At 36.4% G+C, this 72,089-nt stretch overlaps 5 protein-coding genes, 1 long non-coding RNA gene and 1 pseudogene across 6 annotated transcripts; 4 read left to right on the forward strand and 3 right to left on the reverse strand.

The window, feature by feature from the left end:
- Nucleotides 1–3,592: 3,592 nt before the first annotated feature.
- On the reverse strand, nt 3,593–6,071 carry LOC132165696 (protein IQ-domain 26). Its single transcript, XM_059576355.2, is given in 4 exon segments — nt 3,593–3,828; nt 3,830–4,471; nt 4,592–4,795; nt 5,124–6,071. Coding segments are annotated over 4 exon segments (1,290 nt in total). The 5' UTR covers nt 5,526–6,071; the 3' UTR covers nt 3,593–3,786.
- Nucleotides 6,072–25,536: 19,465 nt separating this feature from the next.
- Nucleotides 25,537–27,502, reverse strand: LOC132166198 (protein DETOXIFICATION 52-like). The gene has a single exon (XM_059576977.2). The coding sequence runs from the start codon at nt 27,236–27,238 to the stop codon at nt 25,628–25,630; it is 1,611 nt and encodes a 536-aa protein (XP_059432960.2). The 5' UTR covers nt 27,239–27,502; the 3' UTR covers nt 25,537–25,627.
- Nucleotides 27,503–41,556: 14,054 nt separating this feature from the next.
- LOC132166528 (uncharacterized) lies at nt 41,557–43,700 on the forward strand. Its single transcript, XR_009438574.2, has 4 exons — nt 41,557–41,620; nt 41,695–41,779; nt 43,252–43,312; nt 43,407–43,700. It is a non-coding gene; the product is annotated as an uncharacterized LOC132166528 (long non-coding RNA).
- A 2,131-nt stretch (nt 43,701–45,831) lies between these two features.
- Nucleotides 45,832–52,995, forward strand: LOC132165572 (hexokinase-1). Its single transcript, XM_059576196.2, has 9 exons — nt 45,832–46,462; nt 47,988–48,138; nt 48,228–48,410; nt 49,448–49,522; nt 49,706–49,861; nt 50,193–50,291; nt 50,390–50,520; nt 51,867–51,948; nt 52,234–52,995. Exons 1-9 carry the CDS (start codon nt 46,191–46,193, stop codon nt 52,579–52,581), a joined length of 1,497 nt encoding a protein of 498 aa, XP_059432179.2. The 5' UTR covers nt 45,832–46,190; the 3' UTR covers nt 52,582–52,995.
- Nucleotides 52,996–54,859: 1,864 nt separating this feature from the next.
- Nucleotides 54,860–57,219, forward strand: LOC148582978 (uncharacterized; annotated as a pseudogene).
- A 212-nt stretch (nt 57,220–57,431) lies between these two features.
- LOC148582979 (MDIS1-interacting receptor like kinase 1-like) lies at nt 57,432–58,522 on the forward strand. Its single transcript, XM_088511754.1, has 2 exons — nt 57,432–57,786; nt 57,897–58,522. The coding sequence occupies exons 1-2, from the start codon at nt 57,609–57,611 to the stop codon at nt 58,520–58,522; spliced, it is 804 nt and encodes a 267-aa protein (XP_088367880.1). The 5' UTR covers nt 57,432–57,608.
- Nucleotides 58,523–58,688: 166 nt separating this feature from the next.
- Nucleotides 58,689–64,552, reverse strand: LOC132181647 (uncharacterized). The gene is made up of 2 exons (XM_088511756.1): nt 62,973–64,552; nt 58,689–62,874 (listed from the first exon to the last, which is right to left on the reverse strand). Exons 1-2 carry the CDS (start codon nt 64,550–64,552, stop codon nt 58,689–58,691), a joined length of 5,766 nt encoding a protein of 1,921 aa, XP_088367882.1.
- Nucleotides 64,553–72,089: the final 7,537 nt, after the last annotated feature.

Raw genomic sequence — 72,089 nt, forward strand, 5'->3', positions numbered from 1 at the left:
GTAATATTCTGTAGCATTTTTTTTGTCCAAGTCCTTCTTGCATCTTTTAGGACATCAAAGCCTGGGCTTGCACTGTGCAATGTTATGTAATAGTCTCAAATAATTATTGGATCCATTTAAAAAAAAAAAATAAAAATTAAATTGTTAGTTGATGCTCCGTGAACATTATAAAATAATTATAAGATAAAAATATAATATATAACACTACTCTAATTTATTTGATAGGTTAAGAGCTTGCTTGTGATTGCGTTTGAAGGACCTAAAAATGTGTTTAACACTTAAAAGTTCGTTTCAAGAAAAAAGTACTCATTTGATAAAAAAAAATTAAAAGCACTTTTAAAGGTTAAAGAGTCTAAAAATGGCAAAAACGCACTTTTGGCAAAAGCTTAAAAAATGAATCTTTTGCCCAAAAGCATTTTTTGACTTAAAAGCTCTATTTCTCAAACGCAATTCCAAACAGACTCTAAGAGCATGTTTGAGATTGTGTTTGAAAAATAGAGCTTTATGTCAAAAAGTGCTTTTTGGCAAAAGCTTCATTTTTAAGCTTTTGCAAAAAATGCGTTTTGACATTTTTTGAGCTTTTTGAACCATTAAAAGCGCTTTTAGTGTTTTTTTACTAAACGAGTACTTTTTTCTTAAAACGAACTTTTTAAGTATTAAATATATTTTTAGACCCTTCAAACATATACCCAAACAGATCTTAACTCGGAAAGAAATGATCAAAATGGGAAGAACATAATAGGCTTGGCCCTTGGCGTGCTTAGCCCTGCCGCCCATTAGGTCTGTCTAGTTGAACGGACCATAGCCTTTTACTCCGAGATTGGCACCAGAACGGACGGGGTTGTGTATTCTCTGTGCCTCTTTAATACTAAAATAGTAATTGCTTGGGCTTTGGTCCTTGGAAAGTTCTGTTGGTTTAACCGCACCGACACTCATGAGCCATGGTGGGCCTAGAGTGAGCCTTGTACCCAGAACTTTACAAAAAGCCCAACCCGGACTTCATTTCGTTGTTGCAAATTTAAATCGTACGTATTTTTGGTCGGCATGCCAAGTGGGCCTATCCTTGCCACTGAATAATTTTAGCCCATAATCTCAAGATATTATCAGTTTAGATCATAAAATTTATTTTATCATCGGTACAAGCATCTATTTCAAAAGCTAAAGTTACGCTCTCTTTTAATTAATGACGTTCAACACGTGAAATATTTAATTGAAATTGATATAAACGGGAAGAGAAAGTTTGAAGTCAAACCTTTACTTTAATACCGTGTTAAATCACACTTATTCAAGAAATTTAAACTAATAAAAAAAATTAAATTGATATTATAACATCATTTTCATTTCCCTCCTCACCCAACGGCTTAAAAGGTTGAAAGATTATAAACATTTATAAAACTTAAATTATTATTTATTATCCATCATTTAATAGTATTCAAAATTATCTAATAAACAATAGACAGTAGAATTTAATAAATAAATAATTTAAAACGATTAATATAATAATGAAAGCACAAAAATCGAAAAAATATAGAGAGGTGTGCTTCATCTTTAAAAACCCTAAAAATGGGGGATGGCGCAACCGATGATGGCAGATGATGCAATTCTTGGCTCTTCAAAGGAAGGTATCTTTTCTCATTTGATTAGGCATCCTTCACCATTTGTCGTATCGGAATCAGAATGTAATCATCAGAAGCTGATTATCTCGGAAACTGAGTTTAAGGGATGACATAAATACTCCCCCCAACTTACATTCAACACCAAATTTATTTGTGGATTATTAGGCTGCAAACATATTTATACACTTAAATATTGTAAAATTTAATTTTAATCAGGCTCTTTATTTCATTTGAAATCAATCTTGTTCCGATTTTTTGATAGTGTATTTGGCCATTTAGTTGGAGATCGACTAGTTAATTTTTTTGTTTTTTTTTGTTTAACATAACAAAAAGTTTGCTGTGATATTCATTGTTATTGTTGAGGCAGTTTTTGCTACGTACGGCTTGATCGGCGATGGATTGCTTGCAAAATAACAAGAGCGTTAAACAGTTTTGACCTTGGTCGGAGTCTCTCTGATGCTTAAGTTAGCACTCTTATATGAAATCAAAATATAAAATGAACTAAAGTCTTTTGAGAAGGATTTGATCAATCATTTTACATCCTGCGTTTTAGAGTTTTATGTTACTGTTTTTTGTCGTTACACGTTCCACGTTCATCTCATGGTTAATAGATCATGAGTTGTCCACATTCAAATAATAGTTGAGAGAAAATAGAAAGTGGTTGAGAAATAATCTCCTCCTGAGTTGTTAGAAAATTTTATTGTGGATGTAACTTATCTCTACGTGGCTGCATGAGTAGGACTCATAGTAAATTTTATCTCCAAAGTTATGAACAATATATAACGAATAATGAGTAAATATAAACCAAAACGCAATATGTGACAAAAATATATTCTTCTAGCTTAGTTGTAGCATTGTTTATCATTGATTCATAATTTTTTTTTTTTTTGTTGGTTCAACCATATGATAATTATAATTATGAGAAAGTATTTATATAATATAAGTGCTCAACTTCATTTTTACCACAAATACAAAAAATAAAAAAACATAATTTTTTTTAAAAAAATATATATATATATATATTTTTAATACAAACGAGCTGAAATCAGGGATGAGTTGTGACAGTACACACACAAATTAACACGGATTTCTCCTTTTTGTTGTTTTATCTTATTTTTTAAAAACAAACGAACATAAAATAGTCCCGACATAGAAAAGGTAAAAGAACACTTGGAAAATGGAAAACACATAGTGCTTCGATCTGTCCAATCATTTCAATTAGAAATTCAACTATATTTGTGGGCTTACATTTTGTTCTCAAATTGCCCTCGTGTCTGCCTCTACATGTCAATATATCGTTGTTTTTTCAAAAAAGACATTGTTATGATGTTCTGACGTGACGTAACTATGAAAATGAAGAATATTATAATTCTTCATAGTATTTTTATTTATTTATTTATATTTCTTTAATTTTATGTGAATATTATTTTTTAAAAGAACAGGAAAAAAACATTCTACTGATATCCATTTACGATCAGAAAAACATTAAAAAAATTCGAGAATTAAAACAAAACCAAATATCAAGTCAAACACAAAATAAAATAAGGGCATGTTTGGATGTGTGTTTAAAAAACTTAAAAGTGCATTTAATATTAAAAAAATTCGTCTGAATGAAAAAAGTATCAATTTGATAAAAAAATTGAAAACGCTTTTAAGGATTTAAAACGCATTTTTGACAAAAACTTAAAAATAAAGCTTTTGCCAAAAAGTGTTTTTTGACTTAAAAGCTTAATTTCTTAAACACAAGCTCAAACTTGCTCTTAATAAAAAAATTGAAATCGTTTTTAAGTGTTCAAAAAATGGTCAAAAAGCGGTCTTTGAAGCTTTTGCCAAAAAAATATTTTTTTGAGTTAAAAATTATATTTCTCTTACCCAATCTCTCAAACATGTTGTAAGTAGTAAGAATACGAATTGCAATTCATTTGATTAATATGAAAAGGATGATGATGATGATTCCATGACAAAGTACCAACATATGAATCCAACACAATGGACATCTAATTAGGATCATATTTATAAATTCTACACACTTTTTCTTCTCTTCTATCAAACTATTTTATCTCAATTACCATCTAAAAAGTCCAAGAGCTATAGACAGTGAAGAAAACATCAGAATTGCAATGATAGCAGCAGCCCTCTGTCTATCTCGTTCTCTAGCTCTTACTTACATTCACCACCTCCTCTGCAAATAATATCTCTCTGGCTCTCTGACGGAACTCTGAGGATCTCTCTAGCTTCCCCATTACAGCATTCTTGAAGCTAATGGCTTCCTGGACCTGTGAACACGACCGTTGCATCCGAACGCCGCTCAGGCTACTCCTCGACTCCATCATTTCATGAAGGGAAAGCCTTTTCTTCGGCGCCGGCTCAGGCCTTTGCTTAGGAGCGCTATAGGATCTCAACTTCGCTCTAAAAGACTGAGTATTAGCCATATAGTTGGGAAAATTCCCGTATCCCCGGAAGGAGTTATCGGCGCAAACACTCTTTGCAGGTGTGACAGGTGAATTAATGGAGTTCACGAAGCGCGGGGTGCTTTGTGCGGTGGAGATCAACCTACATTCCTCGCCGGTTAAGCCCCAATCATGGTCTTGGAAGTTCCGGCAATCCGGAATCGATAAGCGGCCGGGAAAGCGACATGTATGGAGTGGAGAAGAGAGTGTTTGATAAGGTGGGTCATCGCCGAAATCTGAAATTGAAGTGTTTGTTCGGCGAGATCTTGATTTAGGCCTGCCGGTATCGACCTCCACGATTTTTGGGCTCTCGTCAATGGAGTTAATGGTGGTGTCCAATGAAGCCGATAGCCTTCTGCTGTGGATTGGAGCTGCGTGCTCGCTTCTAGTGTCATCAAATCTTTCCTGCAATGTTAAAAGAGTAATGAAGAACTATGAGATATAAATGCTATGCAAAGAAACTGTACTATTTGGCTTTTTCTTTTTAACATTATTGAAACTTTGTGGTTTTTAAATTTTAATTACCATGGATTTTCGTGCTCGGATTTCAAATCTATTAGTTTCTTTGTTGATGCGCCCGCGAGCTTTCTGGGACCGAACCGTGGCTTGAGCTCTAATAAGTGCCTGCATACTGTGAAGAGTTGCAGTGGCCTGCTTGCGCACTAAATAGCCTCTAACAAGTGCCTGTAACTTCACCAGTCCTTTAAGTGCTCTCAGGGCTTTTCTGGCCTGCTCAGAATCCAAAATCCAAGAAAACAAATTTCAATTTACAGATATCCAAACAGATTGCAAAAGCAGAAAACTGAGCGTTCTCAGGACCTTCCATTTCTAAAACAAAGCTACTGTAAATGAATAGTAAAGCAAAGCCATGTTTTTTAGCAACAAACTAAGATCTAAGTAAAACCCATTTGGTTTTTCCTTTATTTTTCTGTGAATTTTGTTCAACTGAGTCAAAAATTCATAAAGATGAACAACCCAGTCTACACAAATTCCCAAGAAAAGTTGCTAAAACTAAAACTACTAATTCAAAGCACACGATTAGCGAAGACCCACTTACCAAATATCCCCTGAAGACGGCCTGAATCTTCGCAGCAGCCCACCTCTCATGTCCACCACCAAACATAGTATCTCTTCCATGGCTTGTAAGCCTGACAACAGCCACCGCCGCCTGCGCAGCAGCCACTGCAGCGTCAGCCGCCGCCGCCGTGGCTGCCGCTACAGCAATTGCGTGCTTGTTCTGCTCCTTCTCTGATTCTGTGTAGTATGACTTTAACCAAGCAGCCTCTGCAAGCGATATGTTAGGTGGTATGGTCGTCGGATTATGACACAAGCCCGTAGAGTCTCTGCCGGAGTCGCCCAAACTACACCGTTTCTTGTCTTTCCGGTCACTGGAATTGGAATTCTCTTTGTCTTTCTTTATCCCGAACAAGCTCTTAAGCCATCTTGTCGCCCTGCCCATTTTCTCTGAATGGAAGAGCGAGAGAACCCAAGAAACGTTAGAGTCTTACAGAGAGAAAGAATGGCTCAAGAGTGAAATCGATTAAAAAAGAAAAAAAGACCAAGTTAAAAAGTTTTTAAGAGAAAAAAGCTGATGCAGGCTTACAGCTCACAATCCTAGGCTCTTTCCATGTTGCGAAAAGTGGCGAAAGAGAGTGGTTAAAGAAGAAAATGTTTAAAGAAACCGTCGATGAATGTAAAAATAGAAAATTGTTGCTACTAAAAGTCTAAAACAAATAAAAAGCTCAGTGGGATTTTGATTTTCTTTTCATTTTTGAAATATACTCTGTACAGCCCTCGTGAAAATCTGCATTACATGACAAAATCCTGTCGCTGGAACGTGCAGGGGATTTAGAAATAAAATATAAAGAAAATATATTAGAGGAACTTAAGGGGAAGTTACAATAAAGTGAACTTATAGTAAAATAATCACACACAGAGTGAGTAACCCAGTAGATAGAATCAGATTCTTAAATGCAAAGCACCTTAAAAAAATATTAAAAAAAAAAAAGGAAGAAAGAAAGAAAGCAAAAGAAACGCTCGGATGAAACTCCCCAATCAGAAACTGAGAAAAAGCTTGCAATTTTCAAAGATAAAAAAAGATCAGCAAAGGCAAATAGTGAAAACTCTCTCTCTTTCTGTCTGTCTCCCTCTCTTATTACTTTCTGGAGCGACGTGTCCTCAAAAGGAAAGATACCTCAGTGTCCTCAGCCTCTGACAATCTCGTGAAGCCTTACATATTTTTATATGCACCATAATATGGATGCTTCTCTTTGCAAACCAACTTTTTATCTATTTTCCTTTTTCCTTTTTTCTTTTTTTTTTTTTTTCTATTTTCTTAGCAACTTTTTATCTTTTCTCTTTAACAGTTTCGCTCCCTCCACTTCTCTTTAAACCCTAGCAAATAAATGGAACCCTATCATTTCATTTTCCATTGCAGCAATATTACTCTCTGTAGGCTGTACTGTAGCGCTTAAAGAAACCGGATGTGGATGGGGTTTATGGCATGTAAAGAGAAACAAATCATATGCCTCTGCATGTGCACATATCTCTGTTCCACCATTAAAGCAGAGCCAATGAGAGATAGCTTTTTCCTGAATCCATTGTTATCCTCTGTGCCCAGTTGATAAATGGCTGAGGCGCCTGTAACTCTAAGCCCCCACTTTCTCTCTCTCTATCTCTCTCTCTTGGGGTTTGGAAAGATCTTTCGTTTGTGGCAGCATCTAACAGTGATTTTCAGAATTCCTTTTTACTGTTCTGCTTCAATGCTTCTTTGAATTATTTGGGCACTAATTCAGCTCTCTTGTCAATTTTCTCTCTAGCCTTTTCTCTGCGACTCTGAAATGCAGCTTAAAGACGATAATAAAGGTTCTTATGCTATGGACGTACTTTTACCAGTGCTCAGTCTTTCTTTATCTTATCGTACTCTGTTATTGTTTTCTTGGTTGCTGATTATCAACAAAAATTAATTAATTAATTAATCAAAGTACAAATCACAGTTCATTTTGTTAAACGACCAAGAGTCAGAGTATGATTGTTAACGTGTTATATGAGTTATGTTATGTTACGATGTGATTTGTATTAGGTGAAAATATGTTTTTATAATGTTTTGTACTAAGATTGCTTGCTCTTCAAATGTACAGTTCTATAAATGACAAAGAAGCACACCATTTTGGTTATCTTAGCCAAAACCAATTCATCCGATGTGTTTTAGATGTGTTTTTTGTTTTTAATTTAAAAAAATTGTTCTGATCTAACATAAAAGTACTAACTTTTGTGTTTAGGATTATTTGCTAATGTCTTTGACTTGAGAATAAAAAACAAAATCGGTGACAAACATGACCATACCTCAAATGATAAGGTTGTTAAGCCCCAAGTTGGCACCTTGAAGGATAGAAAGTTCAACTTTGGAGGAAAAAGGCTACATGGTCCTTTGTCATGATGGCTCAAGTAATTGGTTTTTTTTTTTTTTTTTTTTTTTTGTTAATCAAAAAGGTGGGAAGGGGCGACCAGTGTAGTTTTCTCCCTTGGGCGTTACCATCGGGGTTCCCACCCGCTGTGGAATGTCCGATTTGAGCCATAGCTACTGCCTGGGAAGGCGAGCCCGTCACCACAACCCCACAAAGGTGTGAGCCAGTAGAGTATTTAGATTAATATAAAAACTTATTTTTTTAGATTAATGAACTAATTCTCTCAAAAAGAGTGTTTCATCATCTTTTTCTTTATCCCTACAATTCAAAGTTTGCTTCCATATCCACCCGGTAATGGTAGAAGGACGTCTCACGTCCTCTTTGTGTTCTCTCAAACTTAAAGTAAATTTTAAAATTACAATTAAATTTGTGATATATGATTATTGAATTTTGATCAAATAAATTTTGAGTTTACTATAGATTTATGTCAAAGGCGATGCGAAGCTTGTGGTGGAAGCGGTGAATTCCATGGATTGAAACTGGAGTAAAGTGGGGCACCTGGTGGAGGACATGCGATCTACTCTCCAAGCTTTTCCTCAGTAGAAGGTTGGTTATGTGGGCCGTGAGGGCAATTTGGCCGCTCATAGGCTAGCTAAGCTGGCCATTAGGTAGGTCATGGATAACACGTGGCTAGAGGAACCACTTGAATGTATCAGTGATATTCTTCTCATAGAGCAATCTGCTTTATCCCTCTAATTTTAAAAATGAGAATGAATATACCTTTTTTCAAAAAAAAAAAAAAAAAAATCGGCATCAATATTGGGAGAACACAAGAAAAATACAGGCCTTCCTTCTAACATAACTCTATCTACGCATACTTTGACATAGATAACATGTTGGTCACTATTTCGTCCTATACAAAATTTTCGGCTCGACCTCTCTCCCACCTCATTAACTTAATAAGAAAATTGATGCCCAATGCCAAAACCTAGCAAATTCAATAAGAAAATGAACTTGGAACAATCAAAGACAAATATTATTCAACAAGAGAAATCGGATGATAAAGAGGTAAAAAAAAAACAAAAAACAGGAGAAAATAGCTGAGGATTATTGTAGTACTTTGAGCTTAGGAGGGGAAGAGAAAGGAGGGTAAGGTTAGCTTTTGCAAAAGATAATAATTTTTTGTATTTAATTATAATATAAATTAATCAAAGTTAGAGTGTTGTTAATGGTACGACAATTTTTATTACGTGTGTAACTTATCATGTCAACCAATAGGTAGCTCAATCGGCTGTGAACCTCGTCTTATGAAGCGGAGGTCACTAGTTCGAATTTCTCCTTTCCCCTTCCCTTGTGTGGACATGTCAAAAAAAAAAAAAAAAACCAATAAATAATTAAATATCAAATTTAGTTACTTAATTTTTTTTTACCATTAACATATCTCCCTCCTCTATGAACTATATCAACACATAATCCCCACATACATTTCATCCCATCTCCTATTTATTGACCTTTCACATCAATTCTAATTAGAAGGAACAAGTCACCTTACCCACTTATTGCCTCATTGTTGATTAAATTTTTAAGGTTCGAATTTGGCTTAGGTGGTGTAATTTTTTTTTTTTTACGGCATTTATGCTGTAACTTTTTTAATGGTCGAGATTCAATTTTCATTTCTCTATCTTTCTCATAGAATATTGAAAATTGAAGCTCAACCCTTCAAAGAATTACAATAAAAAAAATTACAACACCTAAGCCTGATCGTTAAGCTTTAACCTAGGGATACAACTCTTATTATAATTTAAAAAAAATAAAAATAAAATTGAGAGTGTATTATCATAAGTCAATTAAATTAATTGTTCAATTTATTTTTATTTAAAAATTGATATATTAAAGTATACTTTTTTTTTTAAAAAAAGAAGAAGATATATTAAAGTAAAGTAAAAGAAAACTCTTGCTTGCTTCAGTACTTTGGTGAGGCTTGGCGGACAGAAAGAAAACAATCTGTCCTTATTCAAGTCACTGTTTGCGATCATATGCATGAGTGTGAAAGCACAAGGAGGGGGGTAAATCTGTACTTTGGATTTGATTCCCGATCTAGTTTCCTTAGCTGGCTCTCTGGCTGCTCTGCCACAAACTTCGCGCATCTTGCGCCCTTCAGAGGCCATATCCGAATTCAGGTCACAAATTTGGAGTATTTACAGAAATGCTACTCCAATATAGCTTTGACGAATTGGTATGGCACTCGGGCAGGCTTGCATCATTGTGTACGGACCCGCGGACCTATTAGCTTAAGGTCGTCAAAAATGGCAGGCGGAGAGATTGCCCTTGCTTCACTTCATTATTACGGAAATGGCTATATATGAGTCTATGACGTGTTCAACTTTTTACTACGGTGCTTTTCTTTGTTTCTTTTTGTTTTGTTTTTTTATTTCCCCTATTGCCTTAGGTAAATAAATATTTGTTCCGTTTTGTTGTCTTCTTCTGTGATTTCTTGAAAAGAACAAGTGATTTTTTTTTTTTTTTTTTTTTTTTTAAGGTTTGAAAAAGTATTTTGATGCGACATAAATGTGAAAAAAATATGTTTGTATTTTTAGGTGCGTTTTGTATTTAGGTTGTTTGTTAATATTTTTAATTTTAAAAATAAAAATAAAAGACAAAAAAGCAAAAATTTTAACAAATGAAGCCATAATGTTTTTAGTGATGGGTCATAAATAAAAGAGTAAATAATATTGAATCATCTTTAAGCCTCTACTTAAACATAATGGCTTAAAAAAATGTATAATGAGCATGTGGTTCGGGCCCTTTCAGGGACGGAGTCAAGCTGTTGTAGTTATGGGTAGGTTATTGACGATGCTAAGGTAGTCTTAAAAGAGTTCAGAAGATGGGAGGTGCGCCATGTCAAGAGAGATTCAAATATGGCGGCGTATAAACTAGCAAAGGAGGCAGCCAACAAGTTTTCTGATAGGGTTTGGTTTGAGGAGATCCCCAATTGTATTTTTGACTTAATCAATTTAGAGTGTTTAGCTCTTGTTATGTAGAGCTACGACTTTGTTTTTATGAATGAGATCGCCATTTTCTTATAAAAAAAAGAAAAAAAGAAAAAAAAGAAGCATTTACGTATGCTCAATAAATTTTAAGTCATTACTTATGTTAATGTTAGTAATAAATTAGAGATTAGAACTATAAAAAGCAAATTTTCAGACGATTGGACTGGCTGACGGACCACTTACAAGGCAAGAAAACAACCACTAGAGTAGAGACGGGCGGGAAACCTCCAATGATTAAGTGACTAGTGTATTTGTAGAGAGAAAGTATAATAGATAGAGTTTATAGAGAAAATGAACTCTTATCTTATTATGATTAAATCTACTCCCTCATAGACTTGGTGTGAAACTGATTTAAATCACTTGTAATACCTATACCACGGGGTGAACTACTTCAAATTTGCTGTTCATTTAACGTGAATGAATGATCTAGAAATCACCTTGTCATCCATAATTTTTGTTTTTCTTTCAATCTCATTGGTTGTCTCAGCTCTCCACACAGTCACCTATACCCCTCAAAGTCATAGGCCCCTTGCCCACCACTGCTAAGCTCTTATCTTACCACCTCCCCATTGTCGTCCCATCATGCAGTGATTTCGACCATCCTAAATTGACATTTGAGGGCGGCTAAATTATTCATAATGGCCAAAAGGGTTGTTTGGCACCCCTCAGTGGAACCATTCCCAATAATAGAAGGGCCTTCAGGGATGGACTAGCCCTAGTTACTAGGGATCCGGATCCCCTCAAATTGAAGAGAAATTGAAGATTTTCCAATCGTTAATCGTGACATTTTATTTTAAATTCAATGGTCTATAAAATCATTTAAACATCGAAAAAACAAAAGCCAACATTTAATGCCTCGATGATACAAAAGCAGCTGGCATTTTATATACCATTGGATATAAAATGAAGGACCATGATTAACAATTGGAGAATCTCCAATTTATCCCAAATTGAAGGGGATCTCAATTCAGTTGCTAAAGGGGTGGTTATAGGCATTTCCGGCCAATTGGTTAAAGAAGGTGGTTGGTTGTACACTTATATTGCCCTTACTAGGCAAATGGGTGATTCGGGCACCTCCAATTAGGCTTTGAGTCAGCCTTTATGGCAAATAGGATGGCTATTGGAGGTGATTCGCCCACTCTTCGCAAAGAGGTTGGGAGATAGTAAAGGAGTTGAAAGAGAGGCAACGATGAGCGAAGATGTAAGTAAGACAACATGTAAAAATGATACGCAATTCTTTTTTTTTTTGGATGACGTGACCGTTTTAAGTTATTTATTTTTAAATGAACGACTCAAATTAAAACCGTTGCGCGCATCTCTCACAATACCTAACCATCCAAACTATATCTTCTTTTTTCATAAAATCATAAAATTGAATTAAAATGTAATGTAACATTATAAAAAATTGGAATTTTCTATTTTGTTAATCAGAGCCACTAAATTAGTTTCAATCATATATTCAAATAAATACATTAAAGATATTAAAGGATAGTTTTGTCAGAGAGGTGTCTCTCAAAGAGGTGTCGTTTACTCCTTTTTAAGGCATGGGAAAGGGATATGAGAAGAGATGAGAAGGTGACGGGTTGCCAACCAAACTCTATAGGGGATGGCCGTACACTTAGTTACAGAGCCCATCCATCCATTGACTTCTTTACCGTTGGTGACATATTCCAATCCCCACCACATACATCCAGTTTTGATTTTTGAAAGAGTTTTCATTGCAAACTGGACCGCATCAGAGCCATTTCCATGTTTGCTTACACCATATGGTGCTAGCTAGCCCTCGTAGCTAGGCTCGTACCCTTCTCAGCTCTCTCTCTCTCTCTCTCTCTCTCTCTCTCTGTGTCTGTCTTTCTCTTTGACTTTTTAAGGGTTCTAGAGGTACTTCTGCAACCATGCTGGAATCTTTTACACAAGACAAGAATAATTATAAAACTGAAGAAAACATGGAGAATAGATTTCGTACCTGGCTTCAAAATCATGGCTCTTCCTCTTCAAAGCCTGAGAAAGATCATAGGTTATTTATATCAGAATGCATCTGGGTATGGTATGGATCAAGGATGGTTAGGTTTAAGGGAAAGCGAGGTCCTTGAATTTTTTTTTTTTTCTTCTTAATTAATCGACACAAAACCAACGTCTCTAATTGGGTTTGAATCTGTCAAGGGTGTAACTATTGATCCCAAACTCTCAAAGCTGTTGGATACTTATTTAATTAAATCCTTTATTTTTAGGATAGTAACATATTACAACATACTTGCCTAAGTTGCCTTGGGTGGTTATACACAACATATGGTAGAAAAGGGTGGCAGAATCACTCTCTAGCCATTTGAGAGTGATTCGCTGATATGAATTTTGGGTAGAATTCGCCATTAAAAATTAGCTTGCAAAGAAAAAGTACCCAAAAACTTCATGTGGGATACTAAAATCGTAACATTCGGCAACCAAAGGAACTAAGATCGTAACATTCGGCAACCTCAGCTATCCCCAGATATGACCAAAGGGGTTGGCCGAACTATTCTTAGGCCGACCAAAAGGAGTTGCTCAACTACATAATCTAGCCTCCCTTTTTTTTAGAGGTATTTTTTTCTTACTGATTTTTTTTTTTTGGCTGGGCTTTAGAAGAGACATCAACAAATTTAAATGATCTGGGAGAACATTGACGCAATCTTTAATTTGAAGGAGATATAGACGATAGCTGAGAAGGAAAACAGAATAAAAGAAGATGATGAAAGAAAGGCCCAGCTTTACAAAGCAATAGACACAAACAGTCCCATTGAAGGTTGGTTAAGGTTAGTCATGGGCGTCTTTGAACCCATGGATCTCTTTGACAACCTTAGGCCTTGAGCCCGCCTGATCCACTGAATGCGCTGATTCGGCGTAGAAGTGGGTATCTGGTGAGATCTTCAGTTTGGTCCACGTTAAACTATAAGGCCGCTATGTTGTATAGAGGCCCAATTATTTATTTGGCAATTTACTCTCCTTTTTTTTTAATTTTATTTTTAATTTTTAATTTTTAATTTTAATTTTTAATTCCTATTTGCACCTGAATAAAGTTTTTATTCAAATTGTATTCAGATTATTAAATTGATGTCTTGAAAATCACATGCATTTTGAACACATGTCAATTTAGAGAAAACTTTGTCACTTACTTTTACATTATATATATATATATGAGCTGATTGTGTATAATAATGTTAGTAAATCTGTATGGCATATGAGTGGCATTATGGCCAAATCCTGAAGCCATATGCATGCCAACCTAGCGTGCAGAGGTTGTGAAGGGTAAGAAGATATCTATTGGGCCAAAAACAGAGTGTTGTAGTCTGGTCCAAATCCTAGATGACCCCGGATATATAATTGGTGGCGTGGAACACCTATATATAAATATTGAATTTTAGCTCATCTCACTCCTATCTGATCATAAAGCTCAAATTCATATATATATATATATATATATAGAGAGAGAGAGAGAGAGAGAGAGAGAGAGAAAGATTGGTATCATGAAATTTTTAACTGCGATATTAGGAAATATACATTTACGAGCATGAGAATGGAAATGTGTAACATTTTTTTTAAAATTTTTTTGAATAGATAATTAGTAATGTTAAAAACTTCGAAAAAATATTAATTAAGAAACTGGGATTAATAAGTTAAATTAGTGCATTTCGTAATTTACAAGTTGTGTGTGTGTGTAATTAATATTATTTTGTGAGCTTTCAAAGAATATCACAAATTAAAAGTGAGTTTCTCTTTGACACATCGGCTATATATATGAATCAAGCCATCTTTTATCTTGATAATTTCTAGTGTTTGACGAATATATGTATATATATATATTCCAATGACGCAAAGTCGGACCTTAAAAGATGCAGCTAGATAGAAAGACTTCCAAAGAGGCGAGAAGAGGAAGGGGATGGGAAGAAGCTAGGGAGTAGAAGGGAGGAAGCTTGGCTCCCTCCTCTCATGGCTTCTCAAATCTCACTAGAGAGAGCAAACCCTAGAGATTTTGACAAATGTATTTGAATAGGTTTTATTTGGTTAGAGATGAAAAAAAAAAAAAAAAAAAATCAAACAGTGTATACAATATGCTTGGTATAGTAGTATATATGATTGACCTTTAGTAAATATTCATTATTATACTTATTGTTACCTACATATAAAAGTTATGAATATTATTTTACTCCACAAAAAACTAAAATGAATATATATTTTTTTGGCCAGAGACAAAATAAAGAAAATAAATCAAACAGTGTATACAGTATACTTGGTTTAGTAGTATGATTGACCTTGAATAAATACGCATTATTAAATACTTACTATTACCTAAAAATATGTATATAAAAGTTGAGAAATTCAAGGTGACCTACTTGAGTCATACTAAGAATGATGTGGCTATTAAAATCACTATTGGACTTTTGATTGATCATTATTGAATTTTGATCAAATGGTGATTTTAATAGCAACATCATTCTTAGTAGGATACAAGTAGGCAACCTAGAATTACTCATAAAAGTAAAAAAATATTTTATTTTAAAAAACTTAAAATGAATAGGTTTTATTTAGTCAGAAATGAAATAAAGAAAATAACTCAAACAATATGGTTGATATAAATATGCATTATTAAATTCTTACTATTACCTAAAAATATGCATATATATAAAAGTCATAAATCAATTTTTTATTTTATTTTTTATATTAAGAGTAACATATATTATCATTTTATTGGTACTGACGTGAACATTTAATAGAATTCGGCCCACCAAGTGTTTTGATAGAATTTGAATATAGAGACTAAATTGTCTGCATTTAAGAAAAAGGTGTATATATATGATTGCATGAAGTTTGGACTTTACCTGTGGTACGTAGGAATTGAAAAAACCAAAACACATTAATGGTACACGTTAAACCCAAACAAGCGTAGCCCCAACTCATGTATATATTGCTTGGATGGAATCCGATTGGTTTTCAACTCACTAGACTTAAAAAATCTGTTTCTGGTCCCAAAGGGCCGGCTCTCTGAGAAATTAACCTTGTAGCCTCATTCCCATATCGGTCCCCCCACATAAAATATCAGCCTTAAAAAACCCTACAAGATCGATCGAGGTATAGCGGATACCCTACAGAATCAAGATGCATGCCCAGAAGCATAATTGCAAAGTAAATTTAAGTAGGCTTATCCACACAACACAACACAACACAAGGCATGTCGATCTGCATGTTTTAATCTTTAATTTCTTTCACGTACCATATATATATATATATATTATGAATTAATTAATCACCCACATCTAGAATGGACCCATTGTCGGCCTAGGAAGGGGTAGGGAATGATGGGTAAGCAAGTGAGAGCTAAACCTAACATGCTAGAAATATAGCTAGAGGATCGATGGCACACAAAAGCCATGTGCAGATGGATGCATGTGAAGCCAAAAATGAGAGAGAGTGAAAAAGTAGAGGGGAGTTGAGGGAGAAATCATGGAACAAAGCCCTATGCACGCAGAGTTTCAGGGAGGAATATGTGAAAAGTGTGAGAAATATGCGTGTTGTTGCTCAGAAGGTAGACAAGGCCACCCCTGTGCTCAAACTTAGGCTACACTAGTGTGTATTTCATGACAAAAGGAAAATAGGCATGATGGACTGGTTTTGGGTGGTGGTCGTGCTGTTGGGTGTTATGAAAGAATGACAAGAAGTGAAAAGAAAGGGGGTTTATTAGATAAGGGGACAAAAGGGTAGAAAGTCAAAGATGGAAAGAATGGGGGTGCTTGCTGGAAAGGGTAGCCATGTGAGAAGCATCATGCTCACAAATCATGTTGTCTCCAATGTCTATGTTTTCTTTCTGTTTCTTTCCTCAATCCTGCCCTACTATTTTTGTACCAAATTAACCATATATATAGATATATATATATCTTGATGATCACCTCTTTAGTGTTTAGAGAGCTAGCTGGATCTATATATATATAACGATTGAATTAATCACTGTTTTCTATGACTCTTCCACAGAAAAAAGTTTGTTTTTGAGCCAACACCAATTGGATATTTTTGAGCTGTCCTAAAAGCAAGCAAGAGGTGACCAGTTGGTCATGAGTCTCATGATCTGAAAGCCGCAGGAGACATCCATCGAATATGTTAGTGCTCCAAGAGGACCACGGTTGTTCTGTTCATCATATTGCTCAAAATGTGTACATCGTATTGATTCGACAGCACGACCATGGTGCTATAGGAATTAGGATCACGGACTTCCCTAAGAGGTGGCAATTCAACAAGTTTGATTGGGCCACTCGCTTGTTTCTCATTGCGGGGGGTCCCAACTCTTATAAGTTTGGATAATGACCCATTATATATATATATATATATATATTTTTTCTTTATAATTAAACTAACTTTATTAGCAGTTAATGCACAATTGAATTTGATTGTTGAGTGTTAACACGTGAATTTACAAACTAATGAGGCATTATCTTAATTATTTAGTAGTTGTGGTGGACTAACACGTTAGTTTATAAGAGACTTTTATATATATATATATATATATATATATATATATATATATATATATATATATATATTTGAAGTGATAATTGAGTTAAAGATATATATTTAATTAAATTGCTTGCTTGCTAACCGTAGAGAATTTGAATTCTCCTAGACTTTGTCAATTGAATTGCATGAGCTAGACATTCTATCGTTATCAGTATCTATAGCTAACATACACACCCTCTCAATGGGGATGAATCGGATGATCGAGCATACGTTGAGCTTGGAACTAAAGGAATGAAAACAACCAATGACAATTGGTTTTGTAAAAATGTCGGTAAGCTCGTCTTTGATGAAATGGAAATCAATCTCTATGTGCTTTAATTGGTTCTAGCATGAAAGTCTAGATTGGCTGTTCAGTACGTAGCTCCAATATTATATTGTCTCACCAAAAAGTTGGGATACTGTGGAAGAACTATACCGAGATCACATAGTAAGGATTGTACCCAAAGAGTTTTAGCAATAGTGTTAGCAAGGGATTTGTACTCTTCCTCGGTACTTGAATAAGCCATAGTAGCTAGGTTGTTTACTAGCTAGAACTCCATGAAATTAGATTAATGCCAAGTTAGACACAGTATCCACTGGTTGATCGATGATTATCGGGGCACTTTAATTTGCCCAATCTGCATTGAAAAAAGTCTCAAATTGAGTAGATGTGGACCAATTGATAGACTATGCTAGAAGATTTTTGTTTAAAAAGAAAAAAAAGAAAAAAAAATTTATCAACCTAATGATAAAGATCAAATTCGAAGAGCATATTTGCCAAAAGGACAATATTGTCAAAAAGTTAATCATAATTTTTCCTAACGAGAATTTGAAATATATGGCATCATTTTAATCCACCCTAATTCTAAGAATTTGCCAACTGCTTGGAATAAATCATTTCAAAAGCTTATACTATTATATCTTCAAACTAAACAGTACTGAAGATCAAGCTGCAGGTGAAGACTCGTTTGTTACTGAATGATTAATTAGAAGTTGAAAAAAGAGAGAGAAGTTATAGTCATGTGGGGACTCCACAATAGTGCATATAATCAAGTTTGAAAAAAAATATGAAGCTTAGTTAAACAAAAAAACAAAGCATCATAACTTTTTTTTGACAAACAATCAGATCAACATGAAGGGAAATATAAAACTCGTTTGAATGTATCAATATTGTATTCACTTTTTATAACATGGATAAATATTTTGTCTGTGATGAATAAAAAAATTCTAGTGATTAAGGAAGTTTTCTTGAATTATTGTAGTTTCTTGCAAAACACACTGAAAAAATTGATAAAATAGTCTTAGAAAATTCTTCTACAAGTCATTGAATGACTGCTACAAGATTGAGAAAACGTGGCCACCGCAACCAAAATTCTGATTTTGTTATTACATCCTTACATGTTGCGAGATTAATACATTTGGGGAGTGATTAAGCTCATAGCTAGGTTTGGGCCCAACAATGCTATATTAACTACTCACATTTCTTATATATTCTCCATGTGTGATTCTATTAATTTTTAACTCAGACATATACTCAACAATCTCCCTTTTATGTGTGAGTCCATCATCACAATATTGGACCAATTCCCCCTCGCTTATGAGTCTTTTTATATTTTCAAGAGTTTTACACGTACAAGAGTTGCAGGAGCTGGCAGAACTCCAAACCATACGCGTTCTAGATACCCATCCAGGAAACTAAACTTGGCTTTGATACCAATTGTTGGGAGATTAATACCTTTGGAGAGTCTTTTTGTAAGCTCATAATATACTATGTTGAGATACCACACAACCTAAAAGCTTAAGCTCATGGGTTTAGGCCTAACAATGCTATATTAGCCACTCACATTTCTTATATATTTACAATGTAGAATTCTATTAATTTTTCACTCACATATGTACTCAACAGTACACACACCAGTTACGACCAGACGATAAAATGTTTGTCCAGGGACCTCGGAACAGTACACATGCCAGTTAATTACCAGACAATGTTGGGAAAGTGCACGGATAATCAGAATGCCGCAACAATATATCCTGTGTTTTAGATCAACCCAGAGGACCAAATCAAGTCACTTTCTTCACTCATCATGGCTCATGACATGCCTCCCCCATGCACATCTTGCTAGAAATTCTGATTAATTATAAGAAATTACAATCAATGATAATCAAATCCCATAATATATTTGAACACATCCATGGATATGAAGTGTCACCACATTTTATCTTTTAGCTATTCATCATCGTCATCATATGATAATTTTAACTCTTTCAAAGTGTGACCAAGCCGCAATCAACTTCTAATACGCGACAGATTCATAAAAGAAATAAACAACAAGAAATATGTGGCGCACGCACATATATATATAACATGAATCGAGTGTATGACTGATGTAGGAGTTATATGTATTTGTGTATATATATATATATATACCACACCTCCACTTCGAGTTGACCATGCCTGTCGGTGTCCGAGTGAAATAAAAATAGCAGCATGGCTTGCTTGTCATGGTCGTGCCATGGGTGTTTACAACGCAAAGTCAATGCCTCATATATATATATAGTTACGTACGTCTGAAGGTTTTTTTGGGAGATCTTGCCGTACATTGACAAGCACAAAATAAAGAAGAAATGTAAAGTCAGAGGCTTGTATATATAAAGTCTCCTCTAGTTCTGAGAAACTGATCCTATCGTTTTAGAACAGATATGGATCGGAGTTGCTTAATGATGACATAAGTAAACACACCAGCTTCAAATCCCACCCTTACATAGTAAGCAACTATTTTATATATTGTGTGTCTGAAACGTCAAAGGCAAATTTATTTAATTTATTTTCAACCCTTTTACTTTTTGCAAGTTTCAATCTAAGTGATGCTCTACATCACAATGCTGTCAACGCACGTTTGGAGGAATCTTAGTCTTCTTGTTCTTGTTCTTTTGGGTTGAACACAAACAATTGATTAACTGGAAGTCTGGAACAGTAGTGTGTTTTTTTAAAATGAAGAAATGGATAAATGATAAAGTCTGGAAGCAATGGAGGGGGCCACCCAGTTTAGCTTGGCACAATAAAAACAAAGGCAATTGAAAATGTAGGTGGCAGGGAGATGAAGAAATTGCAGTGGAGAGTGTGACAGAAAGAAAATGTAGAAGAAAACAAGCAAGTCCCACTGAAAGACATGAAATGGGTGATACCCCCCTCGTGCGTTTCTGCATAAAGAACTCATGCTTCTGAATAAACAGACAAAACTCTCTTTTGTTTTCCTTTCAGACCGGCAGTGGGGGGTCTCTTCTAAGGAGGGCCTTTTTTCATTATAACCCTTGTTTGTTTGTTGGTTGGGTTTCTTCCTTTATCCAAATCATGGGGACGCAAATCAACCACATGAATTTACATCAGGGAAAAATATGTTCCAAGGGCCGGCTATATATTTATATATTAATTTCCACACATTGCAAATGTAATATTGTTACTCGGTCCCATATGAATAGGAATGATAGTACTCTCTCTTGCAGATCTTTTTTCACTTGTCCCTTGAGTTAATTCACTAGTAAGTTGGTCATTATATATTGACCACAAGGGTGCCGGTACGACCTCCTGTTGAGAATTTTCATGTCTTATTAGTGTAAATCACTTTGGGTCTTATTGCTGTTTTTACCTTCTAGGTTCTTCCTGCATGTGCTACCATATATTGTTGTCACTGGCTCTCTCTTTTCGGAAATTGGATCGCTTTAAAGGTCTCTAAATGTGCAAATTTTCAGGCACACTTGGTTGGTAAATGAGCTACTTTCCACTAAGTGTTTGGAAGCATCCTCTTCACTTAGAATTAAGAGTGGCAAACCCTTCATAGTATCTGTAATTTTTTTCTTTTGTGACACTGCTGTTTTTATATTGTTCTCTTTTCCCCGTTTTTTCTCCTTGAATTTGATTAGGAAAAAAGAAAAAGTAGAATTGCCACTCTGGTCGCCATTTCCTACCTTTTTCATATAAATTAAAAAAAAAAAAAAAAAAAAAAGAAAAAACTTGTCCAAATGAGACATTGGCATAGCAACGTACGGTCAAGCAACTTTAGATAAATATCCTCGATTCATAAAAGGTTATTATATTGAATGTGGATTTCTTCAAATGCCAACTTTAATCAATGGTAATAACTTATAACAAATAAATGGTAAACAAAAGTTTGACTATTATTTATTTATTTATTGAAATGGACTACTGTTAAAAACTATATATCATATTCTCAAACAGAAATTGATTTTTTTTTTTTTTTTTCTCTATGCAATTGAAATGTATTACATGTACAAACCAAAAAAAAGTCAACAACATATAATTGCAAGACAAACCATTTAATATTGAAGAATATAACTAGCTAGAGAAGTCTAAAACATTAAATTAACATACCTAGGAATATCTTTCAATTTTCAATCTGTTTTACGTATGTTTCTAAAATAATTTTTGCTCAAGTCTTCCTCCTCGAATCCCAATCTTCTCCAATTGTAGTGAAATGGAGTGGAATTATTTTATGATTATGATTTTATTTTATTTTATTACATTTAACAATGTACATAATATATTATGTCATTTAAAAAATTTAAATGATGAATAAATATGTTATCTACTTGGCATTATATACACAATTAAATGTAATATATATATATATATATATATATATATATATATATATATATATATATATATATGTGTGTGTGTGTGTGTGTCTCTGGAGTGGTAAGAGGCACCTATACATCTTACATAATGATAGCTAAGACATACTATTCTCAAATTGAAGTGACACCTAGGACATATTATAATCTTATATATCATAGGATATATTCAAACTATAATGATAAACTTGTCATCGGCCATGTTTTTTTTTTTTTTTTTGGAGGAAATTCTTTCATCTCCATTCCATAATAAGAGATATAGAGCATAAAGCTCTTACAGAAAAACATAGCTAAAAGCTATGAAAGTACAACATCGTAGATACACTGAAAATCTAACAATAAAAAACGTATATACCTCCTTCGATCTAACCCATGTACACACTTCAGATAAGGGGCAGATTTGCTCTAAACAGACTAGATCTAAATACATAGGTAGGTCTTATCCCTAAAAAAACAAGCTTTATTGACCCAGCCATGAAACAAATTCCTCACACCAAAACTATCCCTCCTCAGTTCAAAAGTCAGGAAAACACAACAAAACAAGAACAAAACAAAGAAAACCAGCAACAGTGGCAAGATCCAGCAAGAAAATGGTAGAGGACAACCGGCGCGTGAGGCTCACCCGCAAAGTGCGTGAGATCCACACAATCCACACTCCAGTGCGTGTCAAAAAGAAACGAGAAAAAGTTTGATGTCTACAGGGCACAATGGCACCAAGGAGAAGCATGTAGTGGCGCATACGGGATTGGGCGAGGGGCAAAAGAGTAGATCGGCAACACAAGGAGCCGATCTAAGTTTCCCAGCAAAATATTGATGAAATTCAAGTGCAAGGAGAAGCCAAAAGACAAGGTGGAAGGGACGGTTGTTGCTGTTGCTGGATCTGGTCGCTGCTGCTGGGTTCCAAAATCAAACCACATCAAAGAAAGGAAAGAAAGAACAAAAAATGGGGGAGGAGGGAGGGATGGAAAATCCATCCCTCCCCCCTTCAGCGTCTCACCAGAGAGGGACTAGAGAGACATAATAAAATGATATATATCATCGACCATGTTAAATCACTAATTATTTTAAAAGTTTAAGTTGATAAAAAAAAAAAAAAAAAGATTAATATTCTAATACTCCTCCTCACAGGTGAATTTAAACTCCTCTTAAATAAACGAGGCCTAACACGTAGAATACTTATAGGATACTTTGCAAAGTAGTGAAGGCTTCGCAAAATGAAGGAGGGAATTGATGTCATTATAGGCAGCTACTTGAAGATACATAGTTTTTTTTTTTTTTTCTAAGCCAAAAAGGTTAGAAGGGGAGACCAATTGTGCCTATTCGGGCGTGGCCATAGTAGCGCCAACTTGTAGGACTGCTCAGGAGGGACCTAGACGGCGAAAACTGTAGGCGCACCCTCAAGACTGGCTGAGCCATATCTTAACCGTCCTCCCCATCAGGGTATCAATAGGAATCAAGGTGGTTTATACTAATCAGGCATGAGGATTTTCCATTGCAAAGATTTGAATCCACATCCTAATACTTACCTAATTACTTGGGAATTTCCTTATGCCATTGAACCACTACCCTTGCATCTGGAAGAGGAACAAGTCTGGATAGAAGAAACTAACAATTGTATTCAAGACATTGCATTTGAAGAACAATATGCTATTAATTCTCTAAAGAATGAAAGTCTCCTTTATTTATTTATTTTTTGAAAAAAAGATTAAAAATAAAATAAAATTCTATAACAATATATACCACCAAACAGTAATAATAACCCATCCTAAAAAATACCTAGCTTCTATATATAAATTTTGAGTAATGAAAATTATTATGCACTTGACTAAACTTCATTTACCTTAATTATTACTTTACATTTCAAATGAAGAGATAATTCGTTATATATATATATATATATATAATCTTGTTCTGGTTAATTAATTGCAAAGAAAGAATGTTAAAAGTTTGAAGTTTGAATAGTAATTTAAACATCAAATCTTATTGAAGATATCTTCAATATCTAGTAAAAGAATTATATATATATATATTAAAAAAAAAAAAAAAAAAACCTAGTCTGTATACACAACTCTGGTACATACAGGAGTCTCATGTCTCTCCAGTCTGATGTTTCCTCTTTTGTTATATATGCTTAGACTGGGAGAACTAGAAGACCTGGTGCATGATGCACGGCCTAAATAACACGAAAGTGATTAATTTAACATATTAAAAAAATTAACACAATATCCACAATTTTAAAGGAAGAATTAGTGTTGATGTATATATTTATATATACCACTAGCGTCCGAATATAATATTTTAAATTCCTTGAGAAATTTTTTATAGTAGAGTTTCAAATAAACAAATATAAGTAATGTCAAAAAAACTCTTGGTCTTAATCGCAACGTAAATTGACAAGAATGTTATTCTCGTCAACCCTTGGATATCAAATCATTGTTTAAAAGAAGAAAAAAAAATGTTAGAAACTATAATTATATCCAACATTCATTTAATAAGTCTGACGTGACGTGACACTCTCAACTAATTATTTGATTAATTTTTGTTAAATAATAAATAAATTAAAAAATTCAATTTGCCATATTAACATTGTGATTTTAAAAGGCACGCAGACAATGAGAAAATGAAAGTATATGTAACATTGCTCTTATGGGATAATTATAAGATAAAAATGTAATATATAACATTACTCTTAAAAAAATATTTTAATGTGACATAAAGGTATTTAAAAGTGTTGTGTTTTGAAGGGTATTTTATATTTTGAATTGTTCGTTAAAGAGGAAAAAAAAAAAAAAACACAAATTAACAACATAGCTTTGAGGATTTATTACCAATTATAACATGTATTTACGTTCAAAACTTATGGAAACTCAAGTAATTAGTAAAATATGAAAAAAACAGAACATGTTGAGCCCACCCCAATGCATTAACGTTTGTAATAGGCAGCCATGAGCAAAGCAATCAACGTAGCGAAACTTGATCGACGACCGTCGACGCGCAGCATAGTTCCGACTTTAAGCTGAACCATGGTCGGGACCAACCAAGAGAGGAGAGAGTCCGAAAAAAAAAACAGAAGGTAAAACGTATAAAGCTTTTGTAACTGCACGCACTGTCGAAGTCAGCCAAAATATTACGGACTTTTTTACGTGGACGGACTAGATCCATGGTTTGATGAGATAGGGCCTCGAAGCTGCCATGTGTCGGTTGGTGATTCAAACCACTCGGATACTTCTAAAAGGCTTTGTCCAGACCAAATAAAAACGATGAAAACATGTCTGAATTTTTGAGACATTACCCCATTTGCCTTAAACTGTCAATTCCTTCTTTAGTTTTTCTTCTTAAATCATTCTTTCCACGCCTTTCTCTCTGTACTATTAGTATTTATCCCAACCCCATCGCAATAAAATCTTTCCTTATCCAAAACTGTCGCACTCCAAGACACCTCCATAAATCAATATGTCAAATTATGTTAGGATTAGTAGAAACAATATTATCACTGAAAATCTTATTTTACAAAAATAAAAATTGCTTTAAGGGAAAAAAATAACTAGAATTCTGTTTCAATCTTACACTCTCTAGGAATTTCTTTTTTTTTTTTTTACTGAAGTCAAGCCAATCTCTAAATAAAACAAATTACATACTGCTAGTTTGCGCAATACACACCATATTAGCTAGAAAGGAGATATATATAGTATACATGCCCACCACACCCAATAAATTAAAAAAAAAAAAAAAACAGTAAAAAAGAATCAAGTTTTCTCCTTTATCCTTTTCACTTAGGACCCATCTGATCTCCCAACTCGACCAAAAAGAAAAAAAAAAGAGGGTACAAATTTATCGATCTTAATAATTCACAAGGAAGCTAGAATTGTGTCCATGCCACATAGGCGGCATTGGGCACAATCAAAAAAACGAAAAAATTAAAAAAAAAATTAGTCTATGGGTTGGCAAGAGGGAGTGACGACGACAATGGAAACCAGTGGCTCTTGCTCCTCCCCATCACCCTTGCAAACGCTGGTTAGCTCCGTGTTTCCACCGCCGGCGCACGTTAGCATCTGGGCCCTCCAAGCTTGTAGGTCCCAGTCAGTGGTACCGACCACGTACAACATGAGTCCAGCGCAGCACACCTGGGCCGCCAAGAGCCCGACCCAAAGCCCACAAAATCCAACGCCTAGGCGGAAAGATAGCCCAACAGCCACGGGCATGCCCACCAGATAAAATGCGCCCAGGTTGACGTTAGCCGCCGTGGTAGGGCGCGCACTACCTCTGAGGACCCCACACCCCACGGTCTGCGGGCAGTTGCCCAGCTCGCACAGCCCTAGGATCGGCAGGGCGGCCGCTGTCAACCGAAGGATCTCGGAGTCGTTCGTGAACATCCGGGCCCACTTATCCCTCATCCCCGATGCGAAGATCATCGCTGATAGGCCCATTATGGCCGCCAGGAACACCGCCACCACAGCGGATAATTTCGCCCTGTACGGAGAGTTGGCGCCGAGCTCGTTCCCGACACGTGTCGACACGGCGAAACTGAGGGAGGACGGGAACACGTAAATCAGGGCCGTGGTTTGGATCAAGACGCCCATTGACGCCACCGTGGCCTTGGGGTTCACCAGGAGGCCACACAAGACGATCATGATCTCGTACCACCACCATTCCAGGCAGACAGAGACGCAGCTTGGAGCGGCTAGCCGGAGGAGCGGCTTCCAGTTGGTTAAGCACTCTCGGCTCGGCGCAGTCCAGGTCGGCTCGTGCAGCCCGGTGGCCCACACGTATAAGACAATGGATAAGAGCGCGAAGATGTTGGAAACGGCTGAGGCAGCGGCTACGCCGGCCACGCCGAGCCGGAAGTGGATGACAAGCAAAAAGTTCATTGGCAAGAGGAAAACCGTGCCAGCGAGGGATGCTAGCGTGACCGGGTGGGTGATGCCCTGAGCGCGAAGGTAAATGCGGATTGGATAAAGGAAAGAGTTGGAGAAAAGGTCGGGGAGAGAGAACATTAGGTACGTGTGAGCCATGTGGGTGATACTGTGGTCTTGGTGTAAATAAAGCAGGATTTTGGACATGTTGAACCAGAGAAGCGAAATGGGTATCGAAGAGAGGAGGAGGAAAATCACTGTGCGGTGAAGGGTTACAGAGAGAAGCTTGGGACGATTTGCTCCGAAGGCTTGGGAGCAGAGAGGCTCCATGCCTAGAGCAAGGCCGGAGAGGACGGAGTAGCCGGTAATATTGGCAAAAGCGATGGCGAGGGAGCCAGCGGCGAGTTGGAGGTCGCCGAGGTGGCCGAGGAAAAGCATGGAGAGGATAGAGCGAGAGTAGAGAATGAGGGCAGTTAGGACCATGGGGAAGGCGAGGTTGATGAGTGATTTACTTTCGGAGACAATATCGGAGATGGTTGGTAGAACCAACTGTATTTGCTTTTCCGGGTCATGTTTAGTGGGGTTGGGCAGCGATGATAAGCAAAGGAAAAAGAGGTGGGTTAGAGGAGGAGGAGGAGGAGGGTGTTGTTGCTCTTGCTCTGCGGCCTTCTCATTAGTTGCAGACATGGTGGTACAGGTACAGGTACAGGTGTGTGAGTTGTAAATGATGACGATGATGGACCGATGGGTGATGGTGATGGTGATGGTTGTGATGATGATCCAACAAATCTTGTGTCACTTTGCTAATAACCTTTGCTCGCTACTCGCTACTCGCTACGGCTCGCTATCTAGCACTTGTGCTCAGAGATACTCTCATGGAGAGCACTCTTCCCTTATCTCTCTCTGTCTCTCTCTCCCTATCAATTAATGGATGCTATAAGGTGGTTCTACTAAGAGATAGATAAGAGTGCAGAGCAGCAGCACAAGTATTAATAAGCAGCTGTGGTCTGTGGTGTGGTTTAAATAAATAAATCAATTTTTTTTTTTATAATATATATTTATTTGGCAAACGACTTGAAAAAGGGAATGAATTGAAACTGTATCAGAAGAATTGATTGACGTGAAAAAAAAATAAAAAATATTTTATATAAAAAAGTAAAAAGAAAATTATTTTATTGTGATTTTTTTATTTAAATAATTAAAAAAAGTAATTAATATTATGTAAAAAATAAAAATATTAAAATTAATTTTAAAATAATTTTTTGGGTTTTGAATTCGGTCGAGTCCGGTCGTTTGGCAAACATGCCCTATAGGTATAAGATGTAATTATTTTGTTACTTTAATGTAATTTAAAAGGGAATATGACAGAATTTGCCAGATATTCTGTGAGGTTCAATTTCCAATATTAAAAAAAAAAAAAAGAAAAAAAAAAAAGGGATTTTAATTTACGAGATTGATGTTGGTGGTGGTGGGTTTCTTTTGCACAGGCCCCAGGCACTGTTGCTCTGTGCTTTCTCAGTCTATCACCCTCGGATGCGTTGATATATATTTTTATACAATCCAACATCACGGTGACAGTGATTTGGGCACCTCTCCGTTGGTGAAATTTGGGTTGCACGGCAAAAGACTGTGCTATCCCTGCAGTAAGTATTAAGTAAGTCGCTTACCTTGCAATTTGCGTTGCGCTTTACCCCCGTGAGTGCTGCTTTGACTCTCGGGGTCGCCCTCTCAAATTAATGGATTATAAATTATCGTATCTCCCTTTATTAGCCAATTCTTTTCGATAATTCTAGTAATCCTTTTTGTATTTATTTTAATTCTCTTTAAGAATGATGTGTCTATTAAAATTACCATTTGATCAAAATTTAATAATGATCAATCACAAATCTAATAGTAATTTTAATAGTCACATCATTCTTGAAGAGATTCAAGAAGAACATAAGAGATACTTGTAACATTACTCATTTTGACCCAATGTCGTGGCCAACAAGTTAAAACTTAAAAGCTTAATGTTCTTTTTTTTTTTCTTTTTTTTTTTTTTTTTAAATAAAAATATTAACAAGAAACTAAAAAATATAAAACATTTCTCAAAACACGCAAAAATTCAAATACAAAAATAGTTTTCACGTTTATGTCAAATAAAAATATTTTTAATTTTTAATTTTTTTATACATTGTCATCTCACTCGACTAATGTGATAGCATTCATTGATCCTAGTTACAAGAAAAACACGTACATTAACAACAATCAACAAGATCCCTAAGAGGTAGTTCAATCGGCTAGGACCACGCCTAATGAAGCGATGGCCACTAGTTCGAATCCCCCTTCCCCTTCTTGTGTGGATGTGTCAATATATATATATATACTCCAACAAGGGCATGCAAACATTAATTCAAGTTTAGGGTTTGCCTTTCTTTTATTTATTTATTTATTTTTTTGCTTTTCTTTCATTTTCCTTTTTGTTAAATCCCAGCATCATGTTACACAAAACAATGGGCTAACCATTCGGTATCAAGGATTTTTTTAATTATTTTTTAAAAGTAATTTTGAGAAGTAAAAACAGAATGATCGATGAGAATCTTTAGCGATTAATTCCCAATTGATCTAAAATTATCACTCATCCTCCTTACTTAAACACTTGAGATTAATCAGCATCAATCGAAAACATTTTCTTTATAGAGTAAATTGAGTAATGTTGAAGACAAGATAGAGGAGAAGAATATATATATGAGATTCATGAACCAAATCTCATGTATTCCAAAAGAGAAAAGCTCTAATCTCAAGAAGGTATAACTTAAACAATTACAAATCATCATCCTTCATTCTCTTGTTCGATCTCATAACGTGAAAACTTTTACTCAATTGGGGTTATCCTAAGCTTTTATTTTTTGTCTACAACGATACACGAAATGGTATGACAGACGAGTTGGGGTGGGTTCACACGTGCAACAGTAACTGGAGGCCCTATTCTGCTGTAATTCATTAGGTTAAGAGACCACGGGAGGAGGGGAACCATAAGGATAAGGGATCCAAATTTTTAGTATTTTGCTATTCGAGTTATTAACAATTTGAGCAATAAATGTAAAAGAGTTTCTAAACGGTCAAGCAGGGGCCGTGTTACCCCAAACATGCTCGGATTAATAGGTCTTATAGGGACTCACTCGCATTTACTATCCAAATGGCTAGAAATTCAAGCAACAAAATTGTTGAGAATCTCTATTTAAAAAAGTTAAAGGTGGTTGTGGACTTAATGAATCTTGTGTATGCATATGTGAGTGAACAATAATTAATTTTACAGTCATTAAGAGGTAGCTCAATCAGCTGGGACCACGCCTAATAAAACGGATGTCACTAGTTCGAATCCCCCCTCTCCCTCTTGTGCAGACATGTAAAAAAAAAAAAAAAAAAATTACATTAAAAACATATTATAAGAATAAAGGGTTTTTATTTATTTATTTATAAGAATAAGGGGTTAATATAACACAACTAGACTAAAGTCTATTAGTTTAACTGTTTAAGCACGTTTAAGTTGAGTGATGTCTTAGTATGAGCATAATCTTATTGTTGTGTGTGAGCAAAACCAATTAAATTCCACATTACCACTTTGGATATATATAATAGAAACATATGCCATAATTAGGTCAAACCTACTATTTTAACTTTTAACCAAGGAAAAAATTAGTACATGTAGGGGTAGGTGCTTTCACCGCCTCCGGTGGCTCACAAGAGGTGGCCGAACCATCTTATGACCATGGAGGCTAGTTTAGCCACCTAAGAAATTTTGGGTAACTTTTGAAATCTCAAAAAGCTATTTATATATAACTTAATAAAACCACAAAAACTGATTAGAAGAAGTGGTAAATCTCCCGTGAGGTCCGGTCATGGAGCGGCCTTTCTCGGTGATCTGATTGGGTGACTTGAATTTCTGAGTACAAACCCCACCAACAGGTCGGATGTGTCCGCGTCAGCAAAACCGACCTTAAACTAAAGTGGGATTTTATGGCCAAAAGAGCTGTCGCTGGGTTTTGCCTCCAAAAGCCTTTCTCACGTCATTACTCGTCACCCAAAAGAAAAATCAAATGAACTTTTTTTTTTTTTTAATATAGTTTTTGGTGTGTTAATTAATCCGTAGATCTTCCACAGTAAAAATGCATGTGAATAGGCAAATGGGGATTTGATTTTTCTTTTCACATGGCCATGGTGGGCTAAATTCTAAAATGCGTGCGTGATCAACGGATAAACTGGCAAGAGGGCACGAGTCAGGATGTCTAGCATTTCCACAAACAGATGGAAGGAGGGAAACATACCCTTCAGAGCAATTACTCTCTCTTTCTCTGTCTTGTTGAGTTGGGTGTAATTGACTGTTGTTGTCGTTTATCAGTTTTGTATCAGAGAGAAACAGTAGTGGTGCGTGCTGCGTGGTTCATAGCGCAGAGACAGCCACCTTGTAGTGAATAAGACCCACACATTTCCAACCCCCTCATCTGACACTCACTCACTCTCGGCGCACCACTTCTTGTTTTCTTTACGGGAAAATGCCTTCCTCTCTCTCTCTCTCTCTCTCTCTCTCTCTCTCTCTTTCTCTCTGTGTGTTCACCCTTCACCCCCTCTGTCGCTTGTGACCCGGCCAGCCCCCCTACGCTTCCCAACTCTGCGGGCCCCTCTCAGATTTTTCAGTATGCCGAAATTATTAACACTATTTTTTTTTCTTTTTTGACTTACTGATTAGGATATCCAACTCCTTTTCTTCCAACCATTTTCTCTGATTCAGAAGATAGTGGGAGGCCGCTTTCTTACCAATAATATATCACTCCCATCCCGTTTCACGTTTAAACTAAATTAATTGATTACTGCGCCGAATAAAACACACCAAGGGAAATGAAAAACTAACCTTTTTTTTTCTTTTTTCCCATGTGAGATGGAAGCAAGAGGATGAAGATTACTGTCAAAAGTCTTCTTCTCTGTAGCCTATGTGATATTAGACTCTACATGATGGAGCGGAGTCTCTGTTCTCTGTCTTTCTACCTCACGTGTAATGGAAGAGAAAAGACAAACTTTTTGTCTTGGACACTTCAGTGGCCAGCCACCTCTTATTGGAGTTCAAACAGGGAGAGGAAGGAGACAAAAGGAAAATATATAAGCAAAAAAAAATTACAATTTACCTCTAAAATCCACCGTTTTCACTTTTTTTTTTTTTTTTCCCCAAAGTTTAAATGGGTTATTTTTGAATTTCACAAGCTATTAAATTGTGAAAATTTTGAATTTCACAAACTTTGCACGTGAAATTTTAGCCCCGGAAGCAAAGTGTATTTTTTTAAAAACTTTGTAGGGTGCTAATGCAACTTAATTTTTACACCTAGTAAACAAATGTTAAAAATAAATAAAAATTAGGGGTTGTTGAGCATGCCAAGTCTAGCCAAAGGAGGTAGCTCAACTTGGGGTGGTTTGTCCATGGCAATTAGGACTAATTTGGCCACCCCTAAATGGCCAAATGGGATGGCTAGCCAAGGGGTGGCCGAAACCATGCACCCCTATTTGTCCATTTCGGGGTACTCGAACCACCCCTAATGACTATATATGGGGTGGTTTGGCTGGTCATGCCTTGTTTGGTAAAAGGGTTGGAGTTGGCCTAAACACTATTTGTCACAATTTCCTAAAAAAATTAACATCAAAACATTCTAACTTTTTCACTTTTTATATCAAATCATTCACTTTTTATTATTATTCAAATAAAAAAATCACTACAAAATAAAATTTTTTCACTTTTTCATTTTTTTTATACCAAACATTTTTATTTTTTTCCACATCAATCTACATCAACTACAGTGTCTAGGCCAACCCATTTACCAAACACCACCAAAGAGTTTTTAGTTTTTTTTTAGTGGGGAAGTAAAATGTATTTTTCCTAAAATATAAAATCTAACTCCAATTAGCTTCAATTTTTTGGTTAGTTTATAAAGTTATAATAACATTATAAAGTTTCATTTTTTACTTGTGTTTGCAATATCCCTCGATCCATGAGATATTCATAGAATATAAGGTACTTTAATTTTATTGTCAACCTTATTCAATCTACATCTTTAATCCTTGAGTTTAAGATTTAATCACATGATTATCCACAATATTCTTTGTCTAAAGAATTTTATTCTTTATTTTATTTTATTTTTTTGAAGGGGAATTGTATTCTTTAGAGTATAGATTTTAGTTGCCATTTACTAAAATTACTAGACCTAGAGTTAAATCATTAATTCAATTAGAATAATAGTAAGGGGATATATCTATATCTCATAATGAGACTATAGATGCCGTCTTGAGAATAATTAGTATTGTTCCCATGGTACTCAATGCAATCACGTACACAAAGTTTCGAGGTATATACTAAACATGATCATCTGATCACTTGTTGGTAAATTAACACGATAACATATCATATTTGAGTCCACCATTCCCATAAGATTAAGAGCCATTTTAATTAGTAGTTATGAGAAAAGTATTTGCGTGACAATAATTTGTAACACCTTATCATGCTGCTCCAATTGAATGTATTATGATTTATGAATGCATTAACATACTAACTCTAAGTTTATACTTCTATGATCAAGACAAATCATCATAGTTAATATGTTATAGTGTTTATTTGCAGATAAAATGTTTAATTTCACACCAACTATGAACTCAAAATTACAAGTTATAAAAAAACTTTTTATTTAATTAGACCTTTTGTGCACTAATTATGCTCAATGCACCTAAATCACATACAATATAACTTGAGGATTTAATTCATTTCATGAATAAAAAATGCCCAAATACCATACTTTCAAAATAAAATAACTTTTATTCAAATAAAATAAAGTTCAAATTATTATTTAGGGCAGTAACCCTAACATTAATCCTAACATTGACAGCATAAGTTGTAGACCAATAACGTTAATAAACAATCGTCTAGATCTGTATTATTTAATTAGGATGTCACATAATGGGTATACCCTTTTTTCCTAATTGATCCTAATTCAGCGCTAAAAAAATAAATGATTTTTTACCCCAGCACATTTGTTCTGCAGTACTCCCCATATACTTTTTGTCCAAATGACTATTATTATAGCTTGGCTACACTTTTTAGTGGCAATGATCAGTAAGTGATCTGCGTAGTCACTTGTTCAAATATATGCCACTCTAGGTTATGATGGTTTCCCATACTTAATTTTATCACTCTTGTTTAACACTCCAGTCTTATATTTGGAAGATGCATAATTCATATAATAGATCACATTGATTATTTATTATATATATGAGACTAGGCTTTATAAGTGATTCTAATTAACTCTAAGTTGAATACTTTTTTTTGGACTAATAGCTCTTTTATTGGGCTATTACAAATGATACAAGTGCAACCTAACAATGTTATGTGGTATAGAAACATTGCATGACGTGGCTCTAATAAGGATGTCAGAGATTTAAAGAGAGAGATTGTAATATTTCAGTCTCTTATCGGGATGATTAATTAATATATAACGTACTCACATAGACCACACTAGTCCCTTATTAGATTGCACTTAACTTTATTAATTAGTAATTAGAGCTTCAAATTGACTAATTGTTTTGAAATAGTTTGTTTTTTTTGGCCATTACAACAATTGGGTCTACGTTGCCATAATGCTTTTATAAATATGCGAAGCACACAGATAATATCCTTCGGCCAGTTGAGGAGATAAAGATTTGTACTTAATTGGAAATTGATGATATTGGTCTTCCTCTAAAAGGTGGTGATTATGTTTTACTGGAGCTTAAATGAGGTGCATCTTCATCAAAGGAATAATGTAATGATCACTTCGATCGACAACTATTAGTGGCGTATCCTATTTACATTTAACCTGAGTAGTCACGACTTAAGGTTTTTGTGTTCCTTTGTAACATCAAGCATATATGCATGTGTCGTATGATGCTTTAAAGAGGCATTTAGATTTTTAAATGAAGTGCGCGCTTTTTAAGAGGCCAGAATAAGTTACCTTCACTGAGGGCTCTAAGAGGAAATTAAGGTGGTAAACTTATATATATAGATATAGAGGTAGGTGTTAGGCAGGAAGACATGCAGAGGATGTGCCTCGGAGAATATATCTTCGTTCTTATTGGGTTATTGGTGGGTGGGTCCAGCTTTAGACAGAATAATGGTGGGTATCTTTTTTGGGTGATGGGCAGCTAGTGTGTTAGTAGCCATCGATCGGATCATGGAAGCACATGATGATCAGCTCATAAACTTCTGTTTGCATCAGTTGGTGACACCCTTTGTATATATTAGACTGCTGCCTAGGCCTCTAGGAGTACTGTTTATTTATTCCCACGTCCTTGCTCTTATAGCACACCTGCTTTTTCTTTTACCTAATTAAGCATTAATGTCTGGTTTTGAGTACTTAAGGTGTAATATTATAGTACAATACTACAACTCAAGCTTTTGTGCGTATCTATAACTTATATGGACTGTCTCTTAGAGATCAAGTGATCAGACAGTAAATATATATGAGAGATTAAGTTTAAAGTTATTTGTCTATTTGCTTGGACAAGTGGGTTCTTTGAGAATTTTTTTTTCATACTTATTATTTAAATTAAATTGTTAGAAATTTGAATCCATCCCGCATACTTATTTTCAAGTAAGGGAGGTTTGTTAATATTAATATGTTTTGGAAAGTGCTTCTTTCTTTTTTTTTCTTTTTTGATTAAAACAATATTTTATAACATAAAAGTGAAAATAATTTTAAGTGGTATGTGTTTTAGGTTGTTTGTTAATGTTTTGTCTTAATATAATAAAAAATAAAAATAAAAAGTATAAAGTGGGAACTTTAACAAACATATCCGAAGCACTTTAATTAAAATTTTCATGAGTTTATAGGTCGAACCTGCTCATAAAATGAGCTAACATATAAGAAACCCTTTTAATATTTGTTAAGCTTTTGGGATATACAATAATTTAACATGATATCAGAATAAAAATATTTATAATTGAACATTGCTTACATCATTCACATTACATCACATCACTTTTTAATTAAATATTTCATGATTAGACTTGCTTATTAATTGAGAATTTGAAGTTACACCTGAAAGACAATATTTAAATATAAATAAAATTATTAAAATCTACCTAAATGATCTTTTGAGAATAGTTGAATCCCAATATCAGTCATAAACAATGCCAAGATATTGATAAATAATAATAAAACTAATGAATTAACATTGGTAGTACTCTAGATTTAACTTAATTGGTTTCGATTTATTGTACTTTCTCTCTTATTTATTTGTTTTGCTTTTGGTGTTGGCCAGTTTGGCCTCCCAGTTTGACTCGGAAATCAACTAAGTGCAGCATTAGAAACCAATGCTCAGTGTTGATCCACTTCACCTGTTCTCTTTTTCTCCTCTAACAAATAATTCAAATCGTTTTATTATATATTGATGAATAATAAATATAAAAAGTCGCCGTAAAAAATTGTTCTTCTCCAACAGTCGTGCATGGGGTCCAACATGCATTATTTGCGACAGATAATATTAAAAACTCTTGAAAATGTTTAACTATTGACTTTTCTTACAAGGCATGGTTTCATTACATAGTGCATGCCCAAGTCGAATTGACATTTTCCGGTACTTGTTAGGTTTTGGATTTCTACAATCTCCTAACAAATAACTATCACATTGCCATCCAATGAATTTTCTTTTATTTTTTTCTTTTTGCATAGTACGCTGAAAGAATTTGAGAGACGCGTGGCAGCACCCCAGATGAAGAAAGGAGGAATCAGAATTACGAAAAGCTTTTCACAGCATTCCTTTTTACATATATTTGTAATCAGATTGCATGCACCACCTTGCCTTTTTCGCAAAAAGCTTTGCACAATCACACACAAAGTTGCAGCAAAAAGGTACAAGAACTGCAGGCACACCACACACACACACACAAAGCGATATTCTTGTTTTCTTTTGTTGTATTTGTTAATGAGAAAGCATCTGCTGCTTCCTATACAAAGGCGGCAGCTTGCTTGACTATTCAATCTTAATTAAGCTTGGGGGAAAATGCAGACAATTATCTCTTTTGGAAAAGGGAAACATCAAACAGTGCTAATATGACTATGAAAAAGAAATGAGGAAAGAAGGAAAAGGAAGAAAAATAGGCACGTGATACTATGGGAGGGTGTTGCAGAAAGGTCTTTGCAAAGCCAGCTACTTGCCTCGTACGCACAGCTCATCTCCACCTCCAAGTTTCCAACTCAATAAAGCAAAAAGAAAGAACAGAAAAAAGCTAATTAAAAAGATCAATAAAAAAGAAGAAGAAACAATTAAGTCCATTTTCTTCTGCAGAAAGGATCTAGACAGAGGCCTCATATAATCCAAGAGAGGCGCTTCTTTTGTAAAAGGATTTTGCATATTCTAAAATTTCCCCATTATTTGGCTCTTTCTTGTGTGTGGTAAAGAGTTTTACTTTCTTTCCTACAGTTTCCTTGCTTGGAAGGTTTATGAGCTTGCCAGTGTTGTGTACTTTCCTAAACTGTCAAAAATAGAACCAGAGACCCACACGCATGCCATATCCCACGTGGGGCGCATTTCATGCACATGGTTGTGAGACATTCTTGTCTAAATCCACGCCACTGCTGACCCTTTTTATTCGAGAAAAAGTGCAGCCCATCTGAGCCGTCCATGGTGATCAAGCTTAGAGCTTGGCTTAATCCATCTTTGACCTCGATTAACCTAGCTTGCCAAATCTCTACTAATAATGGGATCTAAAAGGCAGTAGGAGTGTAGGACCCTCGATCGTGGCAAATCATGTCTTGCAGCCACTTGTTGCAATGATTAAAGAAAAGAGTATACTGCTTGCGTCCCGTGTCTTGAGCTAATTGAACACAAGTTGGAATGTCACGTCAGTAATTGTTCGCAAACGGAACAAATGTGAGAGGATGCTTTGTCCAAATCCAATTAATTCTATAGATTGCTCTCGACCCTACATGCCCACTTGGTGATCATCAGTTTGCTTGTGGCAAAACCTATTGTTATAATGTCCATACAAAATTAACAATATTAATAAACCAGTTGTACGTTCTTCAACCTGGTCAAACATAAAGAAAGAAGTCAACAACATCCATGATCACCGTCGAAGAAAAAAAAATACACCAGTATCTAATGTTGACAATTTGGAAACTAATTAAAATTAAGAAATTGATCATTCGACTTTCAAAGCATGTACCATTTTGATCATACAACAAACTACGGAATGATGAGACTTAGATTTGGCTGGATTCGGGGGGTAAATTATTACACCAACGATTGGAAATGAATTAGTGCACAAAGGATGCGATCTTAATTAGCGGATTCAAAGAGAGTTAATGTAGGGATATTATAGAAAGAAATCAAAAAGACAGCCTTACAACATGATCATTTTTGTTGAATTTTATGGATCCCATAATAAGATCACTACCACCTCCAACAAAACGATCGAAAGGAATCAAGTCAAAGGCTTGCTGTCACAGATTCTCTTTCAATTAACCCTAGAGTCATATATAGAATATGTTAATTAATCATGTAAAAGAAAATTTCCTCCACAGCTAGGTATTACATTGCGGCTGCTGGCTGGCCTGTTAATTTTTTCCACAAAGTGGACAACTTCAATTAGTTAATTAGCTCGTAATGGTAAATTTACAAAAATAGATGAACAAAAGATGTGTTAGAAAATGACACCAAATCCCATATTTAGCACATTAAAGATTGGTATTAGAGACGGAACTAGGGAAGGCTCCTAGGGCCGGCGGCCATGACTTTTTAGAATGATAATATTCTACTTATAGGCTACAATATAACATGAAATCTCGAGAGCAAATAAGGAAAAAGTTTCGAAACCAAGCCGACCCCGCCGGTTTCATCATTGGTTGGGATTATTAAAAGGGATTTTTAGAGATTTTCTGAGGTTGATAGACAATGAAAGAATAATGCATTTGCCAATCTTCCACTGTTAAGCTATGTTGAAGGGTATCCTACTATGCTTTTGAAACATATGGCCACTTTAGCCGCAACCACAAAATGTGATTCATTACTTGTCTATAGAAAGATACGTGCAAGTTTTTGAAGGAAAATGACTTGCAAAATAAGAGGGGCTTAGTCATAACGATGTTGGAGTTCAAAAAGATTAAAAGAACTTGGTTAGATGGAGAGTCACTTGCAGTGACTCAACTTATGGTCCTTGTTCACACAAACTTTCACGTCTCCTCAAACCTATAATGTTCTCCCATTTCTGTCTCTGTCCCCCCAACTGAATTAGGCAAGGAATTAATATAAATTTTAATTCAAAATTTTTTTTACACTTTTGATCTTTCACTACTCATAAATTGTCACATCAATTTGTAAAATGAGTTGAAGTTAAAGTTTTAGTATCCCAAGCATTTTCGTAAGATTTGAGGGAAATAAATCACATAAAATATGGACTGCTGCGTAAAAATCTGTGAGTTTCTTTCGATGGCTCGCATTTAATTTAAGAAAGTAGGAGATGGTGAATTACGAGATTGTCCTGAATGACCCTTTTGTCGGTTGTCCCCAAAATAAAAATATTAGTTGCATCTATCATCATTTGACTTGGGTCTTATCAGTTTCCAAAACAAATTTCACAAATGGGAAGAACATTTATCGATGGTGGGGGTGTGAGAAAATGATTACGGAGATCCTGAAAGTGATACCAATATAAAATATCCTAACCGTGTGATTTAGGAATTAATGTTTGTAAATTGTCAAAGAACACAATCACATGTGGGGTGGCCTGCGACATATTTAAGGATTTTATTTTTATTATATTTTATCAGGAATCTCATGATGTTAAACCTATGTTTAGTGTTCAGAATTGAAGCACAATTATACCCCTTCTCTCTCTCTCTCTCTTTCTCAGGCATGCTTAACTACCAAAAGTTTCTTGAGTGGACATGATATATATATTTATATGTATGCAATTAGGTAGCATGGTGGCAGTCCCCTAAAGAACTTGTTGGACCTGAGCTTGTCTCCAACATATCCTCACAAAATTCTGTCTCAAACTCAATTAGGATGCTCATGTCTTCTTGGATTTACCGAAAGAACAAAATCATAGGTTAGGGTTTGATGAGTATATGCCCTTTAGAGGCTTTCTAATAGAAACTACAAAAAGGTGATCAAGACAATAATTGGTGTGTATATGTATACATATATATAACCAGAAAAACACCAATGTTTTTTCACAACAAATTCCAGGCCCATTTCATGCCATATTCAAAGATCCCCAGTCTCTTAGGCTAGGCCATGTAAAGCAGATTCATATAGCCCTCAAAGAAAGAGCAGCCCGTATATAGGCATGGGGTATGGGGTTTTTTCATATTGGACGTGGGCCTCAGATATTCCAACTTTGTACCAGATAGATCACTGCCTTCCAAATTCCTTATAAACTAAAGCGGTAGTTCATGCATTATTTACCATATTAACCACTAAATAATTAAATTTGATTGTAAAGTTTGTTAAAAATTAGGGTTAAATACTAAAAGCCTCCATAGGGTTTGGACACCTTATTTTTTCTCTCCTAAGTTTTGATTTGTATCACATGAGGTACTTGTGGTTTTAATAAAAACAAAATTGGTTCTTCCATCGACCGTTAGTTGACTTAATAGAAGTCCACGTCACTGACATGTAGACCAATTAAAATTCGACACCTAACATAAGTGGCAACATCATCAGTGATGATGTGGCCACCTAATTAATTTTTTTAAAAAAATATTTTTTTTCAAAAAAAAGAAAAAAAGAAAAAAAGAAAAAAATTGGGGGTGGCCGTAGGCCAACCCTTGGCCATTTGGGGGTGGCTGGCTATGGGGGTGGCCGAAACCACCCCCAGTACCCACCGGTGGCCAAAACCACTACCCCCAATGATGGTTTTGGCCACCCCACCCCCAAACTACCATTGGGAGTGGTTTTGGCCACCATCTTGGCTCCATGGGGCAAACCACCCTCAGTACTCATTGGGGGTGGTTTCGACCACCCCTTTGGACACCCACTGGGGGTGGTCGAGCCCAAGAGCCACCCCCATCTGGCTAGATGGGGGTAGCCTTGCCAAAGAGGGTGGCTAGAGCACCCCCAAATGGCCAAGGGGTGCTCTAGCCTTTTTTCTTTTTTTTTTTTTTTTGAAAAATATATATATTTTTAATTTTTTTTAAAAATAAAAAATTTAATTAGTTGGCCATGTCATCACGGATGATGTGGCCACTTATGCCAGGTGTCGAATTTTAATTGGTCTACGTGTTATTGACATAGACTTCCATTAAGTCAATTAACGGTCAATGGATGGAAGGACTAATTTGATCTTTATCAAAACCACAGATACCTCTTATGATACAAATCAAAACCTAAGAGGAAAAAAAAAAAGTGTCCAAACCCTTTGGTGATTTTTAGTATTTAACCCTAAAAATTATAGTAAAAATTGTTATAAATGTTACATGAACTACTGCATCAATTTATAAGGGACTTGTAGTAAATTTCAGCTACATGGAACACTGCCTTCATAAATTTCATCTAACTTGTCTAATACATACATTATACAACTTCTTGCAATCGTTGCAATTTGTAAAAGTAATGTTACATATTATACTTTCATTTCACTTCATTTTACTAGGCTGATATGACAGTGACTATTAGCCCTTGATTTGTTTTTTTTTTTTTAATTTTATTTTTTAATAATAACTAATCCAATAGATAAATATTTGTTACATTAATTAACGAATGGGATTTTGGTATAGTGCATATGATTACTCATGGTCACAAATACCGGTGGGCTGTAAAATGAGGCCGAAGCACCTGAAGTGGGTTGGTCCAACTAACTTTTCAAAGACCAGAAGAAACTAACAGAAATTCCTTATCTAATGGATCACCGTCCACATGAGATGGGTCAGAACCCACAAATCTGGCGGCCCATAATCTATCAAAAGGTTGGTCTTTTCTTTGGGTTTCTTTACCAGATAAGGAGTTGAAGCCGTTCGTGGATATGGAACCTGAACCGAAGCGGAGAAAAGTCTACCAACCACCGCCTCGCCGGTAATGCTTGTCGCCTTTAGTATCTCTAATCTATGATTTCTTTTTCGTTATATTTGAAATTAAGTTTCATCTAGAGCTCAAATCGTTGATTTGTGATTGTATCGTGGATATGGAACCTGAACCGAAGCGGAGAAAAGTCTACCAACCACCGCCTCGCCGGTAATGCTTGTCGCCTTTAATATCTCTAATCTATGATTTCTTTTTCGTTATATTTGAAACTAAGTTTCATCTAGAGCTCAAATCGTCGATTTGTGATTGTATATTTGTTAATCTTATTTGCACTTAGTTCACGTGCTCGGAGTCGCAGTGGTGGTGATGAATTCAAAACTTGAAGTTTTGATTTTCTAAATGACAGAATCCGATTTGGGAAAGTGTAAATTGAAATGGGATGGCCCTTTTCTTCTTTCTCAGAAGCATATAGTGCCATTTATGATTTGTTTGCAATTAGTTCAGTTCAAAGTAATTCTGGCTTTGTATGTAATGTAAAGCTAGCTTATCTGCTAGTGGGTAGCTGGTAATTGAATATGATTTGCGTAATCAAATAACAAAATATTTAATTTAAGTTTTTGGTGGGGTTATGATTTTCTTTCTTTCTTTCTTTTCTGGTAATTTTCTGGTAATTTTTGCAACTGGTAAGTGTTATGATTTGCAATAGGAAGACTGGGGATTGGGTTTTAACTTGAGTTTGGGGATGGTACTGAAATATCAAATGCTGTCTGTTATTCATTTGTGGGATTGGAGCTTAAAGAAAGATAAGTGATTTTTGATGACCTGAATATGTCTGGGCTTTGGGATAATGAAGCCAAATAGTAGGAAGTGTGACTTATGGATTTCTGTATACAATGGCTTGAGCTGGGGTTAAGTTCTATACTCATATTTGTCTGAGTGAGGCAGTCATCTCTAGTTATCTGGGAAATTATAGAAGTAGGACTTGAATTCTAAGTTAAGTTTTGGACTTTCGGTATCTAAGATACAACATGGTGCTCAGACTTGTTAGTTTTTGTGTTGAGTAATGTTATATACTACATTTTTATGCTACAACTATCCCACAATGATGACGTAGTAGTCTTACTTATCATAATTTTTTTTTTTTAACAAAGGACTAATCTAAGGGTTAGTTGAGACTTACCATTGTGAGATAAAGTTTCTAACATTACTCTTGTGTTTGGTGACCACATAGCTTGGAGTTTAAGATAATTGATCAAGTGCCCTCCTATATGGACATAAGCCTTTTTTTTTGTTTTTTTTTGTCCAAATTTGAGATACCCAAATGTCAAATATGATGGCATGATTTGATGAAGCCTGAATTTGCTGTGGCAGTTTTTATTAGATGCAATTGTTCAAGTGATGTATCTCGACATGTTATGTGGTTGATGCTATATGATTCTTAGATAAACAGGGCACTTAGTGATGTTGATGGATGGAGTGCATGTTATTGTACTTGTCTGTTGGTTCATTAGCTTTGGGAAAATGATTAAAGAAAGAGTTCATTGTTTGACCAATTCTTTTCCAATGTCTAAAAGAAAGAGTCTTATTTTTTTTGCACTAAGATCAATTAATTTTTTGCATTGAATAATACTCATATGAGATTCAGAGAGTGCAAGCTGTTCATACCGCCTTTATATGTGCAGGACTGCCCCCTCAGTTGTTGCCAAGAAAGAAAGTGTAAAAGCATCTGTGGAAACTTTCAAGGTAACCATGACCTCCTAGCCTCCTTGGCTCTGTTCTTATAGTCTTGCATAGTTTCTTAAACCACGTAAGTTTAATATGTCACTGAATTTTGTAGATTCCGGTGGCCCGAACTACTGGAGTCAATTCAACTAATCAACAGGCCAAAAATATTGCAGTAACACAAGCACAACAAGAGGGCTGCACTGGAAAATTTAAAATCTTCGATTCGCCATATGGGAATTTTCTTGTGCCTGTAATTCCAACTCCTGCTGAACTAGCTGGATAATTTCATGTTTCGTACTGATAACAAAATTTTGTTGGAGATGCTGTATTTGTGGAGCTCCTATACACATAAGTACAAAGCTGAGCCTTTCCAAAATTTATGCATATGCACAGTGTTTTCCATGAATCATCGATCAATTAGAGGCTGTTGCTTTTTGCTATGAAAATGCTCCTCGATTATGATTGTAGCCAACCCACAGGAATCTGCACCCTTTAGTATGAGTTTCCCCTGCACCGTACATGGTTTCTTGTGAGTCAGTTGTGACTAATTTCACCAGCTTGTATCCTTCAAAATTGGTTTCTTTGCTGCAATTCTATAACCCACATTCATTCAGTCGTGAAATCATCACATATAGAAGCTATAACTTACTAAAACGCCCAAGTTTGGTGTCTTAGTATGTTTGTTAACGTGTTTTGTTTGAAAAAAGTGTTATGACGTAACATAAATGTGAAAACTATTTTTGTGTTTTGAGGAGTGTTTTAGAAAAAAAAAAAAAAAAAAAAAAAATTCAGATATACAATAAAGATTTTAAGAATTCCATTTTTATTCGATCAGTTTGTTTCATCTCAATTCACTTGAGAATCAACCTTGGAATATGATTCGGCTGGAGAATGAAGTTATATATATTATCAAGTAAGAATCGAATTATATGCAGCAGATAAACAAGAGATGGTTTGTGTTGCAAGATTCCATCTTTCAGGAAAGCTCCAAACACCTGTCAAATGAGGATGACAGATTTACGGTTTACCATTTCCCACCAAGTCATCTTGATAGATTGACGCGAGAGGTGGAGTATCTTCCCCATACATATCTGCCCTAACATGCAAGAAAGTTAAAGATTCCCTTAGGAATAAGGTGTCACCATCCAACTCCAATTAAAAGATTAGTTTTTGTAGGAAGAAGAAGAAGATGTTCTAGGACCACTTTTTTTGGATTCCTTTGTTGTTGGAACTGATTTGGCACCCTTGAAGAAACGACACGACAAGAACTAGATAGGTGTGGAGCCGAGCCAGACTCCAGTGGCCAATTGGATGGACACAAACAATCACCCCCGACATGGCCGTAGCCACTAGATTGGATGCTCCGAATGTCATATAACTGAGATAACGTGACAATAAAAATTATCATTTGAATTAAGAAGGGCTTATAAAAAAGTAAAATTAAAGGGTAATTTTCACTTTCATGTCATCCCGCCCAATTGTATGACAGTCGTATAACAATCTACTAAATAACATTAACATACACAATAAAGTGTTAATTTGTTATAATGAAATCCTCTACATTTAAGTGAAATGGAGAGAAACCATTTTATGGTTTAAATTAGATTTTACATATTTAATAATATATATTACCACATAATAAATATGTTACTACTCATGTAAAATATTTATAAGACATATGCACATAAAGTTTACTCTCTATTTTCTATAATTTTGTATGTTTTAGATTATCATCAATTTTAAAAAGTAAATAAGCATAATTGTAGTAGATTATCCAGCTCATTTTACTTTATTTAAGAAGTTGACATTTTTTCCGGAGTTGTGATAAAAACTATATTTTTATCTAACAAAACTAACATGATAGTTCCAGCCAATCATTTAATAAGTCAATGCTTAAAAAAAAAAAAATAAATAGTTGAGACGCCATGTCAATATTATGATATAAAAATATAATATTTGACGTCTCTCTTTTTTTCATTAGTTTTATTTGAGTTTAAATTCAAGACAAGAACCATAAGATTTGAATTTATGCAAATGCACATCTATAAATATACCTTTGTGAAGGTCAACTGCTAATTCAAATTATATTAGAGTAATGTTGAGGATTATCTTTTTATTTTATTTTTATTTTTTTAAAGTTGATGTGATTTTTAAAATCATTATTAAATTTTTAATGAATTATATTTAAATTTTGATCTAATGGTGATTTTGAAAGTCGCATCAACTTTAAAAGAATAATAAAAAAAAAAGATAAAAAGATGATATTTATCGTTACGCATTGTATTATTCAATGATCTGAAATTGTAAGAAAATATTTTCCGCACAAATAAATAAAAAAAGCGAAAAAAACATAAAGATCCTTTCAAGTACGATCTCCCCTCAGTCAGGACAGACTCGCAAACTCTTACACAACACGTGGTAATCACCCAGAACCGTACACGTGGCCCTCCTGGATCTCAAAAGTGCAAAAGCTTGGCACTCGGTATGTCATTATCGTAATTTCAAGACAAAACCATGACGATTTCTCAGCCCCTTTTGCCTTTTCCATATGTAGCCAAAGCCCAAACTCCCCAAAAAATATAAGATTCATTCGATCGAGCACCGCCTACTCCCCCTTTTGAAAATTCACAAAAATCAAAAGAAAGAACCGGTAAACGGCTTATTTTCCGAGAAAACGAACTATTTTCCGGGAAAATCGCTCCGCAGCTTGTCCATTTTCCCCCCTCCGATCTGGGGTTTTCAACTCTTCCGCTCTCTTTCGTTCTCTCTCTGCTACTCTTTTCACTTCGCGGACCGATTCATAGCTCATGCAAAGGAATACGAGGCTTTGATTAGCGAATTCCTTACGGTCATAGAAAACCAATTGGGAATTTGATTTGTGGGGATTGAGAGATAGATGGGGAAGGTGGCGGTGGCGGCGGCGGTGGTGTGCGCGGCGGCGGCTTGCGCGGCGGCGGCTCTGGTGGTGCGGCACCGGATGAGGAGCTCGGGGAAGTGGGCCAGGGCCATGGCGATCCTCCAGGACTTCGAGGACAAGTGTGGGACCCCCATCGGGAAGCTCAGACAGGTGGCGGACGCCATGACCGTTGAGATGCACGCCGGTCTCGCATCGGAGGGTGGGAGCAAGCTCAAGATGATCATCAGCTATGTCGATAACCTCCCCTCTGGGTAACAAAAGCACACAAAAAGAACTCTCTTTTCTTTCATTTCTTCGTTGATTTGATTTGATTTGATTTAATTCATGATTGAATAAAGAAGGCTTCTTGATTGAAAGCCTCATTTTTGTCAGATTTCAGAGGGATAAGTATAGGTTTTTATTTTTTTTTAATTTTTAATTGGAATTTTTTTTGTGGTTATTTTTATTTAGTATGTTTGTGAGTAAAATATTAAGTGAAGTTTGGTCAAATGAAACTTTCTGTTCAGAAAAGCATCTTCCTGGGTGATTTGTAATATTACGTAGCCGAATTAAATTGGAAAAAGTTCACCTTGTATTTGCTTTTTGACTGGCCTAACCTTTTTATCCTGTTTGGTTTTCTCTTTTTTGTTAAAACCATTTGCGTGTTTGGTATTCTGTGGGAGTTGGTGGTATGTTTACTTATTGGGTATTACTTGTTCCTTTTTCATTTCATGCTGCTGCTATCTTATATTACGCATGTAGCTTACCGTCTATATACATATATATACTTTTTTAAAGGTTCATATTTGTTATTGAATGTGGGACTCTTTGATTCCTCCTTTATTGGAGGTCTATCTATGGCTGACGATTTACTAGAGACGGTAAGCTACATAGTATAAGATATGAGCATGACATGAAACAAGGGGGAAAAGGAGGTGACCATTGGACATAGAATGGAAAAAGGAAATAGCAAAGAACAAGTAATACCCAACAAGTAAACATAACACTAATCCCCAAAAAATAACTAGACAAGCATTTAATTTGAACATCATAGAGAAAAACCAAATAAATAAGAGAAAAAAGGTTGGGCCGGTCAAAAAGCAAATCCTAAGTGAAAATTTTCCAATTTAATTCGGCTATGTAAAATTCTAAATCACCAAGGAAGATGTTTTTTGAAGAGAATATTTAGTAAATTATACACTGAAAATTAATAAAAATCGAAGAGGAAATATTTAGTAAAATGTTTTGCTGAGTGCAACCCAAGTTTCTTATTTTATGAAAGAAAAAAAAAAAAAAAGTTTTCTCTCATGGTATATAGAGTTAAATATAAATTTGCAATTCATGATTAGCTGACTAAATTTTGGCCAAAATGGATGTTCATCACAATATCAATTGAAAAGTGATGGTTTTAGACAATTAACTAGGCTGAATGGAGAACCATGTGTGAGACATCTTTATCTGCTTTTATTGTTGTCCAGTATAGTTTTGGCTAATTAGTCACAGCTGCATAAAGAAACCAATTTTCTAATGGACTTTCTCTCTCATGTCAATATTCACAGCTGTGTAAAGCATTATATCTGCAATTAGGGATGAGGCTTATCATGAGTAAAAAGAAATGATAGAAGAAAGAAGAGACTGTTTCAAAAATGAAAAGTATTAATTGTTTTCTAAATAATGGAAAATAAATAACTCTTATGTGAAATGGGATGCAATATCAGGCATCTAGATCTCTTGTACCGTTGAATTTCATTTTTAGCTTAGCATGGCCATTACTCACTTTTATCCCAATTTTAATAGGGATGAGAAAGGCCTTTTTTATGCATTGGACCTTGGAGGCACAAACTTCCGTGTCCTGCGAGTGCAGTTGGGTGGGATAGACAAACGTGTTGTCGATCAAGAATTTGATGAAGTTTCAATTCCTCCACATTTGATGACTGGGAGTTCAGAAGTTAGTATTTCTTTAAACAAGTCTGTCAAAGGTTCACGCATGCTTTAAATGGTTCAAACTCTAAAACATTCTAGATGATGTGACTCCAGGCGTTATTTGATTATATAGCCACAGCTCTCAAAAAATTTGTTGCTACGGAAGGTGAAGGACTTCATCCTGCGTCAGGTAGACAAAGGGAGCTGGGTTTTACCTTCTCGTTCCCAGTGAGGCAAGTATCAATTTCATCAGGGACTTTAATAAAGTGGACAAAAGGATTCAATATTGAAGACACGGTAAACCCTTTACTTTGACTCGTTTTTGGCAGTTTTTATATTGATATTGTCTTCCCTGTCTGTAGTTATTAAGTGTTCATTAGGTCTGTGGTCCATTGTCCAGATGAAGCAGGCACAAAAGCTTTGCAAATATTTTATACTAATTATACCTGTAACGAAATTATTGCCATTATTGTTTTCATTATGGTGTCTTCCATCTTCTTTTGTTTCCCCACAGATGTATTAGAAATGATACCTTGGGACAGATGTGAAGCTAAGCAAATTGCTTTTGCTCCAACAACATATATTTTTATCTTTTTCAATGGTAATAACTATGATAATATTATGGGCATGCTTATTTGCCTAGAGGCAGGTAGGCTGGCCCCAGTGCTTGGTCTGGTTTGAAAAATGATTTGTGCTCTAATTTCATGATCTAGAAACAGGATGTAATGGAAAATGGAAAGCACCCCAGAACATTTTGTTGCTTCTGAAATTGTTGCACCTGCTGTTGTTGAAGAGATTCTTTCAGTTCACATACCTATGTTGAGAATAGAAGTCAGTAACTGCAATTTAACTTAGCTGAAATATAAAAGAAATTGACATAATTAATTATCCTTGATGTTATCAAATTTTTTTACTTCATGAAGCCAATTTGATTCCCAGAATCTCCAATGCACAAGTGCATGAGTGTGCTCTCTCTCTCTCTCTCTCTCTCTCTCTCTCTCTCTCTCACGTGCGTGCGCGTGCGCACACACACACACACACCCCTTTGATGTTTAATGCAGGGGTGGGTCCCTGTAACAGTTGGTCTAGACAGCTTTGGATTATATATAATTATATTAATTTTAATATTTACAAATTTAATAAATATTAGGATTGTTGTTTTAAGTGTTATGTGAGTATTTTGTATTTTGAGTTGTTTGTTAATACTTTTTCTTTTTAGCTAAAAAGCAAAAAGCAAAACTAAAAGGCAATGTCGAATGAGCCAAATTTCTGACTTCTGACTTCTGATGTTTAATCCTCTCTTGTAATTTGTTTATTGGCTGGTAATGTTATAGGTTGGACAGGATGTGGTTGGAGAATTGACTAAAGCCATCGAAAAAGTTGGCCTTGATATGCGAGTGTCTGCTTTGGTAAGACCAGTTTCTTTTCTACTTCCAGAGGTTTATGTCTAAAAGTTCCTTTTAGGCTGGGAGGATGAATAACAGTTTGGTATAATATAAAATTTATTTTTGTTGGGTTTCTTGGTGTTCCATCCTGTTGACTATTATTTTTGTTTTTACTCTGGGCAATGCTAATTTGCTGGGATGATGCAGGTCAATGATACAATTGGAACATTAGCAGGAGGTAGATACTACGACCGGGATGTCATTGCTGCTGTCATTTTGGGCACTGGAACAAATGCGGCATATGTAGAGCGAGCACATGCTATTCCCAAGTGGCATGGTCTTCTACCTAAATCAGGAGACATGGTTAGTATACTTTTGAATATTTGTTATGAAATGTTGTGAAATTGTAACTTTTTTACTTTTCCTTACGAAAAATTCTATTAACTTCTTTCTACTTTATATCACATACAAAACCCTTACCAAACCAAGCCGTCGATTTCTTTTGGAGAAGTGAAAATAAGGGGAGGGGGAGGGGGAGGGGGAGGGGAAGAGGACGGGGTTTGCCAAACTAGCCCTGTGACCTGCACATATTTTCTATCTCTTTTCTTTTTTGACAGATATGTTCAAAAGTAGGTTCTCAATGTTGATTGTTAAGTGCAAGACAACTAACCACCAATAAATGATCATACTGTAGGTTATAAATATGGAGTGGGGAAACTTCCGGTCATCACACCTCCCACTAACAGAATATGATCAAGCACTGGATGCTGAGAGTTTGAACCCCGGAGAACAGGTAACAACCCATGTACTTTAGTTACATCTTAATTACCTCACTGCTTATACGAATAGCTTAATGTATATCATTTAAACCTTTCTGATTGTTGTGTGCAGATTTTCGAGAAGATCATTTCTGGGATGTATTTGGGGGACATTGTACGCAGAGTTTTGTGCAGGATGGCGGAAGAAGCTGAATTTTTTGGTGATACTGTTCCACCCAAACTGAAAATTCCTTTCATACTGAGGTGCGCCAAATTTTTTTCTAGGCAAACCATTTTAACCTTGTCTCTTGTGCTGGTGGACCGGTGGTGACTCCATTTTTACTCATCCAGGTTCAAGATTGTGGATATTATCTTATATTCCATATTTATGGTGCACCAATGAAGATTGACCTGTTTAAGTATGAATTTGGTATTTTGATTTAAGTTTGGGTCGCAAGTTTTATAACTCATTAATTGTGACGACTCTTCCACACCAGAACACTTGACCTATACACTATAATTCAAGTAATGATTAGGTTAGCCACCGTGCCATTCAATTCCTACCCGTCCTAAAATCAAATGCACAAACCTAAAAGCCTAGTATCTTTTGGTTGGGCAGAACAGGATATCAAGACATATCTAGTTGGTTTAGTTATAAATGTAGGATGAACTTTTGGTTGGACCTACCATTTGAAACAACCTAACCCAACCTTGTACCAAGTCTCAAACCTAAGCCATATATTATTCATCATCCTATTGTTTGTTTGGTTCCTGCTGGGCTTTACAGGGGTTATAGAGGCTATTCTAATTGGTTTTCTATGCATGGGCAGATATAACTCATGATGGTTTGGTAATGTATGTAGATTTTGGAGGGTCAAAACATGTTCTTGTTGCTGCTTATTATGCTGATTCAAATGATAGGGCAGCCTCTTTAGATGTCCTGGGGTGGCTGAACCACCCCAAGGTTATGGGGGTGGTTTGACCACTCCCTTTGGGCAGATCTGGGGGTGGCTGAACCACTCCCTTTGGGCAGATCTAGGGGTGGCTGAACCACTCCATCCTTTGGCTGGCTTGTGGTGGCTGACCTCCCCCCTGTTTTTTCTTTTCCTTATTTTAAAACTTTTTTCTTTTCCTTTTTTCTATTTTTTATTATGGTAGACATTTTTCATGGCGGTTTCTGGCAAAATTCCAAATGGAAGTTGGGAGTAGAGAGTTATTTGTCATTTTTGCTTGCCACAAGGAGCAATTTGCAAATTGGTGTAACCCAAGGACTGATTTTGCACTTATCCCATAATTTTATAATCCCATATGACTAAAAACTGTTCTTTAGGAACCTTTTTTTTTTTTTTTTCAGAGTATTTGAATCTGTGGAAGGAAAATGAGGGGCAGAGGGATAAAGTTGAATGAATTATTCACTTCTGTATCACTTGTTTGACTCTGTCTCGTTGTTAACTTTTATGCCATGGCTGTTGAAATTACACTCTAATTTATATACATTTTTTTGTCTCTATTACATTTCTCTCCATTTGCAGTACATGGATGCATTGCCCATACATTTTCTGATGGGCTGGAGCATAAGAGTTTTTACATTGTTGATGTAAAATATGCAGGACCCCCGACATGTCTGCAATGCACCATGACACGTCTTCAGATCTAAGAATGGTTGGGAGCAAATTGAAGGATGTCTTAGAGGTAAAGATACCTGCCCAAACTGTTGGATAAAATTGTAATTATCCAGCCTTGCTATAAACTTTTCATTTTTATACTTTATTTTATACTTGTTGGGGGGTGGGGGGTTTAGAAAAGAAAAGTAAGAAATGATACAAAGTAATTCAAACTTCTGTGTAATACGTTCTCCCGGGATTAACTTTTATGTTAAGATGTGTTTGGGAGGGCATTTTAATTAAAACAAGCAAATCTTAAGGTCACAGACATAATTTTATGGGTTTTCTTGTATGTGAATTTTTTCTTGGACAGATATCCAATACCTCCCTGAAAATGAGAAAAGTCATTGTGGAGGTCTGCGACATTGTTGCTACACGAGGAGCCCGTCTATCTGCTGCTGGGATCTTCGGCATCCTGAAGAAATTGGGAAGAGACACGATGAAGGATGGGGAGAAGCAGAAGGCGGTGATTGCAATGGATGGGGGGTTATATGAGCACTACTCTAAATTCAGCTGCTGTATGGAGAGTACACTCAAGGAGTTGTTGGGAGAGGAGGTCGCCAACAACATTGTCATCCAGCTCTCGAACGATGGCTCTGGCATTGGAGCTGCCCTCCTTGCTGCCTCCCATTCCCAATACCTGGGCGTGGATGAATCATGAAAAAAGATCAAAGCCAAGGTAGACGGAAGAAGAATGATTTTTTTTTTTTCCTCTTTTTATTTTGGGTATATTTTCATTTCCCCTTCCATCCCGAATGGTTTAGAGCTTGTCTGAGCTCGTAGTTCGAGAGACCATGCGAGCAAAGCCTTAATTTATGGTCTTGCAGAGCATATAATAGAACAGTGAATCAAATGTGGAGGTTCCAGTTGAGTATGTCTCAACCTTTCATGCTGCAGCCTCTAATTCTGCTGCTTTCCTAATGTTGAGACATTTTGTTTGAACCAGCATATTTTGAGAGCACTTGTCCTGAGTTAGGGAATAAAATAGGGAATGTAAACTGTTCTGTGAAGAGTCACCATGCTGGAGCATTCTCTCCTGTTACTATTGCAAATAAAAACAGGATTTTGTGTATCAGCAATGTGGAATATTTAGTTAAGGAAAATTGTACTCAACTCCCTCAATTTGACATTTTTTTTTTTATGATAATTTTTTTTTTTGCGAAAGAGAAAGTACATCTCTGCCGGTTGGTATGTTCAGGGGATCATTGGTATTTTTTGTTTTATTTAATGAAGGGTGGATGAAGTATGCCAATTAAGCGGAGATGTAGGCAAGATAAATGCTAGAATGCAAAGAAGTGTTTATCTTTACAAAAATACCTTCAAATTATCAATTGGGGAATATATATATACTAACCTTTCATGAACTCAAGACATTTTTTGCGCTTATCCCTCCAAGGTTTTTGGGGTTGATTTGATGACCCTCAAGCCAATTGAAGGGGTGGTCGAGCCACCACCTCCTCTTTTTGTTCTTTTGTTTTTTTTAAATAATAGGAAAAGGGCCAAACAAATAGCACGATCCTCTTTGTAGGGCTGCTGAGCAATACCTAAAGCAAAATGGGCGCAAAAGGGGCACAAAGCTCTAGAGGTCCCACAATCATTTTTGAATCTCCACTAGAAAACTGCAACAACCACTAGAGGTAACTAAAGAAAGAAAGACAGTCAAAATTTGAAAGGGAAACCCATGAAGGAATGCATACTATCTTCGGTAGAACACGTATGCTCAATAACATCAAACCACATCAGCATAAGGAGAGTTAAACCTAAAAAATTGTAGGGGATTCTAATCCTTTCTCTCAAAGCTGGCTCTTTTACTAAGATGGTAAGAAATGACAAATTTAAACATTTTATTAATATTTTAATGTGTTCAATTATCACTTAATTAATATGAAAAATAAATGACAAAAATAATGGTCAAACTAGCAACTTTAATATTGTTTAAACATTTGTAATCATTCCTATTTCAAGCAGATTAGGATCCCCTACAATTTTTCGAAGGGAGTGAATGTTGTCTTGATAGTTGCTTATGAAAAGGGGAAACAAAACAAAAGTTAAAAGGACTATCATAATATTGTACAATTCCTCATACTCATGTATGGCTTTTAAAATTACCATTGAATTAAAATTTAATAAAGATCTATCTTAAATCCAATGGTAGTTTTGAAAGCCACATATGAATATAGAGAATTAGATGTAAAAAATTGAGAATATGTATAGCATTACTCATTTCTTTTTCGTGGTCGTATGCCATGAACTGCCTTTATTATGGGTGTGCTGCTTTCTAGTAAGCCAAACACGGAAGAAATTTCCATGGAATTTGCCTTTGAAAATGAGAGCTTCGAATTCAGCAAATCCTCAATTAATAATTGTGCAAGTGGTCATGACTCGAATACAACCATCTTCATCTGTAATGAATTGCTGAAAGTGAGAGAGTTGTGAGCTGAGTCCATGGGAATGGTACGCCAGCCTTTGTTGAACATCACAAATTGACACAAGTAGTTGAAGAATTGGACGCACTTTAAATGGGAGATTTTTGTTTTATACACATTTTGTGATGTTCGATCGGTTTCGGCTCTTCATAGAGCTTACTCGCTTCTGCCCATCGTGGAGATCAACTCAACCTCCAAATGACGAAAACATCCCTAAAATACATCCAATTTTGTTTCTACACAATCCCTAAAATACTAGAAGCATTCACCATTTTTTTTTTCACCGGAAGACTGAACTACAAAGCTTATATTTTCTGCACAAAGGGGATGTAAACGCAGTGTGCTTGCCACTTGCCAGGAAAGAATAGCGAGAGTGACCCTCATTTAATTTTATTTATTGTCCAAGTTCCACGAATCGATTGATCATTGGCCATTGGTTTCACGTTTCAACGTCCAACGCCTCGGTTAAACGCACTTCTTAGCGCATCAGCGAGACCGAACTCAGTCCTTCAAATGACGAAACCCAAAATATGCATCCAACTCTCTTTCTACACAAGCCTCTTCCTTCTCCTTTTCAGCCATGCAGCCTCTCAGCTCAATGACCATGAGCAAGCAATCCTACTGCACCTGAAGCAACACTGGAAAAACCCCCAGTCCCTCAACCATTGGACACCTTCAAACACTTCCCACTGTTCGTGGCCAGAGATCACCTGCAGTACCGGTGGCTCAGTCACCGGACTATACCTCATTAACAAGGACATCAGTGGAACAGTCCCACCCTTCATCTGTGACCTCAACAACTTCACATCCCTTGACCTTTCATTCAACTATATGACCTCTAATGAGTTCCCACGAGCTCTCTACAGCTGCTCCAACCTCCAATACCTCAACCTCTCGCAGAACTACTTCGCCGGCACGCTCCCTGATGACATTCACCGCATGGCTCAGCTTCCCGAGCTCAACCTTGGAGCCAATAGCTTCTCTGGAAACATCCTAGCATCTATTGGGCGGTTAATAGAGCTGAGGATACTTCAACTTTTTGCGTGTCCGTTTAACGGTTCTTTCCCGCCAGAAATTGGCAACTTGTCCAATCTTGAACGACTAGAATTGGCCTACATTTCAGGGATCACAACAACATTGCCTTCGGAGTTCACAAAGTTGAAGAAACTGAAGTATCTTTGGGTGGCAGGCTCGAATTTGGTAGGAGAAATCCCAGACAAGATTGGAGAAATGGTGGCACTGGAGCATTTGGATTTGTCAACAAACAATCTAAGTGGGAAAATCCCAAGCAGTTTGTTTATGCTGAAAATTTTGAGTATAGTGTACCTCTACAAAAACAAATTGTCCGGGGAGATTCCTCGGGTGGGTGAGGCTTTAAATATAGACGTTGTTGATCTATCTGAGAATAACTTGACTGGAACTATACCCGATGATTTTGGAAGACTCACCAAATTGTCTGGTTTGGCTTTGTTTTGCAATCAATTATTTGGAAAAATTCCAGATAGCATAGGTCATCTCCCAGGGCTGATAAATCTTAAACTATTTAGCAACAATTTTTCAGGTACTTTGTCTCCGGACTTTGGGCGGTATTCTTTGCTTGAAGAATTTTAGGTTGCGTCTAATCAGCTTACTGGCCAGCTGCCAAAACACTTGGGTGATAATAGAAGGTTGACAGGAGTGGTAGCTTTCGACAACAACCTCAGTGGTCAATTGCCCAAGTCCCTTGGAAGTTGCAATAATTTGAAAGTTCTTAACGTTAAGAGTAATAGGTTTTCAGGAAATATTCCTAGTGGCTTATGGACATTATTCAATTTGAGCAACTTGTTGTTAAGCAACAATTCTTTTACAGGTGAATTTCCTGAGAGATTGTCACGAAATCTTTCTCAATTAGAGATGAGTCACAACAGGTTTTCTGCTAAAATTCCGGCGGGAGTATCTTCTTGTGGGAATTTGGTGTATCTCGACGTCAGCAATAACCTCTTAGATGGTACAATTCCTTTGGAACTAACAGCTCTTCCTCAATTAACTCATCTTTTTCTTGCTAACAACCAACTCTCGGGTGAAATTCCAACAAGATCCATGTCTTCCTGGGGGAATTTGATGGTGCTCAACGCTAGTAATAACCTCTTGAGTGGCACAATTCCTCAAGAAATAGCAGCTCTTCCTCAGTTAACTCATCTTTTGCTTGCTAACAACCGACTCTCAGGTGAAATTCCGACAAAAGTGTCTTCCTGGATGAATTTGGTGGTGCTCAATGCTGGTAATAACCTCTTAAATGGCACAATTCCTCAAGAAATAGCAGCTCTTCCTTCTTTAACTACTCTTTTGCTTGATCAAAATCGACTCTCAGGCTCCCTTCCTTCAAACATTCTATCATGGAAATCGCTAACTATTCTAAACCTTAGTCGAAATTCAATCTCTGGACAAATTCCAGAGGAATTTGGTTCATTGCCAAGCCTTACTCATTTGGACTTGGCAGAAAACCAACTGTCCGGCGAAATTCCAATGCAACTTGGCCTCCCAGCTGGAAATGGAATTGTTCTCAATCTCTCTTCCAATCATTTGACTGGGAGGATCCCATATGGATTCCTGAGTGGTGATTATGTAAGAAGCTTCTTGAATAATCCTGGTCTCTGTGCGTCTAGCTCATCAATAAACATTGACCAATGCAATTCCAAATCAAGCAAAATTTCCGTTCGATTTGTTGTTTTGATAATATGTTCGGTGATAGCAACACTTCTACTACCTTTATTCTTCGTGATCAGAGTTTTCATGAGAAGAAAGCAAGGATTGGATTTGACTTGGAAGCTCACCTCATTCCACAGGCTGAATTTTACGGGATCAGACATTATGTCAGGATTGACAGAAAATAATGTCATAGGCCGTGGTGGATCAGGGGTGGTATACCGTGTTGCAGTGAATCCTTCACGTGATATTGCTGCTGTGAATCCTTCATGTGAAATTGTTGCTGTGAAGAGGATTTGGGATAATGGAATGCTAGAACACAAGCTTGAAAAACAATTTCTTGCAGAAGTTAAAACACTCAGTTCAATACGACATTCCAAGAGTGAAGTTGCTCTGTTGTATCTCCGGTGGGGATTCAAAACTTCTTGTCTACGAGTATTTGGAAAATGGTAGCTTGGATCTATGGCTACATGGGAAGAGTGGAGCATCAAATGTCTCAGATTTAGTCCAGCAAGTCAACCTGGATTGGCCTAAGAGGTTGCAGATAGCAGTTGGAGTTGCCCAGGGACTTTCCTATATGCACCATGACTGCTCACAACCCATTGTTCATCGAGATGTGAAGTCAAGCAACATCCTTCTAGATTCTGAATTTAATGCAAAAATCGCTGATTTTGGTCTTGCCAAGATGTTGATCAAGCATGCAGAATCTGCTTCAACATCAGCCGTGGCCGGCTCTTTCGGCTACATAGCTCCAGGTGTGTGACATAATAATTTATAAGCTCTATTTTGATTATGATGTTTGTTTCTCCATTTTTTCCAACAGCAGGAGTTTAAGTTTTGTCTTTGTTGTTAACTTGAACGGCAGAGTATGCTCAAATGGGACGAGTTAATAAGAAGATTGACGTTTATAGCTTTGGGGTCGTTCTTCTTGAACTAACAACTGGAAGAACAGCTAGTGAAGGTGATGGAAACAGATCGCTTGTCCAATGGGCATGGCGACAGATTCAAGAAAACAAGCCTATAGTTGATGTCTTGGACGAGGAGGTTAGGGAAACCTGCTACTTTGATGAAATGTGCTTTGTCTTCAAACTTGGTGTCTTGTGTACATCTACCAAGCCTTCTGAAAGGCCGTCTATGAAAGAGGTTTTGAAGAATCTGCTCCGACCAAACCCAGCTCCAAATCGTGGCTCTTCAGGTCCAAATGGACCGCACAGTGGATCGAGCCGGAGCTCCACCTGTCAAGTATGTGGCAGATTGGGCCACACAGCTTTGGTCTGCCACCACAGGTTTGACCAAACCTATCAAGCCGATGGGCCTAATCTCACAGCCAACAGGACTGCCATGTCAGAACCTCTGGACCTGGACATCGATGCTACCTACCACATCACCTCCGGCATGAGCAACATCAATATTCACTCGGAGGAATATGATGGTCCCGATCAAATTCAAGAGGGCGATGACACCCGACTGGGCAGGAAATTCTGTAGCTAAATTATTAGATATTAAATTAATAGTATTGTAATATCTTGACAGAAAAAATATGTACAAGAATGAAAAGATCGGCCAATTCATTTGGAGATTATTTTCAGAATAATATATATCCTTCTTTCTTTGTCTACAAGAATTTTTTTTTTTTTTTTTTGTAACAAGACATCCATTAACAAACCAAGGGGCCAAAGGCCTTACAACAGGAGAAAGAAAGAGAGGGGGGTGGATCCTTTCCACTACATAAGGGGATAGATGGAGGGGGGGGAAAATAAGTGGGAATGCAGCCCGAGAACACTCTTGCCGCGGCCCAATAAGCCACATGGTGGGCGCAGAAGTTTGCACTTCTGTGAATTTTCTTTGCCTCCCAAAGAGGGGAGGCTTTAAGGAGTAACAAAGAGTTGGCAATCACTGATTGTATATGCCAGTCAAAAGTGATGGAAGGGTTTTGCAAAGCATCTATAATCACCGATGAGTCACCTTCAAGAGAGAAACTTGAGAGCTTCAAAGAGGCTGCTAAGGAGGCAGCAAGCTGAGCTGCAAGAGCTTCACCATAGATGGGATCACATGGAGGATTTATTTGAGAAATAGCCTTAACAATGTGACCCTTTGAATCTCTGCAAACAGCAGCCTGCACTGAAAATTTTTCCCTTATAGCAGTGTCAAAATTGATCTTGTGTGAACCGGCTGGGGGAGGAGACCAGAATTCTTTTACAGTAATATGGGAGGAGTACTTCCAAGCTGCTGCATGATCCAGAGATGTTCTTTTGATGGAGCTAGCCAAAGAAATGATATCTGGAATAATGCCTTCATGCACTGCTTTATTTCTAGAAAACCAGAGGAGATCACATAAAACCGAAGCATAAATTTGAAACAAGTGAGAATCAGCTTTAGGAATACCAAAAGAGGAAAAAGGATAGATGATGCCTTTTATCCAGTCTGGGAGACTAAGAGAGGACCAAGCTAAGGAATCAAGAGGCCAAAAAGAGGATCTCCATGCAACTCTAGCAAAAATGCAACGAAAGAAGAGATGGGAAAGAGAATCCTCTTCTGAGCTGCAAAGAGGGCAAAGGGATTCTGAATTAGGGATATTGAAGATAGCTTTCAGCCTGACTTTAGAGGGGAGAATGTCCCAAGCAATTTTCCAGAGAAACAAAATCAGCCTAGCATTAAGCTTTAGCTTCCATAAAGCCTTCCAAGAGCTAGACTCAAGAGGAGAAATGACAGTAGAGTTTCTAGAGTTGCTAATCAACCTAAAAGCTGAGCAGGTAGAAAAGTTGCCATTTGAGGAGGGGGTCCAAAGAAAAGAAGTGGAAATGTTAGGGCTGATTGGAATCTTTAGAATTTCTTTGACACAAGGGGAAGTGAACAAAGAGACCAGAAGAGGGAGATTCCAACAGCCATTTGGGGTAATGAGATCCGATATAATCAAGTCAGGATAAGAGGACCTACTCAGAAGCAGAGGAGTGGGGGTGAAAAAAGGCACAGTAGGAATCCAGGAGGAGTTCCAAACAGAAAGGGAGGAAAATCTATGAATCCTATGGCAAGCACCTTGAGAGATGATTGGCTTAGACTTTAAAATGCCTTTCCACAGCCATGAAGAGGAAGAAAGGGAAGAGGGGGAGAGGAAAGATTCAGATTGGAGATACTTACCTGAGAGCTGGGACACCCAAAGAGAGTCTGAACCCGTGAGGAGCTTCCAACCAAGCTTTGATATGAGGGCTAGATTCACATCTTTCATCCTCCTAATGCCTAAGCCACCAAAAACTTTGGGGGTGCAGATAGAGTTCCAAGACTTGAGAGAGAGATTCCTGGTTTTTGATGAGGGAAATCCCCACCAAAAATTTTTGAAAGCCTTGTCTAACTGGCTGCAGAGACTCTTTGGGAGCAGGAAAGTGCTCATGGCATAGGAGGGGATGGCTGCAGCCACAGAATTGATAAGCATCAACCTTCCAGCTTGAGAGAGGGACTTTGCACGCCATCCATCCATCTTAGATTTAACTCTATCAAGGATATTGAGGAAAGCTGCTTTTTTGGAATTGCCTAAGAGGATAGGGAGACCAAGATAAATAGACTTTGATGGGTTTTTTGAGTAGGGCAAGATATCAAGAATCATTGCAGCAGTGGTGAGGTTGGTGTTTTTTGAGAATCTTATAGAAGATTTTCCATTGTTAATGGATTGGCCAGACCAGAGGCAGTATTTCTTAAGGCAAGAACAGATAGTATTGGCTTCTTTGAGGGTGGCTTTACCAAAGATCAAGAGATCATCAGCAAAAAGGAGGTGGTGGATGGCTGGGGTATTCCTGGAGATTTTCAGCCCTTTGATGTTTCCTAGAGTTTCTTCTCTAAACAGCAATCTAGAAAGGACTTCTGTTCCTAAGATGAAAAGGAAAGGAGAGAGGGGATCACCTTGGCGAAGGCCTCTCTTGGGGGAAAACTGACCAAAGGGGCTTCCATTAATAAGAATGGAGAAAGAAGAAGAGGAGATGCAAAGTCTGATCCAGTTAATCCAAGATGAATGGAATCCCAACTTCTTCATAACAGATAAAATGAAATCCCATTCCATTTTGTCAAAAGCTTTCTCCATATCCATATGAAGAAACATGAAACCCCCTTTCCCTTTTTTGCTTTTGAAAGAATGCAGAAGCTCATGGGCCAGAATGGTATTGTCTTGGATATTTCTGGAAGGAACAAAAGCTGATTGCAGGGGAGATATGATCTTGGGGAGCAGAGTCTTCAATCTAGTAGCCAAAATTTTTGTAATAATTTTGTAGACAATGTTACACAAGCTGATAGGCCGAAAATGGTGCACTGAATGAGAACCCTGCTGCTTTGGAATCAAAGCAATGTGAGTGTGATTTTGCTCCTGCTGCAGCTGATGATTCTGGAAAAAATTTCTAATGCAGACAAGAACATCAGTTTTGACAATGGACCAGTATTTCTTATAAAAGAGAGCTGTGAACCCATCCGGACCAGGAGCTTTTGTTGATCCTAAACTGGAGAGGGCTTGAACCACCTCTTCTTCAGGAGGTAAGGCACATAAGAAAGAGTTGTCCTCTGCAGAGACAACAGGATCAAAAAGACTAAGCATATCTTCTTCAATAGGAGGAACCGAGGAGGAGAACAAATTGGAGAAATGGGACACAAAATTCCTCCCAATTTCAGCTCTATCAGAAATCCATGCCCCTTCATTTGTCTTCAAAAAGTTTACTGCATTTGATCTTCTTCTAATCAGAGTAGAGGAGTGGAAAAATCTGGTGTTGAGATCCTTACACTGCAACCAAGTTTCTCTGGATTTCGACCTCCAAAGAGATTCTTCTTTAATCAATAAACCATCAAGTTCTTTTTTCAGTAGAGATTCTTGCAAGCTAGCTTGGGAGCTGGGTGGGGAAATCTGGATCTGATCAATCTTAAACAGAGAGGACTTGATCTGTGCTTGAATGTTACCAAAAATAAGGTTGTTCCACCTTTTAAGGGCTGCTTTAGTCTGAGCCAGCTTCTTCACCAGAACAAGGCCTGGAGGGCCAGAAACCAAATGCTTCCAAGTAGCTGCAATGACCAGACCACAAGAGGGATCCAGAGTCCAGAATTCTTCAAATTTGAAAGGTCTAGGCAAAAAGGAGGAGGTATTATTAGTGTTTAGAGAGATGGGGTTATGATCTGAGATGGAGGCCGGGAGATGGATAAGAGAGAAATCAGGGTGAAGATGAACCCACTCTAGGGAGGCTAGACCTCTATCAAGCCTTTCTTTAATAGTAGCAAAACCTGTTCTATTGTTACACCAAGTGAAAGGGTTTCCAACAAAGCCAAGGTCCACCATGCCATGCTGATCTATAAAGTTTCTGAAGGGACAGTGGGAGGAGCTAGCAACAGGTCTGCCTCCAAGTTTTTCAGATTGATCCAGCACAAAGTTGAAATCACCAATGCAGAGCCATGGACTAACAAAAGCCTCACCAGCAGCAGTGAGAGAGTCCCAGAAAGCTAGTTTGTTTTTCTTTTCTGGGGGGCCATATATACAAGAAAGGATCCAGGGGCTGTTGGGAGGGTCAGAATAACACCAAGCAGTGATGTTGTTCTTATTTGTGAGAAAGCTTTCTAGTTCCACGCCTAACCTCCAGGCAAGAACAAGACCACCACTAGAACCAATTGAAGCAACTTGAGTCATCAAGTAGAAACCAAGACGATTCAGAATAGAGGAGACTTGAGAAGGAGAAGTTTTTGTTTCAGAGAGAAAGAGAACATCAGGGCTATTGGCTCTGATCAAAGCCCTGAGACCACGAACTGCAGCAGGACGAGAAATCCCTCTGCAGTTCCAAGATAAAATCTTCATATGCTGCTGGGGGACACCACATGGTCCCCTAATTCAGTGGATACAATATTAATTGGCACAACAGAGGCAGCAAGAGAGATAGAAGGTATAACCTTTTTCTTTTTTCTAGAAGCTTTGAAGAAAGACCTTGCTGGGAGCTGCAGAAGTTTGTTTGGAATGGAGTCCATAGGAGTGGGAGATTCCAACTCATCAGGTGTGGGAGCTATCAGAGGCGAGCTACAAGAGCCTTTCTTACATGGGAGAAGATCCCCAGTCAGCCTAGCTCTTTTCTTTTTTACCAGAGAAGGGTTATAACCTGGAGGGGAAGGCTTTACAGGTTTGTGTAGGCGTGGTGGGAAGAGGGAAGAACGAGTGTTTTTTGAGGGGCTAGCTTTTTTGGAATTGTTTGAAATTTTTTTCCCGGGTAGATTTGAAAGGTTAGTTAATACCGTTGGCTTGAAAGTGAAATCTGATGTGGAGGGGAGAGGTAGAGTCATGTTTGGGCTTAATGGGAGACTAATGAATAGAGAAGGTTGGGCTTTAGTGGAGGGCCCAGGTAGATCTTGGTTCGAAACTAACGAGCAGTGGGAGTGAGAAGATAACTGATTTGGAGGTTGGGATATGGGATGGATAAGAGATTGATGTGGAGTTGGTGGTATGGCTGTGTTGTCCAGAGCAGTAGCAGTGGAGGGGATAAAGGTGATGGCATTTAATGAAGGAGTTGGTGGTATGGCTGTGTTGTCCAGAGCAGAAGCGGTGGAGGGGATAAAGGTGATGGCATTTAATGAAGGAGAGGTGGGGAGTGATGTCACAAAAGTTTGAGATATTTTCTGCTGCATGAGTCGTGTAGAGTCTAGCTGAGTTTGGGCATTGTGAACAGGAGTTTGGCTAGCTTCACTAGACTGAGTTAACTCATTTGGCCTATTTTGAGAAGATGAAGGTTGTGTTTGGGTTATGGTAATGGCAGGGCAGGTTTTTGTAATGGGGAAGTTTGACAGCATGTTAGAGAAGATGTTAACTTGGAGAGAAACAGCATACTTCTCAGGAAATCTATCTTCGGGTGGAGCAGTGCAATGGAAGAGTTTATGACCAATCCTTCCACAAGAAGAGCAGTATATATCCAATCTCTCATATTTCAGAAAAATCCAGAGAGACTCACCTCCATCTCTACGAAAAGTGAACCCAGGCTTCAGAGGGTTCCCCACTTCAATATCCACAAGAAGCCTTAGAAAGCTTCTGAACGTTTTCTTTTCACCACTTAAAGCATCTACCTTGATAAGCTTTCCCATGCCTTTCCCAATAGAAATGGCAATCTTTGTAGTCATATTGATTAGGGGAAGCCCGTGAACTTGGATCCAAAAGGGGGCTTTGTTGAAAGGTAGTTCCCCTAAAGTAGCTTGAGGATGCCATTGCTGGAGAATGATGAGGAAGCCATTGACATTCCAAGTGACTTGTTTCTGAATTCTTGCTAGGTGTTCAGGCTTGGAAAGTTTGAACAAAAATTTGTTAGGACCTAAAACAGCATGCGAGAAGGGGACAGCAAATTCCCAAGCTTTTGAAAGGGCTGCAAAGACAGCCTGGTTGTTTAGAGTTTTATGAGAGATGACATGTCCTACCAAAGGTAGGCATTCATCCGTGGCTGTTTCAGCTGTTAAGGACTCAATCTGGGATGAAGGATCATCCCAAGAGAGAGCCTCTGTCTGGGCAATAAGACTCTCGATATCCATAGGGGAGAAAGGTAGTGAGGAAAAGGATGAGAAGGGAGTAAAAAGGAGAGAAAGGAGTAAAGATTTCAGGTTGACTGGGGGAGGAAGAAAAGTTTAGGGGAAAACTTTCTTCAAGGGGAGCTCTTTCAGAGAGAGAGCGAGATGTCTACAAGAATTTTGCTTTGTCATATTTTTGTATTTTTTTCTCCAAATATTTTTTGTGATACCACATTTCATAATTACTCAATAAGAGCATTTAAAAATGACTTAAGTAAAAAATTATTTGGTCCATCGGTTCCAAATAATTATTTAGAAGTGATGGACCTTTCTTTTTGAAGAAGTGATGGACCTTTAGTACAACCAGGAACGTCTGGATTTTCAATATCGCCGGGTATTAATTAATTAATCACGTGCTAAATGCCAAGGGGATTGAAGCCCTAGAGGCTAGAAGGAAAGAGGTGACTAATTGACAGATTGTGAATTGAAAGATATTCTGCGTAATATATTTCTTTAATTCTCCTGATTTCCCATCTAGAAGATTCTTATCTTTAGTTTTCCTTTGGCACAAAGTATTTCCATGTATTTGGAAATCATTTGTGCCCAAGTATATTCCCATAATTATTCTATATATTATACTTCTCATTTTATTTCCATTCCTAGGAGATGTTATTCTTTAATAGCTTTAGAGTTTTATTATAAATTAGTATCAGTTGTAATAGAATGAAACAACTTTTGATCAATAATATTATCAATTTATATTCTCTATCAATGTGTTAATTATGTGTGCATTGAGAACGCAGCTTCTCTTTCACGATTATTGCTTCCACTACGTCAGTTGCGTAGTGGGTCGCTAAACAAACAATACAAGATATATAACTATTTTCAAAACCAAGACCAAATCAAATATTTGAGGTAAAATAGATAAAAAAATCACTCCTAGAATGTTTCTTACTATAAATTGATGAAAATTACACAGGTTTGGCAACCTAAGCCGTCCTTATTAATTAGTTTATATTGGTAAAAAGTCATAATCCTACTGAAATACACATGAAAAACAATTAGTCATGATCTCGTTCGGAAGATAATACTAACTCGTTCGGACAAGAGTTACGATGAAGCCCATAACCTATAAAAGATCATCCTTGTCCGAACGCCTTGGGACTAATTTTTGAACTTGATGCAACATCTTGTCCGAATTGATCAAGACTCTGACTGAGGCTATCATATACTGTTTTGTCTTCTTCTTGACAGTCTGATTGGACCTAATAAATATTGGAATTATTTTTTTTTAATTTTTTTAATTTTTGTTTTATGAAATACGATTTTGTAGCCTTTTGAATAAGCTTTTCAATCTTAAAAAATAATAAAAATAATAATAATAATAAAAAAAAACAAAACGAATAAGCATTTCAAAGCCACCAAGTCTGCCTTTTCATCCGATATTATTGCCACAAAATATGACTATTTTACTAAAGTTGGTCTACCCGTAAACTGCCCTCCAAAGTTCGTAGCAAAAATAGCGTAAAGGATTCGTAGAAGTGTATTAATTTGCCCACAAGATAAGAGTGGGGAGCATGAAGTGTTTCCCACCTTTTGTATTCTTTTTTTTTTTTTTGAAGCATGCGGGTTCCCCTGCATGCCCCTTTTATTTATTTATTTATTTTCTTTTGGTTCCTTTTCAGATTTTGAGAGAATAATCTTGCACGGATGAGCATTAATCTTGCACGGGTGAGAACCCGACAAAAACAAAGAAATAAAAAAAATTCTCGTGGTGGAAATTGCTCCGACAAAAACAAAATGTATGAACAAAAGCGAGTCTTCCACTAGTTCTATCATATCACTTTTGTCTTACAGCTCCATCTTCCACAACGGCGTGGAATTCAATGCAAATAATACAATTTTTTGAACTCATGATTAGTGGTCTTTGATACAATGTTAAGTCACTAACCATAAAAAAGCTTAAATGAAAAAGAAGGGGCCGAACAATTTATAATTTTTAAATGAAATGAAAGGTAAATGACGAGTGAGATTTAATACATAAAATTTTTAATTGAAATAAGAAATGAACGATTGAAATAAGGTTTGAATTCAAGATATTTGCTCTAATACCATACTAAATTACTACTAATTCTAAATACTTAAAACTTTTTTTCATGTAAAAATTAAAATATAACTATTTCGTGATAAGGGATATGTAGTGAAATCACTGTTTTCGCGTCTTTATATATTGCATGTGGTTTCACCCGCTTCGTCTCATGCAGCGCCCATTGTTGAGCAGAGTTCAAACTTCAAACCATGCAGAAGTGACGAACTCAACCTTGACATGACGAAAACAACCTCATTAATACTTATCCACTTCTCTTTCTACACCATCTTCGTCCTCCTCCTCTTCAGTCAAGCAAACTCTAAACTCATCAATGCTGAAGAGCAAGCAATCCTACTCAACCTGATGCAACACTGGCAAAACCCAGTCTCTCGGCCACTGGACCCCATCAAACTCTGCCTCCCACTGTTCTTGGCCAGAGATCAACTGCAGTACCCATGGCTCAGTCATCGGACTATACCTCCAAAACATGAATATCAACGGAACAGTCCCACCCGTCATCTGTGACCTCAACAACCTTACAACCCTTGACCTTTCATTCAACTACATGACCTCAGACAAGTTCCCGAGAGCTCTCTACAACTGCTCAAAACTCCAATACGGCAATACCTCGACCTCTCGCAGAACTACTTTGCTGGCACGCTATCCAATGACATTCACCGGATGGCTGGACTTCGGCGAAGTCCGCAAAGTAGACTTATATAGACTTATAACATATATAGACTTATAAGTTTATAACATACATTGGAAATAAGTCTCTAGATATTTAATTGTTGTATTAGTATGAATTGGTATACTTATGAGTTATGTCATATTATATATATATAATTTATTATTATATAATCAAATGATTTAATGATCAATCTCATGTGATATAATCATATAAATTATAGTGATAATATATTAATATTCAAATTGTGATTTAATGATCAAGTGATTATGTTATATGTATAAATATTTTTATAATTATAATTATAAAAATATATTATATAAAAAGACGGTTAGCGGTTAGCGGTTACGGTTAGTAAACCCAATAACCGCTAACCGCTAGGCGGTTATAGCGGTTAAACGGTTAACGGTTAATACGGTTAAGTGGTTAGCGGTTAGAAACCGCCTGCCTTTGCACCCCTAGACTTCGCCAGCTCAACAATGGAGCCAACAGCTTCTCCGGAAACATCTCAGCATCTATCGGGAGCTGAGAATACTTCAGCTTTTCGTGTGTTAGTTTAACGGTTCTTTCCCGCCAGAAATTGGCAACTTGTCCAATCTTGAACGTCTAGAATTGGCCTACATGACGGTAATCATGCCAACAAGGTTGCCTTCGGAGTTCACAAAGTTGAAGAAACTCAAGTATCTTTGGGTGGCAGACTCAAGTTTTGGTAGGAGAAATCCCAAACACGATTGGAGAAATGGCCACACTGGAGCATTTGGATTTGTCAAGGAACGATCTGAGCGGGAATATCCCGAGCGGTTTGTTTATGCTGAAGAATTTGAGTGTAGTGTACCTTTACACAAACAAATTGTCTAGGGAGATTTCTCGCTTGGTGAAGGCTTTAAATATAGATGTTCTTGACCTCTCCGAGAGTAACTTGACCGGGTCAATACCAGATGATTTCGAAAGACTCACCAAATTGTCGGGTTTGGCTTTGTTTTTCAATCAATTATCTGGAAAAATTCCAGATAACATAGGTCGTCTTCCGGGACTGATAAATTTACAATTGTTTGACAACAATTTATCAGGTACTCTACCTCCGGACCTTGGGAGATATTCTACGCTTGAAGAGTTTCGGGTGTCGTCCAATAGGCTTACTGGCCAGCTACCACAACACTTGTGTTATAATGGAAGGTTGACAGAAGTGGCAGCTTTCAACAACAGCCCCAGTGGTGAACTGCCCAAGTCCCTTATAAGTTGCAATAATTTGAAAATTGTTTATGTTAAAAATAATAGGTTTTCTCGGAATATTTCTTGTGGCCTATGAACATTATTCAATTTGAGCAGCTTGTTGTTAAGCAACTATTCTTTCACAGGTGAGCTTGTTGGTAAGCACCAATCGTTTCGAATCATGATTCCAAAAGAGGTGTACAAGCATTACAATTATTAACGGCTAACAACCGCTAACCGAATAATCGCGTAACCACAAATAACTGTAATTAGATAACCGCCTAGGCCAATTGTAATTCCTAGTTATAGGGATTGAAGAAAGTGGTTAATAACTAGGTAATTGGTAACCGGCTTATAATATATATTTTTTAATAGTTAAAGATGTAGAATAGATATAATCACATTTAAATGACGCCCCACCTCAACTCGAGACCAAGTATCATCGGAGTGGATAATCATTGTTTCCACACGAAGGGAGTAGAGGAATTTGATATGCTGTCTTATAAATTAAGGTAGATAGGGACCTTTTAGTATAATTAAAGGTGTTGCTAAGAGATAATACAAAGTAATACAGCAGTCAGCAGTGCTTGCAATAACGCCATAGCTACGACTATGCTATGAAAGTGGATCTATGGGCCTCCACACCAACAAAGCATCCTAGTGGGCCTGTTTGTTGGAAGCACTGCTGACTGCTTTTATATATATGGATCTATGGGCCTCATTTTGTATATATATATATATTAAAATAAATAAAGTCAGGCACCAGTACATAAAATTCCTGTCCCAAGTCTTCTCATATAGCCATTGGCCAATAGTGTGTCTACGGTCTACCTCTATGGAATTATGATTTTTTCTCTTGGATTAATTATATTGTATGGAAATTTTTGTTTCTTTAAAAAAAAAAAAAAAAAAAGACAAAAATATTCATGATATATAATTAACTAAATTCTCTCCGGTTCAAGTTGTTTCGTTGTTCCGGGTCTTCTTTTTACTAGTACTCTTAATTATGCGACATCTCATCCAAACTCAAATTGGTCAAGACTTCGACTAAGGCTCTCAGATACTGTTTTGTTTTAATTGATAGTTGTTTGGACTTAATAAGAATCAAAATTGAGTAGTGATATAAAGAGGACTAAAATTCTCATAAAATCCTCCCAAATGTGATGTGAGTTTTAAAATCATTAATAGATTAAAATTTAATAATAACCATCTCAAATTCAATGATAATTTTAAAAGTCACATTATATTTGAAAATACTCTAATCCTCCTTATATGATCATTACTCAAAGTGTTTCCCACCTTTTGTTTTCTTTTTTGAAGCATGGGTCGGGTTCCCATGCTCCCTTTATTTATTTATTTATTTACTTTTCTTTTGATTCCTTTCCTCTATTAATTATTCATCAGAAAGATTTCTAGTCACTTTTTTGATTCACCAAAGATCTGTCTTCTATTATAACTAATTTTCTAATTAACAACAATATTCCATGTGGAAAAGTTATGAAGAAAGACATGCTCGCAAGTAATGATATAAAGCAGACTAAAGTCCTCTAAAATGTACGTGATATAGATTTTAAAGTCACTATAATAGATCAAAATTTAATAATAATAATTTTAAATTTAATAGTAATATTAAAAATAACGAGAATTCTAATCCTCTTTATAGCATTACTTTTTCTCTCGATCGCATCAATCTTGCAGAAATATAAAAGATTCTCGTTGTCCAAATTGGTCGGACAGAAACAAAAGGATTCCAATTGACCGAAAATGAATGAACAAAAGCGAGTCTTCCAGTGCCCATCATTTGGTCCTACGGCTCCCATCTTCCACAAAGATGTGGAAATTTAAGGCAAATAATGCAATGATTGGGTCAAGTTCGTTAATAAAGTTTTAGAGCTACGAACGACAATCTCGTTTCTGTGGTCCCTGCCGTAAGGGGAGGGGCGGGGGGGCCAATTTCCCATCTTGACCCTTAACAAACATTTTATTTTATTGGAAAAATAAATGAAATCATTTCTCCAACTTGTAATAAGTCGATATCAGCACCATTCAAAGGTTAGTCAATATCAATCTTCCCAATTTTCTCAGTTGTTCTTAATTTACAGTACTCTTCTTCCAAGTAATTTCACAGTAAAACAAAAATAACCATCTGCCTATGGTTGTATTCCTCAAATTCCGAAACTTTTTTCTGCACAAAAGAATCCTAAAGCAAAGCCTAAACCCATTTACCCCATTGAGTAGATTGTCACTTTTAGTGAAACTGGGATAGTTTCATTCTGACCCATCATTTTCGTTAGCATCGAAAATTGCTGAAAATAATGTCTCAATTTTCTAGGATTCTAACAATAAACCACCAAACTCAGCAGAAGTATTTTTAACCCAAAGGTGGGGGTATGGTTTGGCGATGAGTTGAAGAGGGTGGGATTTTTGCTTCGGACTGTGCCGATCGAATAAGCCACAAGTGGCGGATGTTTCATTCTCTTTGTCATCGATCTCTTTTGGGAGATGATTCAGATCAAAGAGAGACGGTTGGATTCCTCTCAAACTGAAATTATTTCATTTGTTAGAAGAAGGGAACAGTTAAGGATGTGAGAATATGTTAAGTTTATTAAAAAAACATGTGCCTCTTACGTGTAAAAAATGACACATGTCAATCTTTTAAACTGGTTGAAAGAAATTTCCACCAACTCAATTTGGAGAAAATTTGTCTTTTTTTTTTTAAAAAGATAGACATAAGTATTTTTTCAAATTCCGTTCAATCCCGACCAACACCAATCCTAAATCCGTGCAATTTTTTTTTTTTTCTTTCCTAAAAAAAGGATGGGAATTCTGGGAATTTGACACCTCCTCCGTTTGGATTTAACAGAAATCCCAAGGGATGGGTGAAATTGAAAAAGAATTGAAAGATGAATTATACTAAATTGACATTTTTTAAAGCGTAAGGATATGATTGTAAAAGTGATGAAAGATCACTTTTAATATTTGTATATTTGGATTGTTCTTTTAAGTTAATTTGTTGTTGAATATATGACATGCTCTATATACATTTTAATTTTATAAAATATATACTTGTAGTTAATGTTTATGAATATAAAGACATTTAAAAAAAAAAAATATCGAGAACAACTAAATAAACTAACGTAAAAAACAAATTAAGGAAACTTCACTTACTCTCCTTGATCTTTCTTGCTTTTGCGATTACTCTTCTAAACTTTAAAAACTCTCAATGTCAGATATCCATGTTAAAAAGTTTGCAATGTCAGGATGTAGAAATTCCCAAAATGTCTTGTTCTTAAAATATATATATTCTAAATGATTTAGTTAAGGAAATTTTGTAATTTTAAAAATTTTAAAGGAGTATAAGAGACCTTTCACTCATTTACCATATGATTTAACCCTAAACCCTAACAGTATGAATGACCTTGCAAATTTTTTAAACTTAAATACTGAAAATTGAGAGTTTTGAGACTATAAGAGAGTGATTGCAAAAGCAATGACAGATGAGGAGTAAGTGAAGTTTTTTCAATAAATTACAATTAAGTTACATTTATATGTTTTTAAACAATAATTAAACA

The sequence above is a fragment of the Corylus avellana genome, chromosome 11 (genome assembly GCF_965113065.1).
Source record: "Corylus avellana chromosome 11, dhCorAvel1.hap1.2, whole genome shotgun sequence".
NCBI lineage: Eukaryota > Viridiplantae > Streptophyta > Magnoliopsida > Fagales > Betulaceae > Corylus > Corylus avellana.

Excerpts from the sequence above, each read along its gene's own strand:
- LOC132181647 (XM_088511756.1), bottom strand. The coding sequence starts at position 64,552 with ATGGATATCGAGAGTCTTATTGCCCAGACAGAGGCTCTCTCTTGGGAT. Across the intron at positions 62,875-62,972 it reads CTTCTGCAGCTCCCAGCAAG|GGGACCATGTGGTGTCCCCC; the intron begins GTCTTTCTTCAA and ends CCACTGAATTAG.
- LOC132165572 (XM_059576196.2), top strand. The coding sequence starts at position 46,191 with ATGGGGAAGGTGGCGGTGGCGGCGGCGGTGGTGTGCGCGGCGGCGGCT. Across the intron at positions 46,463-47,987 it reads GTCGATAACCTCCCCTCTGG|GGATGAGAAAGGCCTTTTTT; the intron begins GTAACAAAAGCA and ends CAATTTTAATAG. Across the intron at positions 51,949-52,233 it reads AATTGAAGGATGTCTTAGAG|ATATCCAATACCTCCCTGAA; the intron begins GTAAAGATACCT and ends TTTCTTGGACAG.
- LOC132166198 (XM_059576977.2), bottom strand. The coding sequence starts at position 27,238 with ATGTCTGCAACTAATGAGAAGGCCGCAGAGCAAGAGCAACAACACCCT.
- LOC148582979 (XM_088511754.1), top strand. The coding sequence starts at position 57,609 with ATGCACCATGACTGCTCACAACCCATTGTTCATCGAGATGTGAAGTCA. Across the intron at positions 57,787-57,896 it reads TTTCGGCTACATAGCTCCAG|AGTATGCTCAAATGGGACGA; the intron begins GTGTGTGACATA and ends CTTGAACGGCAG.